This window comes from Sesamum indicum, linkage group LG4 (assembly GCF_026168435.1).
Source record: "Sesamum indicum cultivar Baizhima isolate 11 linkage group LG4, ASM2616843v1, whole genome shotgun sequence".
Taxonomy (NCBI): Eukaryota; Viridiplantae; Streptophyta; class Magnoliopsida; order Lamiales; family Pedaliaceae; genus Sesamum; species Sesamum indicum.
The window spans coordinates 5817212-5889300 of record NC_142660.1 but is presented as its reverse complement, the minus strand read 5'-3'; the positions used below and the strand labels follow the sequence as shown (position 1 = coordinate 5889300).

General features: G+C 34.2%; 3 protein-coding genes and 2 pseudogenes across 3 annotated transcripts; 1 reads left to right on the top strand and 4 right to left on the bottom strand.

Moving 5' to 3' along the window:
• The first annotated feature begins 25897 nt into the window (after window positions 1-25897).
• Window positions 25898-28886, top strand: LOC148788359 (uncharacterized). Its single transcript, XM_088880036.1, has 4 exons — window positions 25898-26233; window positions 26394-27895; window positions 27995-28241; window positions 28560-28886. Exons 1-4 carry the CDS (start codon window positions 25898-25900, stop codon window positions 28884-28886), a joined length of 2412 nt encoding a protein of 803 aa, XP_088736162.1.
• Window positions 28887-36849: 7963 nt separating this feature from the next.
• On the bottom strand, window positions 36850-37641 carry LOC148788358 (uncharacterized). Its single transcript, XM_088880035.1, has one exon. It carries the CDS (start codon window positions 37639-37641, stop codon window positions 36850-36852), a length of 792 nt encoding a protein of 263 aa, XP_088736161.1.
• A 5727-nt stretch (window positions 37642-43368) lies between these two features.
• On the bottom strand, window positions 43369-44277 carry LOC148788357 (uncharacterized). Its single transcript, XM_088880034.1, has one exon. The coding sequence runs from the start codon at window positions 44275-44277 to the stop codon at window positions 43369-43371; it is 909 nt and encodes a 302-aa protein (XP_088736160.1).
• A 6843-nt stretch (window positions 44278-51120) lies between these two features.
• LOC148788356 (uncharacterized) lies at window positions 51121-52192 on the bottom strand (annotated as a pseudogene).
• A 6707-nt stretch (window positions 52193-58899) lies between these two features.
• Window positions 58900-62797, bottom strand: LOC148788355 (asparagine--tRNA ligase, cytoplasmic 3-like; annotated as a pseudogene).
• Between the last annotated feature and the right edge of the window lie 9292 nt (window positions 62798-72089).

The window sequence follows — 72089 nt, the reverse complement described above, 5'->3', positions numbered from 1 at the left end:
GAGCTCTAAAGTCATACCATTCTCTGACATCCTCTGGTGTGGACCATTCCAACTTCCAAGCCCTATTATATTTTTTGGATGATTCGATAATGGTCCAGCCTGGATTTACTCCTTTGCAGGAAATTAATTTTTCCTATATACATTAATAATCCTGCTAAGCAGAAGAAGATATCAATTCTTTAGTATTAACTTTAGAAGTTCCTGTCATCGGCCTAAGGCTAATATCTCCCTCTTTAACCCCAAAGGTGCTGGGTTGGTTTGAATCTTTCCGGAGTTTTCACTTCCTATGACTTAATTGTTGACATTTCACTAGAGTTTGGTGATGGCCTTGTACAATCAGTACTTCAATCCGGCGCTGTAGGTCTAGAGCCATGTACTCTAAAGGCAATGTCTGGGGTCATGCCCCCTTAACTCGTGAGTTATCCCCGAAGGTGATGCCTTTCGAATTGGTTCTCATAATTCACTCCATAACGCGGTGGATGCTAACAAGAAACTCCTTATGGCGACCTGGACTGTATCTAAATTAGCTCTTTGGATTTGTCCGGCAACATGGGCATTCACCGCTAGCTGCTCGAACTTCTTGTCAAGCTCCTCGAGGTTTTCCCGGAGGTGCCTGAGTCTCAGCATAATGGAGTTAGCTTCAGATGGCTCCATCTCTTGTCAAGAAATCTACAAGAACATTTTCATGAGATTTTATAACGATAATATTATAACAATAATATTGGCAATCATCTTGCCATCTGATAATACGGGCTTTTTCTATCTTTGATTCTATAAGAAAACTTTAACATTAGTATTATTAACTTTTAAAGTAAATTATTTAGCAAGTAAAAATAAAGGCCATTTCTTAAAAGCCTCCCAAACTGCAAAGAATTCTTTCCCGTTAATGTGCCAAACTTTGGCATGTTGTTCTGAGAACAGCCTTCCTGTATATCTACAAGGTTCTTCCCCTATAGTTGTCTTTTTCATGAGCACTGCTGCCCATCTATAGTCATTGGTGTCTGTGTAGACTACCAATTCATCCTCGTCCTATGGTATAGCAAGCTTTGGCAGATACTGCAAAACTATTTTAGCTCACGAACCCTTTTCGTATGGATTTCTTCCCATTTCCACTTTGAACTCTCCGTTCTTCAAAAGTGGCCGAAAATCCTTCTTGTATCTTGCAAGATCCTTGATGAAGATGCCTCCAAAATTAACAACTCCGAAGAAGCTCTGCAAATACTTCTTGTCTTTGATTATGTCTGGAAAATTGTGGATTTTGTCCACAATATGGTCATGTAACTCAATTCATATTTCGTTAATAAGAATTCCTAGAAATTCAAATTTATTGATAACAATAGTAGCTTTCTTCTCAGAAAGTACTAAACCTTCTTTATGGCATGCATCAGAAAATATTTCAAGATGTATATCTTCTGCTATATTTTTATATACAATCAGTATCTCGTCAATGTAGACAAATAGGAATTCAAATTAATCTTTAAAAAGATTATCCATTTTTCTTTGAAATATCTGGGTTGCATTTGCTGAACCCATTGGAAGCATATTCAAGATATATTGTTCCTGTGGTATGGGAGAATGCAGTATATTTCTTTGATTCATTCTCCATCTTAATCTAAAACAACCAAAGTTACAGTCAAATTTAGAAAACACTTTTGCTCCTTTGATGCAATCAATTAAGTGTTCTCTGCTAGGAATGTAATAACCATAAAATTTTAATATTTTATTAATACTTTGATAGTTAATTACAAATCTGGGTTTACCTCTCTTCATCTCACCATGGTTTCCAACCAGAAATCTAGGGCTACTGTAGGTAGAGACTCCAAGCTCGATGAGTCCAAGATCGATATGCTCTTTGATAATCATCTGCATATCTTTCTTATCCTCCATGTTCATTTGGATAAGTTTGTACCGAACGTACTCGTATTTTCATTCTTCATTAACTATCAGAGTAGCCTCGATCTTTGTTCCTATCCAACAATGCCAGAGGGTTTTTTATGAAGTTCCTCAGGATAAGCCTCATGACATTTTCAAGATAAAGCCTGCTTTCTTCGCTGATATCTAGCAATTTCATTTCCTGTAGTGCTTTCTTAAGGTTCCTAATTTCCTCCTCGAACTCCTTGTAGAAGCTATCGCTATCAATGTGCCCCTGTTGTCTGAAAACGAAAGAACTTTATCAAATCTTCTTTTATCCTGCATTGTTGGATGTGTTAATCAGACATCAAAATCACCACGTTTGCTGCGAAAATTTATAGGCGTTATCCTATTAAATCCCTTCTCCCTTCGCAACACCTGTATCTCACTACCATAGTTAGTAGTGAAAATTAACAGATTCCTTTGATTATCCTGCAAATATCTTACAAATATTTGAATGAAATTATTACCTAGCAAGATATCAGCACCTGTGTCATGAAAGTAGATAGGAGGTAGTTTTACCCTAAACCAGGGTGATCCAAATGCTTCTCCAATCATGATCTTGGCTTCTCGTATTCCCTTATTGAGTATTAGAATTTTTTTTGAAAAATCGCTTCCTATAATAACGGGTAAGGTTTCCCTTGCTTCTTTAGGGAAAACTCCAGGTTTTGCCGTGCAAATCCCTAATCCTGAATCAATATAAGCTGTAAAATACTATATCTTATATTGATCATACAACATACCAACAGATATGCATATAGAGAAAGGGTTCATCATTCAATCCTTATGGTAATCTCATCAAGACTAAATTCCATGTCGTTACCTTTTTTTCCCTATGGTTTATGATCTTCGAGGAAATTTAACCCCAAAGTCATACTCCCATTTTCTCGTCCTACAATACTTGCAACTAGAATTTCATGGCTTGCTATTTCTAACATGCCTTCATATCTACCCACAACAGGTTGTTGGAAATGATACAAGTTATCACAAGGGAAAATTTTTTTCTATCTTAGTGATGTCAAATATAGCTTGTATTTCCTTCCATCCTTTAGGGCATCTAAATTTTATGTTATCCACCCTAATCTCTTGAGGAGTTAAAGTTTTTAATAACTTTTTCTCCTTTCCGTTGTAGCCATAATCCTATCTTCCAAAAAAGACATCCTGCTACTTAACTTAGTTCAAGAGCTAAGTGTTCTATCCAAAATTGGGTGATTTTTTATGATCATATCAACACCAGCTATTCTGGGTATCCTTATTAGATTTGGTGTCATTACCTTGGCAATTTTTTTGAAAATTCTAAGAATCTCAATATACTCTTTCATAAGAAATAAATCTGAGTGATACGTGTTGGAAAGGGCATATGTAATTCTGTAAGTTATAGAATATGGTCTATTTTCTTTTTTCATTATATCTTTCCTTTTAAAATCTTGATGAAGGGTTAAGGCTCTACTAAAAAATCTTGGTCTGCCAGGTTATATGCAATCATAGGATGAATGTCAAACATCAATTTTCGTGCATACATATTTCTTATCATTGTTTCAAGACAGTCATCTTTTAGGTTGTTGATTCTTCTATCCATTATAGATAAATATACTTTTTAATCAATTCCTTCATTAAAAGTTGTCTTTATTACTGCTTCAATAGTTCCTATGTGGATCCATTTTATAGTAACAACTACTTCTTCTCTAAGGGACTAAAATGGGAAATAGCCAAAGTTAGGGGATGAATTTTGCTTTTAACCCTTTTTCTAATTTGTTAATTTCTTTCGTGAATTCTTCTTTGTAATTTTGAGAAATTATATCATTATTTAAAGTATTTAATTTAAGAGTTTTAAATTTTTTATTTAGTAATTTTTTTAGTTCTCCTATGGGTCTTAAATTAAACCTACAATATTTGGGGCGTTTGAATTGAGGGTCAAGCAATAATTTCTCCTTTTGTTTCTTCAACCATTGTCTTACTTGAGTTGATTTCTCTTTGCCAATTTCGTTGCTAATCTATAATCTTATCAATATTATTATTTAATTCCATAATTGGTTCTCCTATAACATTTAAGTATTTGGCAAAATTTTATTTTTTCAATAACTCATTTATTTGTGTTATTGTAACTATTAGAGTGTCATCTTCAATTCATTTAGAAAATGTTTTAAAATTTATTTCTATTTCATTTGAATTCGTTTTGAAAGGTTGTTCAGGGGAAAAACATTATTGATGATTTTTCCATTTTCTAGAAAGTATTCTCTTTCTAATACATTTAAATATTGTTTTGAATATTTGGTTATAAATCAAGGAACAAAAGTAGCTTTCTTATTCCATATGGCTAATTCCTTATAGAATTGATTTGAAATCTCATTATGTTTCTGAAGTGGGAAATTTTTAAAAAATTATTTTCTAAACGGTTCTCATCTTTTTCAAAAAATTCTCCTTTAATTTCTTTCCTAGCTAGGGATCCAGGATTAAAAATCTATTATGTTTGTATAATTTTCAAATGGAATTTCTATTTCGTAAGCAATTATATCTAGTGTATTTATTTGTAAACAAAAATCTATTTCTGAAGTTAAATTTTCATTTAAGTTGGGATCCTTATAGATACCTTTAACAATATTATTTGGTTGTATTCTTATTTCTTCGATCTTATCATAATATGAATCATTTAATTGCTTTCTTCTCTGATTCGTGATGTAGATGCTCTAGATGGAGTTATTACCTTTATTGGTGATATGTAAGACATTCTAAAATATCTTGATTTAAATATTTTGATTGTTATGACATTTTCTTCCTGATTTTGCAAAATATTTGTAAATTTGTTTCAAAGAATACTGTTTGTTCAATAGATTTATTATCTTGTGTTCTACAATTAGGATTATGTGTTTGAAGAAGTTTATAGTATATCCTATAACATAAACATATTAATTCTGACCCAAGTGCATAATTATATCCATAGGTTTTAACATTCAGTGTTAATGCATCAAGTATATTCACATCAGACATTAATAATTGTAAATTTGGGTAAATATTAGAAAATACTGGTCCATGAGCTAGACTATTGTATTATTCCTATTAGAGATTTCTTCCAGTCTGAATTCCTATCATCTTTAGGGCAGCTAAAAAACTCTTTGGTAAGCCTTCTAATGTTAAAGGCTTAAAGGCTATTTGTACAATACCTATATGTAGAAATTTATATTCTTCTTGGTAATGCTTTATCTCCATGGCATCCAAAAGTTTTATTACTTTTTTCTCATTATCAAGAGCAATATATTCTTCAGTAGTTTTTACTACCTGCTTAATTTTTCAGAAATCAATTCTTCCAAAATGGTAAATTAGTCTAGGATTTACTTTATGAATTGCCCATTTATTTAGTTGATCTAAATTTTTTGGGAGTTCATATTCCTCTTTTTTAGCATTCTTCACTTGATTACTATTATTATCAAATAAACACTGCATATTAAGGAGAGAAATAAAATGCTGCTGAATTATCCACTACACTTCAATAACATAGCTATATATAAATCGGTTTTCAGTTCGGTTCGATCTCCGAATGGTGACGAAAAAAACCGAACCAAAAACCAATTAATTCAGTTCGATTTTCGATTGAACCAAATTTTTGATTCGGTTCGATCTGGTTTAACTGAACTGTGAACACCTCTAATTGTTCATACAAAGGGTTTCACCCAATGGATACATCATTTCAACCAAAAGGACACACCTATTTGGTTGATTCTACATGATTGGATGATGATTGGGTGCCATAAGGTTGTTATGCATCGCATCAAAATAAATTTATTAAACTAATTAATTCCTTAATTTTTTATTTATCATTTTCCAACAAAAAGGAGCCCATTTGGGTGGCTTGGATACTACATTACAGACTCAACAACCAGACCATCTGGTCATATCAAGGTTCAGAGGGATCTTGGGGCTGGAAGAAGCTCACTGGAAGGGGACTGAATATCGTGTAGGTGATGGGTCAAAATTTAGATTATGGTTAGATCCTTGACATCCGGATGCTACACTGCTACACAATTATCCTTGAGGCTTTATGTTGACGGGACTACATGCTAACACCATGCTTAATGTTGTTATTTCACAAGGTATGTGGCACTAGCCGTCGGAATTACTTTTGATGTTAATAAAATTATATCTAGACTTTCTAACATCAACTATGTTCAGCTTGATTCCATTCTTTGAAGAACTCTTTAGGTTAGTTCTCAGCCTCTGAAGCATATCTTCTATTTCAACAAAATGGAGTGGTAGTAGGTTGATCTTCACTCTTTCGAGGGTCATTCCTCACTGCTATTCACCGGTTCATTCTTTGCTAGCCATTCTTTAGCATCACTCTATTAAGGATAAACCATGGAGATATTGACATGTGAAATATATTTTTCCATCAATTTTATATTTTTTTGTATAATAAAATATTGATTGATGGATAAAATCAAATATTTTCATGTATGGAATTGAAGTATTCAAGGCAATTTAAATCTTGTCTTGCCAATAAACGAAGCAAATATTCATGATTTGGTAAGTTTATATCATCTCTTGTGGTTAAAGAAACAAATCATAAAGGGCCAATTGTATCGACATCATTAAGTAAATATGGAAAGGTCTTCCAACCTACAAACTATAAATAGGGCCTTTCATCAACAACTAGACATACAACTCAAGGCACAAGACAAGAACAAGTGAAGATGAGTCAAAAGGTCACTCAAGATTTTGAAGAAAAAAAGCAAGAGAGTGTTCAAGAACTCTCAAAATACTCTTAAATGCAAATTGAGGAAGGCCACTGCTTTGAAAGAAAAATCAAGGCGTTCGTTGCAGACACCATCCAAAGTCAACATTTGATTTGTGAAGAATTCAAAAGACTCGCGAATTAATATTGTCAAGACACAAGTGGCGGAAGTCAAGTTCAAGTCAAGTTCTCTAAGTCTATAGTGTTTAATTCGTGAAGAAGTCAAAAGACCCTCGAATTAATGTTATCAGAGACCTAAGTGAACATTGGAGGAGATCAAAGCATCAAGCTCCACCTCCAAAATTGCCAAAATTAAAGAATAAATTCATGAAGTGAAGAATCAGAGGTTTCAAGTAGGAATTTTGTACACACAAAAGTAAAATTAAATTCAAAAAATTATGTGTACTATTTTTCTTGTTTCAATAAATTCAGAAATGCGAAATTTGCGTTACATTATTTATTGGGATTAAAATAACATTTTATCTGGATAATTGGCTAGGTACTGGTCTTAAAAAGTACACTTTATCTTCATAAACTAAATAATAAGCTGACATCTTACATGTATATTTATTCCCCTCACCCCTTTAATGTTAAGTTTATAAATTATGAATACTATTTCATAGATGATTATAAAAATACATAATTCTACCTCCAAAATATAAAATATATTAATGCCAAAATCAACAACCAAAGAAAAAATATGGCCTTGAAATTCTTGCAAATATAAAATCCAAATAAATTTATACTTAATTTATAAGATGAGATAGATAAATTAGTTTTCTCTATTTTATACTCTTTATATTTTATAACTAACTCCTACTAATAATATTTTACATTCCCAATATATTATGTTTGTTGTTTACCTTAGATATGAAATGACTAGAAAAAATTAGATAAATTAAAAGGACTCAATATTCTATATTATTCTCTCTCTCTCTCTCTCTCTCTCTCTTAAATTTTATGTCCCAATTACAATAATAATATTTAAAAGAAATTTATGTGAGTTATTAAATTGTTTTAAATTTTAATTTGATTATATTTCACGCTATTTGCATCACTTCAAATACAAATAATTATAATTTGAAAACCTAATTTTTTATTCATATTAAAATAAAGTTTCTACAATTTTTATTTAAAATTAAATTTACTACTACAATTTGCGGTGAAACTTTATTAAAATATTTATAATCCCAATAATAAGTCAAGTTAAAAAAAATAATAAAAGAGGTTCATATTTATCTCAACTACAAATAATTATAATATAATTTAAAAATTAATTTATCATTTATACAAAAGAAAACTTTCTCAAATTTTATTTTAAAAAATTAGATTTTATTTATTACAATATGTGTTAAGTATTTATTTAAAATATTTCAAGCCAGATGATAATATGTATAATTATAAGTTGAAAAATAATGCCCATAGACCTCATAAAATAAACTGAACTGTTAGAATTCACAAATATATGCTTCTTACTATAATTGGCAAGATTAGCAAAAATGACAAGAGCATCGTTATATGGTAAGTTTATAATTGACAGGTGTAGCAAAAATTAATGATCTCCTCGCTAGTGGTTTATGATCAATCCACATCATTGTTCTGGCAGCACGGGCATGTGCTCTCCTAGAAGCCCCGTTAGTGGGTCCTTTCGCTATCATGTGAATCACCTCATGAGTGGCACATTTTTCGGGCTCTACTTCTCAGCAAAGACTTTTTCCCTTTTGTGCTCCCTCATGGGAGGAACATAGGTCATTTTTCACTCTTACTAGGGTCATGTTCACGGGAGCATTCCTCTCGATGTTCGTGGCATTGGTCTTTCTCCACATAATCAGTCAGGTAGTTGGCTTGAATTCTATTTCTTGTTATAGCTGACGACATAATTAGTATCATGCGTGTACTCCTTGTGCTACTTGCAGAAGAATTTGAAATTGGGAAGTTGTGGCCTTTCCTTAGCACTTTTGGACCACTGAAGAGCAGGGTGTTTGTTTATGGTCATGAACATTCTTTAGGCCACTGGAGAGTAGGGTGTCTATCTTTAGCATTCTTGTTGGGCTAGTGATGAGCAGTGTGAAGTATTTATTCTTTGGGTCAAGAGGGTAAAATTGGCCTCGTGGCTTTCCTTTTAATTTATGGGAACGGACAACTTGGTTGTCCATTCTCCTATCGCGGTCGTCACCCCTCTTCACTAATCGGAATTGGCCAACAAGTCATGGAAGCTAGCAGCTAGTCTTTGGCTAACAATTCGAAGAGAAGTCCGACTTTTAGCCAACGATGAACCAACTAAGTTGTTTGTAGAACAACAGGTTGGCAACTCCAGACAAAACTGCCGAATCAATGGAAAGATTAAGGGCATTGATGTTTCCCACAGTCTGCTCTGGTGGTGGAACCACAAACCTATTGTAATAGAGAATGAAGTGTTTCCCCTCGAAGGAGCCTTTGTAACTTCCACTGCCCGAGCTAGCCATTTCTCATGTCTTTAGTTGAGATTTCCACATACGACTCCAATGAAGCATTCTAGCGTCCAGTAACATTAGGGCTAACATGTGAAAAAAATATGAGCATTTGTATACTTAAGTTAGTAATTGAATTACAGAAAAAGAATTGGTAAATATTTGAGATAACGCAAGATAATGGTGAAATCATTAAGATGGAGCGTGTGAATATGAATATGCAAGCTAATTAAGCTTGTCGAGTGCAAAAAATGAGCAGAAAATGGATATCCTTGTTATTTGTTGAGAGTAAAAGTGTAGTGGGAATGAATAACTTGAGTTACCTTTTTGGTTGCAACATGACCTCTTTTTATAGAAGGATTCATATTTAAATTAGTTAAAAGTTATAAGAAGATGCATATCGCTAGAATGCCATGGGTGTTAGCTAACGAACAAGAGAATCAAACCTGACTGGACTTATCTTTAAAAGGTAACGAACGTTTGAACGGTCATTGCCCGGTCAACCCGAAAATCTGGAAAGTAGTTACTAGTTGCTTGATTTGGCCAATTCCGTTGATATAGGGGGAGTTTGTCAAGCTCCAAAAGTAGGACCCCTACTTAGGCCTTATTCTCACGTGACCTCATAGGAATTGTAACAACAATACACTCACCAAAATTGCAAATTAATAACTAGAATAACTATGAGTCCTGACCATTCAACCTTCTTCATAATCATCTTGATCACTTTCTTAGGTCATCAAAATTCTTAATTGTTCAGTTTATCACCTGCATATGGAGGAAAAAATTCAAATTATGTAGGCGAAAACTTACTGGGGTGATGAGTGAGTGCACGCGGAAACAAATATACATAATAGAATACTTGATCAAAATACGTAAAACATGTCAAATTGACTGAAAACAATAACAACCGAGTCTGTGAAGACCATATGAGACCACATTTGGATAGCGGTAGCTTCCTCACCATATTAATGTGGGGATCGAAGGCTTGAACAAATCAAAAACTATTTTGATTCAAGTCTATTATGGGCCAAATATTTGAACTTGGTCCAACCAATTGAGAGTTTGATTGAGTATAGACCGAGACCTCATCACATTAATATTTTGCATGCATAAATATCCAATATCTAAAAGCACTTAAATAAATGTGTCGCATGCAATCAAACTTAGCATACCATTGTTGGATGATCATGAGCTCTGCACTCCACTGAGCACACAATGGGTCTATGATCTGTCTAGGATGGTCCTTCACTATCACAAAGTTCGTTACCCATCATTATGCTAATGAGCCTTGTAATTTTTCTTGGACCTCCTCGTATTTCCACCTTAGGCCTCCATCCACCATGTGCCTTCTTCTCCGTGGATTTTATTTTATTACATAAAATAAAACCTCACAAAAGTCTATCTACTCTCATTATATCGTAAAGAAACTCCATTAAAAGTCAAGGGGAGTACACAAATAGGGAGGAAGAGCAAGTCTAATTATTTTAAGGCATAAAGTGAAAGATGAGAGGATATAAAGCAAGAGGCACGCAAGCCCCACCCAAAAGAAAATAAAATCCAAACATGCGGTCATGGGTTTGGTGATCATCCAATTAACATCCAAGCAAAGTTATACAAATAATTATGCTAATCACATATAACATAAACCATGTATTATACAACCTATGATATCGAATATCATAATTATAATTATATGTAGAAAATACAAGTTTAAAGTTATAATTAAATGGACAATAAAACATGTGCATCCAATGCACAAAAATATATCAAATTCATTAAGTAATTTAATATCAGAAAAAATCCAATTCAGTCCAAAATTAGATTAGCAAAATTAATTTATTTCAAAAAAATATGCAAAAAATTCAGAAAATTCAATTTTTTTTTTAAAAAAAAAACTGCGAAAGACTGGCCTAGAGCAACACGCAGGTGCTGCCCCTGCCTGTGCATGTTCCAGCGTGTTAGGCTGTGCGCAGGCTCTCGCCCAAGTGCACTGGTATATGTTGGCTGGCAGCGTGCTGCTACAGTAACACAAATATTTTGTTTTGTTCTGCATATTAAACTGAAACAAGACCCATTTACAAAAAATCCATTGTTTTGAAATACACTAAATATCCAAATAATTGCAAAATTAAGTTAGTTCTGAACATATAATCATGTAAATCAAAGCAATAAAACATGCTTTAAATGCTGGTAAACATGTTCTTCATGCTCATCAAGTAAAGAACATACATAAATCTATAGCCCTATATCGAATCGGGTTCTAATACCACTTGAAGGGAGTGGATCGGCCTAGAAACGAGTGGTAGAAGTACGAACAAAGTGATAAAATGTGCAAATAAAATGAATTTAGTCCAACTAAGGGGTGTACCTTTAGTATTCCCGGGCATTAGATGTAATATGAGGATTAAAAAATAAAATAGCAAATTCATACTTACTAGGTTATAGATAAATGGACAAAAGAGATTAAGAAAATGAAAATTACCACTTTTCGTTTTAGCTTCAACTGGAAAATCGTATTCGGCCCGTTCAATTAGACTGCAAAGGAGAAGTCTTCTAGAGATAATTCACACCACACTGGGAGGAAAATAACTTTGACCTCCTCGGTAGAGGAAATCAAAGACGATTCTTCTTTTGAAGTGATCAAGACAATCACACTATGAATTAATGTATTCTCTCTTATCACAATTATATATATCTCTACACTCGATACTAGATCAAATGGAGTTAGAGAATTTGTGAGATAGAGGCAGAGAAGGGCGGTTGAATCCTTCTGGTTCTAGGGTTGGAGTTGTGTGTTTTCTATTATTATGTGATATGATGTACATGATCACATATATATGGTTTGTATAGGAGAGTGCAAATGTATCTAGTTACATTTCACTCAATCCCATAAGGCAAGCCCCTTCTCTATATGGTGATCCAAATATACCATATAGAAGGAATACGGTATACATCTAAGTTGCACTTTCTAACATTGCAACTTGGTCAATTCTAGTTTCCAACAATGAAGTCAAGCCTATAGCCAATGGGCTTAGTTTAACGAACTGGGTTTCATATTAATTTAATTAAAAGAAATTCAAGATCCAATAAATTTAATTAAATCTAATTTAATAATATCCAAACTAAATTAAGCCCAATGTCATTTAATCCAATCAAATACATAAGCCCATAACATCTATAATTAATAAATCCAATTTACTAATGAAGCTAAGCCTAATAAGTTAATTTAATTAATTTAATATGATCCATCAAATTAATCATTCCACAAGTAAATAATCAAATATTCACATGCTTAGGAATTAATTCCAATTAATTCCCTTTTCTTCCTCGATAATTTATGTGTGACTCTTTAGTTTCAGCCTCAACTAGACTTGGGCTAGTGTCCAACACAACTAATTAATTAAATCCAATATAATTAACCATCATTGATCAACCATTGATCATAAAAGCTCGCTATCATAGTTGGTCATCTAACAACGATCTATGACACTAGAGACTAGGTGAATATATGCGTGAACGTTTAGGTTCTCAAATTCTATGCAGGTTCGGTCTTTTTGTCTACTGTCTCTCGGCTTCAGTTTAGGGCATGAAATTTGGTGTCGATTTTCATCTTGGACTAGGCATCTATCCTTTAATACTTGAGACTGTCTTTCGCTTAATTATTCGACATAGGATGAACCCATCTTCAAGTGCATAGGAGATACCACTATCGTATACTAATAGGGGATGGATCCTCTTCTTAAACCCCAGCTTCCGCACTATATATTCTACCGAAACTGGATAAGGCTTATGATGACCGTGTCTATGATGCAATCTCCTCTCACCAGATCTAATATACAGTCATCGAGTGCATGTGACTACTATGGTTCTTTAAGTTTGAGGACTAGCTCCTATATTATCGAAGCTGGGGAATCCATTCATACCGACCATGCCTCCCAGACTTCCATATGATGATTCCCGTGAGTTAATTCAGTTGATTTAACACCTAGTTGACCAACCCACTAAGATCGTATAGATATCCAACATCTGTCAGTGATGAAACACGATACTCACCAAATGAATACGATGCTTAGTGCAAGTTTCCATAAAACACTTGATGCCAAATCTCGATGTCCTTTACTTAAAACGTTTCAGACGCAACCTCATCAGTTAATTACATAACCGCCATCAAATATGCAATCCAACTGCATGGGTTGTCTAAATGGTCGCTAGGCTTTGATGTGATTAAACATAATTAAATGAGCACAACAAAGATAAAGCCAGTAACGAACACTCAATTTTGTTCACTTAATAATATTACATTACATCAAGTTTGTCAAATAGATCACATATTGGCCAATCTAATTGACTTTTTGGTCACCTATTCTAACAATATATTCCTCCAGGTTTGCAAAATATAATTATAAATGACACTCACAATAAGATTCACGACAAGATTGGGCTTGAGGTATCACAAGGGAGCTGAGGTGGAGAATTCACCTGCTTTCTACTCTCATTCATATTGATATTTGTGTTATTCTCTGTACTTCTATTACAAATATGATTTATGATTGATATGGCTCATTGTTCATTATCAAGAATATTCGGCTAACCAATTAAATTTGCACATCTATAATTGTTTGTTTAATTCAATGATTATTGGTAACACGGCATAATTGGTTATGAACAAGTTTTCGATTATGTTGTGGCCAATGCACAATATAACTTAAATAAGTCCTCATAGGAACAAGTTTTCGATTATGCCTTTCTAGTTCTTAATGTTGTCGGTAAATTAAATTTTGAGAACGTTCTCGAGGTTATTTGCTGATTAGAGATTTAGTCAATGGACGTACCTTGACTATCGATAAGGTAAGGAAATGTGAGTTTGTTAGAACGTATCAATAATCATAACCAATTTATCTATCATGAATGATTGTCATCCTTGCATCTATGATCTAAGCATGATCCTATTTTTAACTGGAATATTTCTCTCATATTTACTCCTCTATGAAAAACTCCTTTCGTCCCTTTAATTTTAGATCTAGATTTTTAATGAAAATCCTCCCATCTTTTATTTTTATTTGAAGAAATTAATTTAAAATCAATCTCTGTTGATTCGATCCTACTCACTACATTCACAAGTTTTAGTAAAAAAATATTTTTGGTGGATTTGACACCCATCACACAAAATCAAGCAATAACACTCTTTTTCACTCATTTACACGTTATCTTCTAACACTTATTTTACCACTTTCCACTCGGGCTGAGCCTCACACTTTTTTCCTCCCATAATTTATTCCATACGTGCACTTTTTACATGCATCAACAGCTAATTCATAATTAAGTATTAAGTAATTGATCGGAGGTTATTTCATTTAATTAAGCAATCGTCATATTATTATTATTATTACAATGTTAGCAGGAACATAAAGGAAAGCAAAGGGAAGAAGAAATAAAAACCTTGCCCCATTGCTTGTTGATTTGAAGAGAGAAGCTTTTAGATGTTTGGTTAATTTAAATGCTCTGTCTTTCACATATTAATATACATATATAGCTACAAGATATATAAGCATGCTTTGCGTAAAAGAGATTGGAGTGCCATTGACAAGAGGGGACACGTCCCACTACTAACTCCCACATTTATATCTTGTTTTCATTTTTTTATTTATAACTTTTATAAAATTTATAAATTAACCTTTTAAACTTATATAATTTAATCCAAACCTTTATATAATTTCAATTTAGTCCCTTAAAGGTTTAATACATTTGAATCATATCCAATAATTTATTTCCTAGTCGATTTTAGACTTCTAACTTTTACAAATTAAGTAATCAAGTTTCATGTAATTTCTTCTTCATCCCAAATTAACTCAAATAAACTTTTCATAAATAAGCCTTCAACAAAAGATAGGTGAAGAAGAATAAATCTCATTAATACCATAAATTAATTTGTTAAACATAATACATAATATTTAATATAATAAAGACTGTGTGTCATAGAGTTAATTGGAGATTATTTAGGATGACGTAGCATGTGACGTGGAGAATCTATATGACGTGTTGTCCCCATTGTTCCTCAAGTAATTTTGTTAAGTCAGACCTATTTTCGGGACCTGCCACATGCATCAATTTGAATGTAGAAAATATGGGTTGATATCTTTGATTTGGATCAACATGGGTTGGGCATGCTGGGTTGATCGGTGGGGCCCACTTCTTATATTGGACCCTCAGAGAAATAATTGATGGAGATACTAAATTCATTAATGCACAACTACTTCATATGTTCATCTTTTACTAACTAATTGAAGATCATGTTGTTGTGTATCATAGAAACCAAATTCATAACTGTGAGTAAAGATAGAGGCATCTTAATTTTTTTGAGGGCATTCCTTGTTGGACAAAATCTGCGCCTGCAATTTTAATACATTGTGATAGATGGTTGGCTATAAGAACAGGCACAAAGCAACATTTATAATGGAAAGTCCAGACATATATGTCCAAGGGACAATATCATAAGACAATTGGTCTCTAGTGGAATCATATCCATTGATTATCTAAAATCAACGGATAATCTAGATGATCCGTTAAACAAAATATCTTTTTAGGGATCAAGAATACTTTCGTTGACGGGAATCAGTCCAAAACCCATAAGTTAAAATCTGTGTAGAGTTAACTCAACCTTATTGATTGGAAATCCCAATATCTTGAATCAATTGGACAACTAAATTGTAAAGATTATGTACAACACTTAGATTCTACACCTTCCCATTCCTATGATGTTTGATCCTACGAACTAAGAGATAGGAGTTTAAGCTATACGTTTCTAATGATTCTTATACTAGTTAAGTAGAGTAGTATACAAGAACACCTAAAAATAAGCATAAAAGCGGGCCTGGTTAAAATGAAAAAGTACTTATGCATCCAAGATGGTGTCTAAGGCAAAAACGAAAGCAATCAGGAGAATCAAATCATTAAAAAAATGTATTCTAGGGATACTATTGTCTTGATTTATACCAACTATTAAACTAGCATCATGTTGATTGATTGTCCAAGAGTTTGATGGTATTCCCTTAATAAAGGTTCAAAGACACAAGCTATCTCTTTTGTTGCAATAGTTTCTGATTTTTAACTCACTTAAGTGTTTGCATGTCCATATGTATAGATTTTTGTTCATGTGGGAATTGTTGGAAATTGGTGAATTCGATTAGATTAAATCGTAACAAATAGTTGTTACAATGTGCACCATATGACAAGCTCGTGACATGTGGATGATAATTGATGTTTCTTAATTACTATTCTACCATGTTAAATCAACCAAATATGTATTGATTACTGAATTGATGTGTCTTGAAATGAAGTGCCGCATTTGAAAAGTCATAACCTTTTATAACATATTACCAATTGGACATCAGTTCATTCAATATCATTATCAAAATTATGATACAGCAATCTTAGCAGCAACATTCTCGTGTTCTTATAAAAAGATCCAGAACAATTTCTTTTGTCACTATTTCTCAAATTTTGTAATGTTGCTACTACTTTGAGATAGTGAAATTCAAGAGTCTAACTATTACAGACTTTTGCTAATACACAACTATTGTATATATTCATTTTTTACTAATATTAATTCGGCTTTAATGTGATTGGACTCTACAATCTAAGGTATGATTTGCTTTGGCCTTCTAAATTCACAATTTTGTCCTGAAAAAATGCCTAAAGAGAAAGAATTTTGGAACCTATAAGCTGTACAAATACTCTAACTAATGTGGGATGTGTGCTAACATCATTAGCCTACCAAACAAGGGCTTTGCGATGAACATGTGGCCTAATTCCCACAATTGTTGCCAAAATAATGAAAACAAAAGTTGTTTCAAGAGAAAAATTATCATTTCCTTCAAATGAAAACAATCCAAACACCATTTAAAAAAGTGGGATTATTCTTACTCAAGTTTCAATTACCTCCTTACAATCAGGGGCATAGTCAAGCTGTAGCAACTTACAAGGCTTGGCTTTGGACCTAAGTTTGTTAGTCAACCAACCTTTTTTTGGTTGATAATTAGGAGTCCATGTACTAAACTTACCTTATTTAATAACTAATGCACATGGTAAAAAAAGTTAAGAAATGACAGCTGCTTCTTGACTTCATAACTAAGGAATGCAAAACTGCCTTTAAAAATAGAAAATGAAAAAAATATCAAAACTTCCCTTAAATTGTGAAATAAAAAATCTCTCATCTCCCTATTTTTAGATACCCTCTCTCCACAAGTTAGAAAATATAGTTCCCACTTAGCCAAGAAGAAAAGTTTGCTCCATCTTGTGATTTTCTTAACACCAAGCTATAATTCTTCCTAAAATTCTTATAATTTATTTTGACATTGATTTTCGATTTATGTATTTCAATTTTCAACCTACATGTTCTTTTGCTATTTTTGTAATTCTTTTTTTTTGTTTTTAGATAAAATAAATTTTAGTTTCTTCATATTATTTTATTCAAGTCTCTCGGGATAAATAAACAAGTTTAGATATAAAAATTGATTATGAAATTTATAGTTATATAAACGTAGGTTATAATTTCCAAGGAATGAATAAATTTATTATGAACATAAAATTTAATGGGACTTTTTACTACATCAAGTAGAAGCAGACCATGTGACTAGGGGTGGCAGATGATTCGAGCTGGCTCGATTTTGAGCTTAAGCTGGAGCTCAACTGTGCCTGTTCATAAGGTCGCTAGCTTTTTTTTTTTTTTTTTTATTTTTTTATATTTGAATTTTTTATATATTGAATTTTGTATTTTATGTTTGATCAATTTTATAATCAAAATTGACCATATATTATAATTATTAATCAATATCATACATTTTATTTTGGATAATAATAAATTATGGTACTTTTATTCATACATTTAATCTTTATACAAAAAATTTATTTAATCAACAACTTAGTATGTTATATTTTTTTTGTAATTAAAATTATTATTTAATATGACTTATATACACTTTATGTTATATTTTAATATGTATTTGTATTACGTTATAATTTTTTTAAATTGACAAGTATTTATCATTTTTTTTAATCTATTTTTGAGTTTTATATTATTATCAGGATACATACTATGCATTATGCAATCTATTTTATTATTTATAAATTTATATCAAAATTTAGTGATTCATATGAATTAATCTAAAAATAATGATAATGATAATAATCGTTACGGTTGAACAATTCAATTATTATTTTATTATATATAATGAGATCAAAAAATTTAATCAACAATTACGACATTTTAAAATCTGGACACCAGATTCACACCAAATTTATATATATAAGACTGTGTCTATTAGATCATATCAGATGGTTTGATTAGAAATCACATGGCCTAATTCTACAATACACCGACTTGAATGGTTATTCTTATGTTCCAAGTACGATATCTTGACATCTGTATCTCCAATAAGTCTAAAACTTTACCAAGTGTATTTTCTAGTAAGCTTGATCATATCTAATGGTCTGATCTGAATTTTGATTGCCCGATTAATCCATTTTATTCAACAATGTAAGAAGATAGTTACATCAATGTAATACTAACATTTATAAATATATAAATTTACTGCAGATTGTAAACATATATTAATCTCAACTATAAAATATTTTTATGTATTTTAATTGCATTATTTCAGATAATTGATACTTTCCCAATAACTTTAAACTGTTCAGAATAATTTTTTTTTGCACAATTTACTAATTATATTACTACTAAACTAATCAATAGTTTATATTTATAACAATAAATTAGAATTTCATACTATATTTTGGTATATTTATAATATAGTATATACTATACAATCTATTTTATTACTTATAAATTTACATAAAAAATTGGTGATTTCCATAATTTAATATAATAATAATAATAATAATAATAATAATAATAATAATAATAATAATAATAATAATAATAATAAATAAATCAAAAAATAAAAAAAAAAATCAGTTTGAGCTCGAGCTCGAGCTCGAAATTACAGAATCAAGCTCGAGCTCGAGCTCGACTCATTGCCACCCCTACATGTGACACAAAGTCATACAATGTACAATGTGACCTTGTGTGTGGAGTTTTGTGTTTATAATCTATCTTAGATTCTGTTGGAGTACTTCAGTATTTGTAACGTCCATACAGGAATCATTCTTAACGTAGCATATTATTATGTAAGCTTGATAGTTTTAAAGGTCATGACCTATTTCATATTGTTATTGTGGGAAAGTAACAATTGTACTTTGTAATAATTGCAAATCACACTTTAACTTGCTTGGTTCTAATATTGTTTCCATTTTGCTCGCTTCTTAGTGGTACAAAAAAATCATGATGTGGGTGAGGTAGTCACGATTGATGTCTCAAGCATTAGTGAACATACAAATCATGTATATTGATCCTATGAGATGGGTGGTTGGGTTGACCATCTCTCTGTTCTTACCTTTTACGCATACTTATATCTATAGGAACTCTTGTTGCCAGGATGCTTCATTTCTTCATGTAATCATTAAAATTTTTTTTCTGTAATTTCTGTTGAAGTTGGTGATGTGAGTTTGCACGAGGTCGTGTCAGTTGCAATATCTTAGAAGGATATTTTGGGTGTTCGAATAGTAACACTAGTCTGTGGAGTTTGTACTGTGATTAGCAGAAAATATTTTGCCGATCGTGCTTCTGCTCATTATCTATTGTCAACAGCTTGCAGCCAATTTAATTATTGGGTGCTGATAATGATGACCACAATCACATCATACATGCAAATTCTCCTTACACAAACCTTGGTTCAGGTACTTTCTTCTTTTTTCACTATAAAATATGGTCTCTTGAAAATTTATAATTTTACAGTTATGTTGTAAATTAATTGCTAATTTTCTTAAACTAATTTAAATTTCATATTTCAACGAAAATATGCTTTGACAAATGCAGTAGTCCTGAATCAATAGTGTGTAGGAATTGGGTTGTGCCTGTGTGGCTTTGTGTAGAGCACAGATATAGCATATCTTATAATTGATGTATTATAATTTTGTCTATCACCTTATGTCTCTTTATTTGTGTTTCTAATAATTATTTCAGTAATGGGAAGGCATCAAATATTACTTTACTCTTCTTCTTGTTAATTTGGGAGTCAACTTGTGAGCATTGTTTTCATCCAAAACACTAAGGTAGAATTAATCTTAACTGCTTAAATTCATAGCATAAGGAGGAATTGTACAAGGTTAGACCAAAATGTTGAAAGTGTTATGGTCCTCATTGGCAACAGAACAAACTGGGAGTAATGCGCTTGGATGATTAAAACTTATCTAGAACTTATTGTGCTATCTCTAAGAGTGCAGATGTTAGAATCTTTCAACGGAGAGCATGGCAGTCTTAGTTGTCTCCTTCAGAAATAGGCAAAAAGGTTTATTTAATGTTTTTTTCTGTGATTTCTCTCCATAAAATATCCTCATCGAGGAAGCCGTGAAGAAAGACGTTATTAATGTTACATTGATGTATAGCCTATTTGAAACCAGTAGACACGGCTAGAGATACTCTTACTGTAACCATTTTAGCAACGAACGAAAAACGATCAAAATAGTCGACCCCTTCCACTTAGTCATACCCTTTTGCGACTAGCCTTCCCTTGTAGCGCTCTATACTCCCATCATGATTAAGTTTGATCTTGTAAACCTATTTAGAACTGATTGGTTTTTTACCAAGTGGTAAATCGGTAAGCTCCCATGTATCATTAGATTCCAAAGTACGAAACTAATTTTGCATTGCCTGCCTCCATTCCTCATGATCTTTAGCCTAATTATAACAACTTGGCTCTCGAACTGTAGATAAAACAGCTAGAAAAGCACAATGAGAGGGAGTAAAGCTGTAAGGAGGAAGATGTGAAGTATGACAAATGAAATCTCGAAGCCAAGAAGGTGGTTGTATGGTTCTTTGAGAGCGTCTAAGTTGAGTGGAAGGAGTCGCTGGAGATGAAGACTCATGTGAGATGATGTTGGAAGGAGGAGGATCAACGTTGGTGGAGGTGTCAGTGGAAACAGTGGTGGTTGAAGACTGGAAATCAATTGAGGAGGGAACTTCGGAGTCAAAGGATGGTAAAGGCAGGTACCGTTCTGTTTCTGTACCTGCAGTAGACTTAAAAGGGAATATAGATTCATGGAAATAAACGTCCCTTGAAACAAGTACTTTATTGTTATGAATATCAAACACTTTATACCCTTTTTGATTAGGCATGTATCCTAGAAACACACACTCAAATGCACGGTGATCAAATTTGGATTTCCCAGGATAAAAATTTGAAGCAAAACAAAGGCACCTAAAGGATTTAAGAGCATCATAGTTGGGGGGGGGGGGGATTTATTAAAGATTTAAAATGGAGATTTCCAGTTAAGAGTGGGAGTAGGAAGCTTGTTTATGATGTGAGTGGCTGTTAAAATAGAATCCCCCCAAAAACGACTAGGAAGGTGAGACTGAAACATCAATGCCCGAGCCACTTGTAAAAGGTGTCTATGCTTACGTTCAACTACCCCATTTTGCTGGGGCGTATAAGTACAAGATCGTTGTTGACAAACACCAGCATTCTAGAAGAAATGAAGGCACCTAGAGCTCAAGAATTCAGACCCATTGTCATTCCTAATGGTCTTAATTTTGTAGCCAAATTGGGTAAGGATTTGTGCAAAGAAAATAGTCAAAGTATGCAGAGTTTGAGATTTGTGATTTATAAGCTCTAGAAAAATCGTCCACAATCGTCAGCATATAATGAGCTCCTAAAAATGTGGCTTGTTTATAAGGTCCCTAGATGTCGACGTGTATGAGATTAAAGCAGGAATGAGTACACGAATTACTGAAACTAAATGGAGACGAGTTTGTTTAACCAAAGGACATATGCTACAAATATGATCTTTATGTGGTGCAGGAATATGTAAGGAATCTATGTGTTTCATTACATCACGAGAGCAATGTCCTAGCCTTTGGTGCCATAGAGAAAAGTCATCAACAGATGAGGAAAGTAAGGCATGGGAATCAGAATAGACAGAAACAACAACAAATGATTTGCTGTCCAAGTGATAAAGGTGCCTATGTTGCTTGCCTAAAGCCAGAACGCGATTAGTTCTTAGGTCTTGCAGCACACAAAAGGAACCATGAACTGAGAACTCGACATGATGAGAGTTGCAAAATTGAGATACAGAAAGTAGGTTGTGGGCAAAATGAGGAACAAATAACACATTAGTAAGCGTGAGCTTAGCACAAAATTGGATGTCACCCTTATGTGTGGCTAGAATAATGCTATTATCAGGTAGGCGTATTTGTTTGGAATTTATAAAAGTAGTAAGGGATTGGAATAGCTTTACATTACCACTCATGTGACTTGTAGCTCTCGTGTCTACAATCCAAGAGTTAGCGTCACAATCTACGTGATCTGTCCAAGAAAAGTTATCACGAACTCGCCTTGCGACTGTAATCAAACCCTCGAACAGACCTATAATCCTGAGAACACTAAAGTGGTTAGGCTAGTCGAGTTGGTCCCTGACGAATACACTCCGACGCCCAAGTTATAACTTTGGTATCGGAAAATTAGTAGATAGAATAATCTTTTAGTGTATTTGAGCATTACCTTTTAATGAACATATCCCAACATATTTATAGGTTGTCCCAATGTATATTTGGTAGGTGCTGATAAACTGTAATTGTGCTCAGAGCATACTCCAAGATCGCAGCTAATTGATGTTCCTTAATTGATGTTGTGTTATTTTTACCACAGGAGTACTTAATGGGATTCTTGCCTTTTTTAGAGATTTCCCGCACTGGCTGTCCAATTTACCTTTACTGAAGGGCAAATTTGTCTTTAGATAAATCACCCTCATCATTAGCCCCCCAGTTCTGTACGCGTAGGTCTCCTTGTGTGCAGAAGTCGAAAAATCACATCAGGCATTAATTACCTTGATCTGAGAGAGACACGTGTCGTTATGGAGTTGCTCCTTCAGGCCGTGTTGCCATGTGTCGCCTCTGGAATGGCTTTTGAGTCCCGTACAGACCCGCTCATTTCTATATATATAAGGAGTCCTCATTCAAAATTTCTTACCGGCTTCACTTTCCTCAAGATAGCTGCCCTCCGTTAGTCTGCTGTTCGAGTTTTGATCTCCTGCATATAAGGTACAATGTCCTCTTCTAGTTCTAGTTCTGATTCAAATTCTTCTTCAGCTGCCGTCTCTCATAGAGTCGAGTGACCTATTTCTAACAAGGGTTCGTCTAGGGTCAGGTCGCAACATAGGTTGTATCGCGATCAACATGTAGAAGAATCTAACTCTGATGATGCCCCTACTTACGTCATGCTTGAAAATAATCCTTAGGAAGGTATAGCTAGTACTGTTAAACAACAAGTTCACCTCATAAAATAGCAATACTACATTCCCAATAGTTTTGAGGTTATGATTCCAAGGTCCTCTGATCGTATGCATCGTCCACCCCGGGGTTTTTGTGCTTTTTCATTGAACCATTTTGACGCAGGTTTAAGATTACCTCTTGCCCCCTATGTGGCTCAGATTCTTAGGCGTCTCGAAATATGCCCTATGCAACTATCCCCAAATTCTATCCGCCATATAATTCTCTTTATAATCATAATGAGGGTCCATCGATACGAACCCAACTTTGATAATTTTTGGACCATGTATTCGTTTACCACTTCAGCTAGATCTGTGGACAGTGGATTCTTTTATCTATCTGCCTGTTGGGATTGTAGGCATTTGGACCCTCTCACATCGAATGTAGGTCCTTGGAAGAAAAGTTTTATTTTCATTCGTCCCCCTCCAGGTCGAGAATGGCCTTTTAAGTGTGAATGGGTCTTAGAAAAACCAAAACCTGTAATCGAAGGGAGTGGATTGAAAGGTGATCAAATTAACAGTCTCACCTCCTACCGGTATGACCCGAAGAAAATTTTGGTAGAGGAAGTCCTCAGGCTCGCGCATCTCTATCTTGCTCCCATCCCCGTTGAAGGCTCTTTAGGTGAAAGTGTGACGCCCCAAATATTATAATACATAATTGTAGGATTAATTGGTAAATTTTCGTGAAATTTAGTTAATTAGCCACTAAATTATGGGTCATAATTGGAACATAATAACACTTGAATGAATTAAATTGGAGTTCGTTATAATATTTTGGGACAATTTCTATTGATTAAGAAAATTAGGAAGGACGTAAATGGTATTTCGAGAAAAGTCTAATTAATTAAATAATATTATATATATATAAATAACATATATAAGTAAGTAATATAACATATATAAGTAAGAATTATTGGAAATCCGTACGAATAAGATTTAATATTATATTTAAAAGAAATTACGATATTCTCGATATATTAATTGTATGTGGTATAACTCATTATAGGATACAGGGTGAGGTGAAAGGACCGACAATTAGCGATTGAGTAAAAAAAGACGTTGTGAGGTTGAGGTAAGTAAATAATTAGCATTCTCTATATATGCTTTCTGCATTTGTGGTTTTACTATTATATGAATTTGTGGTTAATGCTGCCATTGATTTGTCTGAAAGTATATAAGTGATGAATGATTTGATTTGATTGTCGATATTGTGTACGTGGAATGAGGAAATACGTTGAAATGTTATGTTTGTTGTTTGATGTGTTGTGGGTGTCTGAAAATGAGAATGTAATGATATATTGTTTTACGTTACTAGTTGCTTACAAGAATGGTGATATGTGGAAATGAGGAAGTGGTGGAAATTGAATATAATTGTGGCGTGAATACCCCTTGATGTGTTGAAAAGCCTATAAGGCGAAATGAAATGAAAAGAGCCTTGATGCGATATGAAAAAGATGTGATGTGAAAAGAGCTATGATGCGAAATAAAAGAGCTATGATGCGAATTGAAAGAGCTATGATGCGAAATGAGATTGATGAGCCGGCTGTCAAGGGGATTCACTTAAATTTATATGACGGTGAGATTGAGTTGATGGGAAAAACACGATATCACCTTCTGGTAAGCAAACTAGGGAAAAAGAAAGTTTAATTGATTATTTTATTGTGAGATAGCTATGTGGTGTACTACAATTGATTATGTTGGAGTTAAAATTGACTGTAATCCATGCATGTTGCCTACTTGTCATGTTTGGGCTGTATTTGATGTACATATATAGATAGGGCTGGTTATTTACTTACTGAGTGGCAGGCTCATCCCTTTGTTGACATTTTTTTTCAGGAGTAGACTTTGAGGTGTCTGACTGTTGAAGAATAGGTCTACGCACTATATTCGGGCAGGTCGGGCCAGTATGTTGTTTTCTCCTCTTGTCAGTTAGAGTACAGATCATATTTTGTTGTATAGAGGGAACGTAAGCATGGAGATGACTTGTGGTGTTTGATATGTATATATATAATGTTGTGGGTTGATAATACCTATTATGACGTGTTGGGATTACGTATGCAAATTGATTAGATGGTTATATGCAAATGTATATATATGAACACAGGGATTGCTATAACTATGAGGATTAGAGTAGATATAACTCTTGTAGCGAAGGGGGTGCTACATTAGGTGGTATCAGAGCAGGGATTAGATTTCCTTGGGATAGTAGTTGAAATGTAATATTATACGTAAGGTGTATATGTTAGGAATCTACTCATATGTGTGTATTTCATATAGGATGGAAGCGTCAAGAGAAAACACTGCTGGTCCAACTGAGTCAATAGAGTCTATGCAGGGTCATGATTCAGGATCAGAACATCAGGGGTTAGAATCCCAAAATAGAAATGCCCCACAACGAGAAATAAACCCTTTTATGCAATAGTTTATGGAAATGATGCAGAGGATGGCTCCATCGCCACAATCACAACTACATGATGCAGTTATTGACAAAAATTATGAAATAGTAAGGAGACAGGGGGCGAAGGTATTTGCCGGTACAACTGATCCTGCTGAAGCAGAGGAATGGCTGAGAAACACGGAAAGGGTGTTGGACAGAATCGAGTGTACTTTTGAGCAAAAGTTGAGGTATGCAGTGTCCTTACTGGAGAAAGATGCCTTAGATTGGTGGGAAACAGTCCCAGGGAGCAGGAACCAACCAACCACTTTGACGTGGAATGACTTCTTGAAGAATTTGCTGACAAATATACTCCACCAGTCTACAGAAACCGTAAGAAAGTTGAGTTCCTTGAATTAAAGCAAAATGAGTTATCTGTTATTGAATATGAACTGCAATTTGTGAGATTATCAAAATATGCCCCAGAAGAAGTGAGCACCGATGAATTGAGAAGAGACAGATTTGAAAGGGATTGAGACTTGAGATTCGGAAGAAAATAGCAATCAAACCTCCAAGTTATGGTGCACTACTGAAAGCGGCACTGAGGGCAGAGGAGACATCCATTGAAAGGAGCTCAACTGAAGCTAAACGAAAGAAATTAACAGGTAACCTGAATTCTACAGTGGGACATAGTGGTGCATTTTCCTTTAGGGGCTCTGGTCCGCAGAGAGGTTGGTTCAGAGGCAGAGGAGTGGGTCAAACTAGCAGGTTTTCTTCAATGTTCTCGAGTAGAGGGGGGCCTACTTCGATTGGATCTGGAGCAAGACAGGGTCCAGCTAGATCGTTTAGTGGAAGATCTATTCCTTCTTGTGCTAACTGCGGTAGGAGACACACTAGTGAATGTTGGGGAGTTCAACCAATTGTATGTTATCGTTGCCATCAACCAGGACACATTATCAGGGACTGTCCTACATGGAGGGATAGTTCCAGAAAACCTCAGACTTCAGAGTTTAGTAATATGGGGGAAAACACACAACGGGCAGGTACGAGCAGAGGACAAAGAAGAGGTGGTCGAGGTAGCGGGAATCTTTCTATGACGTCAACAGGACAAAGTAGTCAATCTCAACCACAAGCCAGGGTGTATGCAATCACAAAAGAACAAGCTCCTACGACACCCGAGGTTATCACTGGTTCCTTCTCTATTTGCGATTTTAGTGCACATGTATTGATTGATCCAGGATCTGCTTGTTCATTTATATCACGTGATTTTGCATCTCATGTACATGCTAAAATAGAACCATTTAGACATGATTTACATGTGTCTATGCCTGCTGGTGGGTTTGTGTTAGTGAATACGGTGGTGAGATCTTGTCTAGTAGTGGTGGAGGGTGTTACTTTATATGCAGATTTGGTTGTAATAGACCTTAGGGAATTTGATGTCATCCTGGGGATGGACTGGTTAGCTAGTAATCATGCTCTAGTGGATTGTCAAACAAAAGATGTGATGCTTGAAGTCAATGGGCAGATGAAGACAGTTATAGTGGGGGAAAGAAAAGTGATACCTAACTGCTTAATTTATGTTGTGACCGCTTTTAATCTAATTAAAGAAGGGTGTGAGGCGTATTTAGCTAGTGTGCACGATACCATGAAAGTTAGTCCGGGTGTACTAGACGTTCCAGTGCTGAGGGAATTTCCTGATGTTTTTCCTGATGAATTACCTGGACTACCACCTTATCGAGAAGTAGACTTTCAAATAGATACTATTCCTGGGGCGGCACCTATTTCAATTGCACCATATAGAATGGCTCCGTCAGAATTGAAAGAATTGAAGAAGCAGTTAGAAGAGCTATTGGATAAAGGGTTCATCCAACCTAGTATTTCACCGTGGGGAGCACCAGTATTATTTGTAAAGAAGAAGGATGGGAGTATGAGATTATGTGTCGATTATAGACAGCTGAACCGAATCACAATCAAGAACAAGTATCCTCTGCCACGGATTGACGATCTGCTTGATCAGCTAAAGGGTGCCACTGTGTTCTCTAAAATTGATTTGAGGTCAGGATATTGACAACTACGGATTGAGGAAGAGTCGATCCCAAAGACAGCTTTCAGGACCAGGTATGGCCACTATGAATTTGTCGTTATGCCATTTAGATTGACGAATGCCCCTGTAGCTTTCATGGCTCTGATGAACAAGACGTTACAACCATTCCTTGATCAATTTGTGATTGTGTTTATTGATGATATTTTGATATATTCGAGTAGTCCTGAGGAACATGAACAACATTTACGGACAATTTTACAGATCCTGAGAGAGAAACAGTTGTATGGTAAATTCAGCAAATGTGAGTTTTGGATGGAGGAAATTGCTTTTTTGGGGCACGTTGTTTCCAAAGAAGGGGTACAACCTGATTCAACAAAAGTTAAGGCTATTTTAGAATGGGAACCACCTAAAAATGTGTCGGAGATCCGGAGTTTTCTGGGATTGGCTTGTTATTATAGAAGATTTGTAAATGACTTCTCTATAATCGCAAAACCTTTGACGAACTTGTTGAAGAAGAATGCACCATTTAATTGGAATGACAAATGTGCTCAGAGTTTTGAGGAGTTGAAGAAGAGACTCACTTCAGCACTTATCCTTGCTTTGCCGTCTGGGAATGGAGGATATGTGGTATTTACTGATGCTTCACGACAAGGACTTGGATTTGTTTTGATGCAGCATGGGAGAGTTATAGCTTATGCTTCGAGGCAATTGAGGCCACACGAGATGAATTATCCGACCCATGATCTGGAGTTAGCAGCCATAGTACATGCATTGAAGATCTGGAGGCATTACTTATACGGGGAGACGTTTCAAATATTTACGGATCACAAAAGTCTAAAGTATATCCCAACACAGAAAGAATTGAATTTGAGGCAAATAAGGTGGATGGAGCTTTTGAAAGATTATAATTGCACCATTGACTATCATCCCGGGAAGGCAAACATTGTCGCAGATGCTTTGAGTAGAGAGACAGTGGACCAACTTGCGGGTATGATCTGCTAAACATGGAGTATTTGACTGCCCTTAGAGCTATGGATGTACACTTTAGCATTGGTGGTGATATTCTACTGGCTACGATACAGGTGAAGCCCTCCCTCAAGGATAAAATTAAAGATGCACAGGCTAAAGATCCATATCTACAGAGGATGAAAGCTAAGAGGCAAAAAGGAAAGAGCGATCAATTTATAATCCAAGAAGATGGTACCTTGTTCAATGGAAAACGTATATACGTGCCGAACGTAGAGGAGTTGAGAATGAAAATTATGCACGAGGCGCACTATGCACCGTATGCTATGCATCCTGGCAGTACCAAGATGTATCAGGATTTGAGACCCTATTACTGGTGGCCAACAATGAAGAAAAATGTGGCAGGTAAAAGCAGAACACCAAGCACCAGCTGGTAAACTTCATCCTTTGACTATACCTGAATGGAAGTGGGAAAAGATTACTATGGATTTTGTCATTGGGTTACCACGTACGTTCAGAAGACATAATGCTATTTGGGTGATTGTTGACAGATTGACTAAATCTGCACATTTCTTGCCAATCCGTCAAAATGATTACTTGGATAAGCTCGCCGAATTATATGTTTCAGAGATTGTAAGATTAGATGACATTCCTACCTCTATAGTTTCTGATAGAGATCCTTGATTTACTTCTCATTTCTGGGGAAGCTTGCAAACGGCTCTAGGTACAAAATTGCATTTCAGTACAGCGTTTCACCCTCAGACCGGTGGACAGTCAGAAGGAACGATTCAGACATTAGAAGATATGATGAGATCCTGCGTAATTGAATTCAGAGGAAACTGGGATGATCATCTACCACTGATGGAATTTGCTTATAATAATAGTTTTCATTCCAGTATTGGTATGGCTCCATATGAAGCTTTGTATGGAAGAAAATGCCGAAGTCCGATCTGTTGGGATATTGAGTGATTGAGACAGCTTGAAGGGCCGGAGTTAGTCCAAGAAACAGTGGACAAGATAAAACAGTTAAAAAGTGTTTGAAGGCAGCACAGGATCGGCAGAAAAGTTATGTTGATAAGCATCGTAGAGAGATGGAATACGAAGTGGGGGAAAAAGTCTTTCTAAAAGTATCACCATGGAGAGGAATCTTGAGATTCGGAAAGCAGGGAAAGCTGAGTCCGCGATATATTGGGCCCATATGAAATTCTGGAGCGAGTTGGACCACTAGCCTATCGGTTAGCATTACCGACTGAATTATCGCAGATACATGACGTGTTTCACGTTTCTATGCTACGGCGATACCGATCCGATCCTAGTCATATTTTGCATGAGCCAGAGATAGAGATATCAGAGGGATTGACATATGTGGAAGAGCCAATGGAAATTCTGGATCGGAGTATAAAGAAGTTAAGAAATAAAGAAATACCAATGGTGAAGGTCAAGTGGAGTCATCACTCTCCAAGGGAAGCCACTTAAGAAGTTGAGGAGAACATGAGGGAAAAATACCCATCTTTATTCCCTGAGCCGGTAAGTTAGTTAAATTTTGAGGACGAAGTTTTTATTAGGAGGGGAGAATTGTGACGCCCCAAATATTATAATACATAATTGTTGGATTAATTGGTAAATTTTCGTGAAATTTAGTTAATTAGCCACTAAATTATGGGTCATAATTGGAACATAATAACACTTGAATGAATTAAATTGGAGTTCGTTATAATATTTTTGGACAATTTCTATTAATTAAGAAAATTAGGAAGGACGTAAATGGTATTTTGAGAAAAGTCTAATTAATTAAATAATATAATAATAATATTATATATATATATATAAATAACATATATAAGTAAGTAATATAACATATATAAGTAAGAATTATTGGAAATCCGTACGAATAAGATTTAATATTATATTTAAAAGAAATTATGATATTCTCGATATATTAATTGTATGTGGTATAACTCATTATAGGATATGGGGTGAGGTGAAAGGACCGACAATTAGCGATTGAGTAAAAAGAAACGTTGTGAGGTTGAGGTAAGTAAATAATTAGCATCCTCTATATATGCTTTCTGTATTTGTGGTTTTACTGTTATATGAATTTGTGGTTAATGCTGCCATTGATTTGTCCAAAAGTATATAAATGATGAATGATTTGATTTGATTGTCGATATTGTGTACGTGGAATGAGGAAATACGTTGAAATATTATGTTTGTTGTTTGATGTGTTCTGGGTGTCTGAAAATGAGAATGTAATGATATATTGTTTTACGTTACTAGTTGCTTACAAGAATGGTGATATGTGGAAATGAGGGAGTGGTGGAAATTGAATATAATTGTGGCGTGAATACCCCTTGATGTGTTGAAAAGCCTATAAGGCGAAATGAAATGAAAAGAGCTTTGATGCGATATGAAAAAGATGTGATGTGAAAAGAGCTATGATGCGAAATAAAAGAGCTATGATGCGAATTGAAAGAGCTATGATGCGAAATGAGATTGATGAGCCGACTGTCAAGGGGATTCACTTAAATTTATATGACGGTGAGATTGAGTTGATGGAAAAAACACGATATCACCTTCTGGTAAGCAAACTAGGGAAAAAGAAAGTTTAATTGATTATTTTATTGTGAGATAGCTATGTGGTGTACTACAATTGATTATGTTGGAGTTAAATTGACTGTAATCCATGCATGTTGCCTACTTGTCATGTTTGGGCTGTGTTTGATGTACATATATAAATAGGGCTGGTTATTTACTTACTGAGTGGCAGGCTCATCCCTTTGTTGATATTTTTTTTCAGGAGTAGACTTTGAGGTGTCTGACTGTTGAAGAATAGGTCTACGCACTATATTCAGGCAGGTCGGGCCAATATGCTTTTTTTCTCCTCTTGTCAGTTAGAGTACAGATCATATTTTGTTGTATAGAGGGAACGTAAGCATGGAGATGACTTGTGGTGTTTGATATGTATATATATAATGTTGTGGGTTGATAATACCTATTATGACGTGTTAGGATTACGTATGCAAATTGATTAGATGATTATATGCAAATGTATATATATTATGAACACAGGGATTGCTATAACTATGACGATTAGGGTAGATATAGCTCTTGTAGCGAAGGGGGTGCTATATTAGGATTCACTTTTTCCTTTTATTTTTTGATGTTGACTGATTGATTTATTAACTTGCTTTGATTCCCTCGCAGACATCATGGTTACTCAGGCTCGCCTTACTCAGCGTATTCGTGCTGCCCAAGCCAGAGCAGCTGCTGAGTCGGTTGCTCCTCCATCCGCTACTTCGACCAGACCTGTCGCTGAGAGTTCCATGGCTCCAAAGGGATCTCGACCTAGGAGTCCCTTTCTGATCGACGTTGGGAGTGAAGATACAGGATCACGGGGTTTACTTCGAGATGTCTCCCATGAATTATTGGGGTCGCCAAACAGATCTTGCACCGATGAATCTTGTCCAGGAGGTTTGGTGGGCCAAAGGAGAAGGAGGGGTAAGAGTCCTATGAGGCCTAACATGAGGAGTCGATCTCAATCTCTTAGAGTTGATCCCCAATCAGATTCTGCTGCAGTTCAGGAGCGAAGGAACATGGAAATGTTGAACGATGTCTCTAACTGCTGGCGTAAGGCTTGCGAGGATTTGCGAACTCCTAATCATCTTACGGCCGAGCTGACTGGGGAACAACTTATCCTTGATTGGAAGGTGTCTTCTAGCTGTACTGTCTTAGGGTCTCAATCGGGTCAAGAGATTTGGGAACTGTATAATGCGAGCTGCTTGCCTCGCAACCAGGCAACCTTACTGCAAACCTCCTTTACTCGCCTCGAGGAACATGTTGCTCATTGGTTGATTCAGGTTTCTGTTTATCTTCTTCATTTTTATTCTCATCTTCTTTTTCTAATGTGAGTATTTTTCTAGGCTGCAAACTTTGTTCATGGTCTCTCCTTGAAATGTGCTGGGTTCCGTAGGAACCAACTTATAACTAAGCGTAGGAATCACGATCTGTGAGCTAAAGTTTTGGAGATCACAGCTCGGGGGGAAGACTTGGAGAATCAACGTGCGACTCTAGACTTGGAGAAAATGTCTTATGAGATTTCTAAGGCAATGGAGTCAGGGAAGGAAATTGGATTCGCAGCTGGTCATGCAGCCGGGAAGATCGCGGGTGCCATAGAAGGTCGAGCGGAATATCTTAATTCGGATGACTTATGCGTTCGCATTCGTGAAGCTCGCATCCAAGGTGCTCGTGATTTTATCAAGGCTCCTGCATTTGAAACAACTTTGGAAATAAAGGCAACAGATTACCTAATGCAAGAATTCGATAGATGCAAAGCTCAGGTATCCACTTTGAACAGATTTATGCCAGAATTTGATGCAACCAGGCTGGATCCGGGTTTAGATGGTAAGATGCAACCCCTTCCTGATGAGGAGGCCCCTCCCAAGTAGAAGATGAATTCGCCGCTCTTTTAGATGAGATCGAAAAAAACTGATGCCTTTGTAAATATTTCCTTTTGATTCAGATGTTTGAACTTTTTGTAATCGAATCATTTGATCCTCTTAAGAATAGACAATTATTCGACTGGTCTTTTGTAGACAAAGTAATTCGATCTCCTAGACTGCACATGCGTCAAACAATTAAATACTGAAACCTTTCTCAGGCATAAATTGGCCTTTTTCAGGCAGCAAAATATAACCCTTTGTTGGTCATAAACATTTTATTAAGCCTACCATGCTATGGAGATATGGTCGCATTCTGGAGACCGCTTACATTATTTGGCCTTTTTCAGGCTAAAGGAAATACGATCGCATTTTCAGATTGTTTACATTATTCAGCCTTTTCTAGGCTAAGGGAGTATGATCGCATTTTTGAGATCGTTTACATTGTTCGGCCTTTTCAGCTAAGGGAGTATGATCGCATTTTTGAGATTGTTTACATTATTCGGCCTTTTTCAGGCATTCGTCTATGATAGAACTTTCTGAGATTTTGTATATCCCAAGGTCGTGGGAGATTTCGACCTTTGGTATCTTGAAGTATGTAAGTCCCTTTTCTCTTTATCTCGATCACCTTGAACGGTCCTTCCCACTTTGGGTCCAATTTCCCAACATATTTCAAGACCTCGACCTTTTTCAAGACTAGATTGCTTTTCTGGAACTCTCTTGGTCGCAGCCTTTTATTGTAATTTCTCATCATTAAGCCTTTGTGGTGGAGTATCTTCGCATAGCCTGCATCCCTCTTTTCTTCCACCATGGTGAGGTCGAACGCCCTCGCCTTATTGTTAGCTTCTGGATCGTAATTTGCAATCCTTTGCGTTTCTTCGCCAATTTTTGCAGGAATAACAACCTCAAAACCGTAAACTAAACAAAAAGGACTTTCACCTATAGACGACCGTGGGGTCGTTCTGTAAACCCATAACACTCCTGGTAGCTCCTCGTCCCATGACCCCTTCGACCTTATTCTAGCTTTCAAGTGCTGAAGGATAGTTCTGTTGGTCACCTCTGTCTGCCCATTTGATTGAGGGTAGCCAACCGATGTGAAGTTTTGTCTAATTTTCAGCTCTCTCAACCAATTTGTGATTTCTTTACCTTGGAACTGTGTGCCGTTATCGGATATTAGTACCCTGGGTACTCCGAATCTGCAACTGATATTTCTCCAAATAAAATTGATCATATCCTTTCCGGATATTCTAGCTACTGCTTCTGCCTCCACCCACTTGGAGAAATACTCGACTGCGACTACGATAAACTTCCTCTGGGCTTTTGCTGGAAGAAAAAGGTCATTATATATTATTGCCCCATTGGTCGAAAGGGCACGCGATATGTACTGGCTTCATTGGTGTAGCCGGGGTATGTATCAAGGAGGCGAATTTTTGACAATTCTCACATTTTCGCACCAACTCCTTTGCATCCTTTGCGATGGTTGGCCAGAAATAACCTTGTCTTGCGACCTTTTGCACCAACGACCTTGCTCCTGAATGGTTACCACAGCTACCTTCATGGATCTCTCTCATCACATATTTCGCTTGTTCATGGTTCAAGCATTTTAGCAACGGTCCTTCCACCGATCTCTTGTATAAGTCCGACCCGATCATGGTGAACCTTGTGGCCCTAAATTTTAAACTCCTCACCTGCATAGGATCGTCGGGTAAGATTCCCTCCTTGAGGTAGAGCATTATTTCCTCCTTCCACGTGCATGGTTGGTCGACAATTTCTACCTCCATAGTTTCTGAGATCGCTGGACGATCCTTCACCATAGCAGTGATTGTGCGACTCTTAATCCCTGACAGCAAAGCTCCGAATTTTGAGAGGGTGTCTACTCTATCATTTTACATCTGGGAATCTGCTAGACCGAGCACTTATCGAATTGCTCGATCAAAGACTTTGCTTTTCTATGGTACATCATCATGGATCGCTCTTTTGTCTCGTACGTCCCTTCAATTTGCATAACTACCAGTTGAGAATCGGTATATACCTCCAAGGTTCTTGCTCCAGCCGCGTGGGCCAACTCCAATCCCAAAATCAGTGCTTCGTATTCTGCTTTGTTATTGGTCGCAGGAAAGGATAACCTTGCTGTGACCTCTATCTCTATCCCTTTAGGCCTTTATATCAAGACTCCTGCCCCTCCATTACTGGCGTTCGACGACCCATCAACATGCAGCATCCAAGTTTTGGTTTCAAGAATGGACTCACCTGACAGCTCCATTACGAAATCAGCCAGAACTTGGGCCTTCTATGAAGTTCTTGCCTGGTAATCAATGTCATGTTCGCCAAGCTCTATTACCCACTTCACCAACATCCCTGAAGTTTTGGGTCGCGACAGGATGCTTCTTAGTGGTTGGTTTGTTAATACCAAGATCTTGTGAGACTGGAAATACGGTCGTAATCTACGAGCTGTGACTACTAAGGCTAGAACAAACTTTTCGACAACACTGTATCTTAACTCTGCTCCTTGTAGCATTTTGCTGACCGTAATAAATCGGATTCTGGATTTTATTCTCTTCCCTTACCAGCACTGAACTTACTGCGTTCTCGGATACAACTAGGTATAAGTATAAAATGTCTCCTACTCTAGGATTTGCCATGAGTGGGAGCGATCTCAGATAGTCTTTAAGTTCATTGAATGCATGTTCGCATTCCTCCGTCCACTTGAAATCTTTTGATTTTCTTAGAACTTTAAAGAAATGTAAATTCCTATATGCAAATCTAGAAATAAATCTATTAAGTGATGTGATCTTACTAGTTAACTTTTGGACGTCCTTTATTGAGGTCGGGGACTTCAGCTGGAGGATCGCTTCTATCTTTTCCGGATTAGCTTCTATTCCTCGACTACTCACCATGTATCCCAAGAATTTTCCTCCGCCTATTCTAAATGTTCATTTAGTCGGGTTGAGTTTCATCCCGTATGCTCTCGTAATGGCGAAAGTTGCCTCCAGGTATTGCAAATGGCTTTCCAGTCTCTAACTTTTGACTAACATGTCATCGACGTAGACCTGCATCGTCGTTCCTATCTAATATTTAAACATTCTGTTCACGAGCCTTTGGTACGTGGCACCTGCATTTTTCAAGCCAAAAGGCATTACGTTATAGCAAATATACCTTGCTCGGTCACAAAAGAGGTTTTGCTGCGATCTTCTTTCGCCATGAAAAGATGATGGTACCCTTGGTAGGCATCTATCATTGAGAATAGCTCATTATCCCGCTGTCGCATCCACTAATTGATCTATCCTCAGAAGTGGGTAAGGATCCTTGGAGCACGCCCTGTTCAAGTTCGTAAAATCGGTGCACATCCTCCATTTTCTGGATGCCTTTGGCACAACTACCACATTCGAAAGCCAGTCAATATATTGGACTTCCAAAATATATCCTGCCTTCAGCAATTTATCGACCTCCTCTTGAATGATGCGATTTTTTCTATCCCGAATGTTCTTTTTCTTTGTTGGAATGAATCAACATTCAAACATATCGGCGTTATCCCGAAAGAATGTGATCATCAACGTCTCCAGTCATTTCTCCATCCTTGACCCGATCTTGGTGGTTTTCGTTGGGTCGCCTTGCACCAACTCGATCTCTCTGTGCTCGTTTATCGGCTCTATTCTATCTTCTCGCTCGTTCATGTGTAACCCGATGAATTTCCTCTTTCTTTCGGTCGTGTCTTTTTTTAAGGAGACGTTGTAGCATCCTCTGGCTTCTGCTTGATCACAAGCGATCTCTCCTACTCCACCGGGAGTTGGAAACTTCATTTTCAAATGATATGTCGACACTATTGCCTTGAAAGTATTTAAACCAGGTCTACCCAAAATAACGTTGTAAGCAAAGAGAGTATCAACCATGAGAAACTTTACCATGAGGGTCTTCCTTTTTGGTTCGTCACCTATAGAGACCGGTAGCTCGATTGTTCCTAAAGAATCCACCTCACTTCCTTCGAAACCTACCAATGGCGCTTTTACAGGATTCAAATCTGCACTGTCCAAGCCTATCTTAACCAATACCTCCTTGAGGATGATATCCGCAGAGCTACCGTTGTCCACTAACACCTTGTGGACCGTGAAGTTTGCTATGTCCATCTTTATCACCATTGGGTCGTTATCATCTCCAATCTTTGCCTTTAGATCCTGAGCTCCGGACGTGATATCTAGGTCTGGTTCTATGCTCATGATCTGCCTATTTTCCAACGAATTGTTCTTTCTCTCCATTCTCTTTCTCGATCTCCTCGAATATCCATTAATTGAGCCACCAGCTATGGTGTGTATGATGCCTTTCACAGGTGCGTTCTCTCGGGTTTTCTGTCCTCCCATAGCCACATCTCCTGGTCGCCTCTCCTAGCTTCGCGACCTACTGCTACGATCTCCCTGGTGGTAGTTCTTTGATACCTGATTCTTGAAGTAGCCTTGGCGTACCAACCGCTCAATCTCATCCTTGAGTTGATAGCATTCTTCAGTATCATGTCCCCTTTCGCGATGGAAGCGACAATATTTACTCGAATATCTTTTGGCCGGGGTAAATCTTGTATGTTTCGGCCATTTGAGTACATCTTTCTTCTCGACCATTAGCAGTGCCTTGGCTCTTGTCATGTTGAGAGGTGTGTACTTGTGATATTTCTGCTGGTAATGAGGCTCTTTGTTTTGTTCGTGCTTTGGTCGCATGTCTTCATTCTTGCTGTAATGACCTCGATCTCTTCCTAGGTCATTGTCGGCCCTCCACTCACCATCTTTTATGGTGTTCATTTCCTCTTCGTCAATATACTTTTGAGCCAGATTCATAAGCTGCTCCACGTCAGATGGGGGGTCTCTTGCTAAAGCTGATGCGAATGCACCTTTCTTCAAGCCATGTATTAGGATGCTGACCATCATGTCAATTCTTAAATTCTGCACTTCAAGCGTCTTGTTGTTGAATCTTTCCATGAAACTTTTCAATGTCTCGTTATCTTGCTGCCTTATAGTGAATAAATGCATTGCCGATCGTTTTTTTTCCTCTTACTGGCGTGATGGAAGGTAAATTTCTGCACCAGTTGCTCATGAGACTTGATGCTTCCGGGTGGTAAATTAGTGAACCATTCTTGGGCTTTTCCTGTCAAAGTTAAAGTTCGGACTAATGATCTCCGTCAATATCTGGTTGCAGAAGGGTGAATTTCTGTGCTGAGATACTATCTCTCCTTGTTTTATGAGCTCATCTATTTGTTTTCCCAGTTTAGCGATCTATTTTGACACACTGTCGACCTCTGCGCGCGAGATGGCGGGTCCTCTTACTTGGCTCTTATCTCGGCTGCTCGAACCCACTTCTGATGGCGGACGTTTACTCATGTCTAGGTCTTTCCTATTGGTTCCAGATATTTTTTCCGGGTCCTTTTCTCCAAACAGTTTTCTTCTGGTTACTTCTCTTTCAATGGGCGTCGTTGTTCTACGCTCATAGGTCATGATCGCATTTCTTCCAGCCTCTTCCATCATTTACTGTAGTATGATCGGCTCAGTAGTCCCGATCGTTGTTTCCAAATCAAGGATATTCCTACCTGGATCTCCTTATTCTCAGGGTATTCCAAGAATTCGTTCCCACACACGGCGCCAACTGATCCGTCCAAGAAAAGTTATCACGAACTCGCCTTGCTACTGTAATCAGTCCCTCAAACAGACCTATAATCCTGAGAACACTAAAGCGGTTAGCTTGTCGGGTTTATCCCCGACGAAGACACTTCGACGCCCAAATGATCCAAAGTCATACCTGCCATCTCGTTTACTTGGGCAAAATGTACATTGATAGGATCCTGAGGTACTTTGTGCTGAACCATTAACGCCTCTAGCAACTCAGACATCAAAGCGTTATTAGCTTCAGAATTCCCAGTTTATCCAATCCACTGTCTTCTCCATTAGTTACTGCATAAGCTCTCCCTACACTACTCTATTTTCTTCGCAATTCATGTAGCTCCTTATACCAATCAGGAAATCTGTGAACCCTGAAGCAATTTTCCATGTTGTGTCCAGCTTTATTGCAGTGTTTGCAGAGGAGATTGCGTTTATCCATAGGTCCCTTATGTCGCATGAATTGTCGAGGTCCTATGTTAGGTACAGAATACCTTTGCTCGTATGCTTTCATGGCCGATCCTTCCCCTATATTAGAATATTCTGAATTCATCATCCTTTGTCTCTTAACCTATAGCACCATAGAATACGCTTTGTTGACGAGGGGAAGATGCTTTAGAACTAAAATCTGACTACGAATGTTATCGTAGGAGTCATTCAAACCCGTCAAAAATTGCATTAGTTGACTGGCATCGTTTTGTTCCACTTTGATTTTGTTGCATCCACAAATACAAAAGCGACATGAACACATAGCTGGTGGCGTGAGGCATAGCAATTCATCACAAAGTTGATTCAATTTGGTGTAGTAACCAGTTACACTCAAATTACCTTGCGAGATAGAACTAATTCCACATTGCAGCTTATAGAGCAGAGTACCATCACGCTCATCGTGCCTAGCTTCAAGCTCCAAGAGATCTATGGAAGAACTTGCATACAGGTATGAGTTTACCAAGTTCTTGGAGATGGTGTTCAGATTCCATGTCCGCACAATACAGTCTGTAATCCTCCACTGTCTGGGTTGAGGAGTCCCAATCGCAGGTTGTAAGCCTGTGCCGTTGATAAATGCTAACTTATCTTTGCCTTCTAAAGCCATCCTTACTGACCTACTCCAGGACAGCCAATTGTTTCCATTGATTAGGGCAGAAACCATCACCATGTGATCATTTCTAGCTCCAATTGCTACAGAAGAAACGCCAGATGTATCAGTTGATGAGCTCGCCATTCTCATCAAATGTGAGGCTCTGTAGAGTAAAATTGATCGTTCAAAAACTTCATATGTAGAGACCATCAAGATGATGACTCTGATACCATGATAAAATCAAGTATAAACCCCATAGGTGCAGAGTTACAAAGCAAGAAATGTGGAGGACTAAAAATCTGATTCATTCATTCAACAAGAACTGATACAGTCTCAGCTTAAATACAGATATAAAGACGGTGAAGAAAAAACTGTGCAACTAATTAAAAAGCAGAATAACAAATCAGACTCCAGCTTAGCTGCCACCAAAGCTATCAGTTCCAACTAATGAAAGTGTAAAGCATAACTAATAAAAAAGTAACCAAGAGAAAAACACGACTTCCTTATTGCAAAACTAGAGTAGCAGAAACAGAGCTAGAAGAATACGAAGTTGCAGTCTGTGAAGAAGATGGAGCTTGAGCTGAATTCAACACATATTAATTATTTTAATAAAGAATATTAACCTATGAATTCCCAATAAATTAGGTTAGAATATTTTTTGGCCCATAATTTAATAATAACAATTATTAATCCTAACAAAAGAAATTGAAAAAAAAGACAAAAATGGTCATATTTTAAATTATTCAATATAATATAAATAATAAAATAATTTTTAAATTATAAATATAAATCTTTATATTAAATATAAATTGTTTTTAAAATTTAGATTATTAATAAATTTTTACCACAAATTATTATAATTCAATTTAAATACAAATTTAGAGGGTTTTATTACTAAATTGAATTATTGTAGTTGAGCTCTGAGCTCTTGTTTTTTAATGTAGTTTGAAATTACTTTAATAAACTCAGACCAAAATTGCAATAAATAAATATAATTAAAATTAAAATTTAAAATAAACTTGTGTAAATACTATCTAGAATATTATCATTGCTGGGGCCATAAACTTATGTTCATGATTTCATCATAGCTTAGGGACAGAGAGAAAGTAAATATAGAATTAGTAAATATATTACCGTGCAAATGTAAGAAATAATTAATAGAGAAAGATATTAATAAAAAAATACAGAAAATAATATCCATTTAAATTAAAATAGTACAATAAATACAATCCTAAAATATGTAAGGCAACAAAAATCCCATCTCATTACAAAATCAGTGAAATTGACTTCACTGGAACAAACTCTCATTACAAAATATTTTACCCATCAATATATAGATGGGCCTTGTGATTTCTTCTTGGGCCTCCTTCTCATTGGATCTTTTTCTCCATAGGCTTGCTTAAAAAAATAAAAAATAAAAATCTCATCAAATTTCCTATACTCCTCTCTTTACATTTAAAAAAGAATCCTAATCAAAAGTCGGGGGAGTACATATGGAGGGAGATAGCAAGCCTTATTATTCTAAGGCAAATAAAAAGAGGGTGAGAGAAGATAATATTTCAACCATAATCATAAACATACAAGAGGTCATGTGCTTCGTGATCATCCATCCATACATTTCATAGTATACATCTCATGTAATACAACAATCCATGATATTCAATATCACAAATATAAATTATACGAAACAGGTTTCTAATTTGCAATTAAAGGATGACTGAAAATGTGTGCTTCCAATACACATAATAAATCTAATTAATGAAATTTTAATTTTTAGAAAAGTCTAATTTTATCCAAAAACTAAAAAACAACATAATTAATAATGAAGAAAAATTCACGAAAATTAAATTTTCAAGAAAGGTGAAAAACGGGCCGGCCGTCGGCCATCGATCCTGCAGCGCGCACTGTCGTTGCTGCCTGCGCTGGCCCCTCTACCAGCATATATCTTGTATTGATAATTAAGATATTTTTAAATACATTCTATTGTCTACAAGGCATATTTCTCTTTATTCCAAATGGCAAAAATTGCACTTTTCAAAATTACAATTTCCATATAAATTAATTAAATAATTTAGTATTTTCATTATAAAGATGTGTTAATTTTCAAAATTTATATTCTTTACTTTACACTTATAACATAGCAACTAATTTTTATTAATATTAATTAAATAATTAAATTATTAAATTATTAATTTTTATATACAAATTCAATACAAAATTAGTAAATAACTAAATAATTTAAATTCAAAAACTAGTGTAAGTAATAAAAATACATACAGGTTCTTGTTATACTGCTTTGACTCCCCTTAGTAATAAAAATTTAGTTATAAATAAAAATAAAAAATTAATCTTTTAATAATAAATTTAAATTATTTATACTTGATAATTTTATTAATTTATTATTAAAGTTAATATTCTCATTTTTGAGTAAATTAAATACATATTCAATAAGAAGATTAATAAAATAATTTTAGATTTAGTAAAAATGATATAGAAATATGAGGCCGTATTGCTCATTCCCATAAATTTACTTTGACACTCCTATTTTTTGATAATAAAAATAATTTATGCAAGTGTGATAATCTAATTTTAGTTTAGTATTTCAATTAAGACATGTAATTTTATATGCCGATTTAGTAAAAAATACTTGGATCATATTATTCATTCTTGTAAATATTACTTTCATACTCCTTTCTACCTTTTCGTAATAAAAATTTAGCTATAAATATAAATAAAAAATTAATCTTTTAATATTAAAAATAGATTATTTTCAATTAATTTATAAGTGGTAACTATTAATATCAATTAAATATGTAATTTAATACAAAAATTCTATAAAAAAAATTAATAAGCTAAAACACGATCAAATCGGTGAAAGCCGGCCAATCCAATCAAAAAGCCAAGTTATGTTAAAAAAAAAAAAAAAGATAGAGGAGAGAGAGAGAGAGAGAGAGAGAAATGATGATGAACAACCGATCAAGCTGGTGGCCAATAGCGGAATTGCGGCATCAAGTGGGTTGAGAGTGAAGAAGAAGGAAAGAAAATTGTTGGTGGTGGTGGTGGATTAAAGGAAAAAGGTGGTGGAGGGTGGGAGGCGGGGAAAAAGAGGGAAAGAAGAGGTCGAATTTTCAGCTATCTCAACCAATTTGTGATTTCTTTACCTTGGAACTGTGTGCCGTTACCGGATATTAGTACCCTGGGTACTCCGAATCTGCAAATGATATTTCTCCAAATAAAATTGATCATCTCCTTTCCGGATATTCTAGCTACTGCTTCTGTCTCCACCCGCTTGGAGAAATACTCGACTGCAACTACGATAAACTTCCTCTGGGCTTTTTCTGGAGGAAAAAAGGTCATAATATATCAATGCCTCATTGGTCGAAAGGGCACGTGATATGTACTGGCTTCATTGGTGTAGCCGGGGTATGTATCAGAGAGGCGAATTTTTGACAATTCTCACATTTTCGCACCAACTCCTTTGCATCCTTCGTGATGGTTGGCCAGAAATAACCTTGTCTTGCGACCTTTTGCACCAACGACCTTGCTCCTGAATGGTTATCACAGTTACCTTCATGGATCTCTCTCATCACATATTTTTCTTGTTCATGGTTCAAGCATTTTAGCAACGGTTCTTCCACAGATCTCTTGTATAAGTCCGACCCGATCATGGTGAAACTTGTGGCCCTAAATTTTAAACTCCTCGCCTGCATAGGATCGTCTGGTAAGATTCCCTCCTTGAGGTAGAGCATTATTTCCTCCTTCCACGTGCATGGTTGGTCGACAATTTCTACCACCATAGTTTCTGAGATCGCTGGACGATCCTTCACCATAGCAGTGATTGTGTGACTCTTAATCCCTGACAGCAAAGCTCCGAATTTTGAGAGGGAGTCTACTCTATCATTTTCACATCTGGGAATCGGCTGGACCGAGCACTTATCGAATTGCTCGATCAAAGACTTCGCTTTTCTATGGTACATCGTCATGGATCGCTCCTTTGTCTCGTACGTCCCTTCAATTTGCATAGCTACCAGTTGAGAATCGGTATATACCTCCAAGGTTCTTGCTCCAGCCGCGTGGGCCAACTCCAATCCCAAAATCAGTGCTTCGTATTCTGCTTTGTTATTGGTCGCAGGAAAGAATAACCTTGTTGTGACCTCTATCTCTATCCCTTTAGGCCTTTGTATCAAGACTCCTGCCCCTCCATTACTGGCGTTCGACGACCCATCAACATGCAGCATCCAAGTTTTGGTTTCAAGAATGGACTCACCTGACAACTCCATTACGAAATCAGCCAGAACTTGGGCCTTCTATGAAGTTCTTGCGTGGTAATCAATGTCATGTTCGCCAAGCTCTATTACCCACATCACCAACATCCCTGAAGCTTTGGGTTGCGACTGGATGCTTCTTAGTGGTTGGTTTGTTAATACCAAGATCTTGTGAGACTGGAAATACGGTCGTAATCTACGAGCTGTGACTACTAAGGCTAGAACAAACTTTTCGACAACACTGTATCTTAACTCTGCTCCTTGTAGCATTTTGCTGACCGTCATAAATCGGATTCTGGATTTTATTCTCTTCCCTTACCAGCACTGAACTTACTGCATTCTCGAATACAGCTGGGTATAAGTATAAAATGTCTCCTACTCTAGGATTTGCCATGAGTGGGGGCGATCTCAGATAGTCTTTAAGTTCATTGAATGCATGTCCGCATTCCTCCGTCCACTTGAAATCTTTTGATTTTCTTAGAACTTTAAAGAAATGTAAATTCCTATATGCAAATCTAGAAATAAATCTATTAAGTGATGCGATCTTACCAGTTAACTTTTGGACGTCCTTTATTGAGGTTAGGGACTTCAGTTGGAGGATCGCTTCTATCTTTTCCGGATTAGCTTCTATTCCTCGACTACTCACCACCCAAGAATTTTCCTCCGCCTATTCTAAATTCATTTAGTCGGGTTGAGCTTCATCCCGTATGCTCTCATAATGGCGAAAGTTGCCTCCAGGTGTTGCAAATGGCTTTCCAGTCTCTAACTTTTGACTAACATGTCATCGACGTAGACCTCCATCGTCGTTCCTATCCAATATTTAAACATTCTGTTCACGAGCCTTTGGTACGTGGCACCTGCATTTTTCAAGCCAAAAGGCATTATGTTATAATAAAATATACCTTGCTCGGTCACAAAAGAGGTTTTGCTGCGATCTTCTTTCGCCATGAAAATATGATGGTACCCTTGGTAGGCATCTATCATTGAGAACAACTCATATCCCGCTGTCGCATCCACTAATTGATCTATCCTCAGAAGTGGGTAAGGATCCTTGGAGCACGCCCTGTTCAAGTCCGTAAAATCGGTGCACATCCTCCATTTTCTGGATGCCTTTGGCACAACTATGACATTCGAAAGCCAGTCAATATATTGGACTTCCGAAATATATCCTGCCTTCAGCAATTTATCGACCTCCTCTTGAATGATGCGATTTTTTCTACCCCGAATGTTCTTTTTCTTTGCTGGACTGGTCGCATAGTTGGATCAACATTTGAATCGGTGCACAATAACTTCTAGATCGATCCCTTTGAAATCTGAAGGGCTCCATGCAAACATATCGGCGTTATCCCGAAAGAATGTGATCATCAACGTCTCCAGTCTTTTCTCCATCCTTGACCCGATCTTGGTGGTTTTTGTTGGGTCGCCTTGTACCAACTCGATCTCTCTGTGCTCGTTTATCAGCTCTATTCTATCTTCTCGCTCGTTCATGTGTGACCCAATGAATTTAGTATTTTTATTATTTTTTAATTTTTTGAGCAAGCCTATGGAGAAGAAGGTCCAATGAGAAGGAGGCCCACGAAGAAATTACAAGGCCCATCTATATGTTGATGGGTAAAATATTTTGTAATGAGAGTTTGTTCCAGTGAGGTCAATTTCACTGATACAACACCTACTCTTCCCATCGGCGGTTTTCCATGGGAGTTTTGGGCCTCCCTCCCTCGCGGCATACACTATACTAATATCTAGCTTCACAAATTTTCTGACGGGGGAGATCTCTTTACTTTCTTGCTTTGCGTTTTAGTTGTAGGGTGTGGGAGTTAGTGATACTGTTAAACCAATTTTCTATGCCCTTTTTGAGAAAATAACTAACTTATTAGTCAATTTTTCAAAATTTATATTAATTATTTTATTCACAAGAACGATTATTGACACCACGATCCATCTATACTAATATATATATATATATATTATGCATATGTATTTTATGCATATGTATAATATATGTTACGATTAAAGAATTAATCAATGGGGAAAGCTTTTTTTTATGAATGGTACATTGGCCTATTTATAAATTTAAATTTTAGGATGAACCAATTGAATATAAGGCAAGACGCCAAAGAATAATTAGGAAACGAATTGACGAAATCAAGGAAATTATTTCTAACATTCTCATACTTCTTATATAATCATGTTAAACATTTTGCATGGAAAATTTGCTATGCTATCAGCGAGTTGTTGGTTATTATCTTTATTTTCAGGAATGCTCCTTCAAAGAGGAAGAGGGAGGAACTCCTCTAATCAAAGAGGAGGTTCGAGCAGGAGGCAACGTGCCATGGTAATAGAGCATTAATAAGAGAAAATATATCCAGAATTGAGAAATATAATAACATTTTTAAGGAAGAGAATGAACTCTTCAAACAATTTCTTAAATTTAAAAAGTAAGAAAAAAGTAACAACTGGTGAATCTTTTAATTTAGTGAGCACAACGAGGTGATTATACTCCTTGAGATGATGATTTGAGATGGAAAAATGATCCATGGTATTTGATGAAGAGATATTTGTTGCATCTTTTACAGTAGGGGTATAAATCAAGGGCACATTATGAATGTATTCTTAAGAGAGTGTTGAATCAATTACACATGCTCCAATAATAGAAAGGAGTTCAATTATTCAAAAGCAATAATTAAAAATTTTATCTGCTATTAAATAGGGAATTAATCCATTAGGTGAAAAAGAATATTTACACCCAGAATTGAAATACTATAAAATTGTTATAAACTTAGAGAAATTCTAAGTTTATTGGCCTATCACTCTTAATAGAATATAAAGAAATAATATATGTATTTTTCCAACAAACTTTCTTATTCACTCCAAAATCTCTTTACAAATGAAATACATGGTGGTATTTATAGACCACCAAAATTGTGGTTACAAAAAACATCATAACTATTTTAATTACAAATTATAATGGGAGATACAAAAGGGTGTATAACATAATAGGTATTAAAAGAGAATATGAAGAGGTGTATGCATTCATATATACATATTATATATAATACTCCCCCTTGAATGCATACCTCTTTATCATATACATTCTGCCTCGTTAAAAACCTTGCCTGGAAAAACCTAATGGGATAAAAATCAAGGCTAAGGAAAAGAGTACAGTTGTATAATCTCCCCCTCAATTGAAGCAGATATCTTTCAGGTGTCGCATGCCAATATTATGTACGAGTTGTTTGAACACCTTTGTTGGTAATGCCTTCGTAAACAAATCTGCTAAGTTCTGACTTGATGAAATTTGTTGAACATCAACTTTGCCTTCCACTTGAAGCTCATGAGCGGAGAAAAATTTTGGTAATATGTGCTTGGTTCTGTCGCCTTTAATATAACCATCCTTAATTTGGGCGATGCATGCCGCATTGTCTTCATATATTACTGTGGGACTTTTCTCAATTGATTCCAGTCCACATGATTCATGCACATAATGTATTAGTGATCTAAGCCATACACATTCACACCCAGCCTCGTATAATGCAATTAATTCTGCACGATTTGATGAGGTGGCTACCAAAGTCTGTTTGGTTGAACGCCATAAAATAGCAGTTCCACCATACATGAATACATATATAGATTGAGATATAGCTTTATGTGGATCAGATAAATACCCCGCATCTGAATAACCAACTAATTTGGTTGTTCTGGCATCATCATGCCTTGCAAAATATAGTCCCATGTCACTTGTTCCACGTAAATAACGTAGAACGTGTTTAACACCATTCCAGTGTCTCTTTGTTGGTGTTGAACTAGATCTTACTAGTAGATTAACTGAAAATGCTATATCTGGTCGGGTATTATTAGCAAGATACATCAATGCACCAATTGCACTGAGATATGGTACTTTTGGACCCAAAATCTCATCGTTATGTGCTGGAGGACGGAAAGGATCTTTATTAACATCTAGCGATCGAACTACCATAGGTGTACTCAATGGGAGAGCTTTGTCCATATGAAAACGCTTAAGGACTTTTTCTATATAGTTCGATTGATGAATGAAAATTCCACCCTTAGTATGTTCGAACTGCAGGCCGAGACAATACTTTGTAATGCCTAAATCTTTCATCTCAAACTCACTTTTTAAGTAATCAGCTGCTTATCGAATCTCTTCAGGAGATCCAATAATATTTAAATCATCAACATACACAGCTATGATTACAAATCCCAACTCTGTCCTCTTTATGAATAAACATGGACTTATTTGATTATGGCAAAATCCTTTCTTTATTAAGTACTCACTAAGACGATTGTACCACATACGTCCTGATTGTTTAAGTCCGTACAAGGACCTTTTCAATTTGATGGAGTACATATGACGAGACTTTGACTGTAATGCTTCAGGCAATTTTAATCCTTCAGGGATTCTCATATAGATATCTGTATCCAATGACCCATACAGATATGCAGTTACCATATCCATGAGCTGCATTTGCAGTTGTTCAATTACTGATAAACTGATTAAAAATCTAAGTGTGGTAGCATCCACTACAGGTGAATATGTTTCAGTAAAATCAATTTCGGGCTTTTGAGTAAAGCCTTGGGCCACGAGTCTAGCTTTGTACCTTACAACTTCATTTCGTTCATTTCTCTTGCGTATAAACACCCACTTATAGCCAACAGGTTTGACATCTTTTGGTGTTGGAATTATTGGTCCAAATACTTCTCGCTTATTTAGCGAGTCTAGCTCATCTTGTATGGCCTTTTTCCAACTTTTCCAATCATTTCGATGTCTACATTCCTCCATAGTTTGAGGATCATTTTCATCTTCATCCATGATTTGGACGGCTACAGAATAGGCAAAAATATCATTCATTTCAATTTCTTTTCGATACCAACCTAAACTGTTATGAGCATAATTAATAGACATCTCGTAACTGTCCTCGAGATCTTGCTCATTACTTTTAGAGTCATCAGATAAAACCGCTTCAGGGATTTTATCCTTAGACACTAGTGGTCACATTAGCATTGTGATTAATTGAGACGATATATTCCTTTCTCTTTTGAGGATTTGCATCTTTAGAGCCAAGTGGTCTACCACGCTTCCGGCGTACGTGTGACTCAGATGCGTTTAATTTATTTAGAATCGCTTCAGGGACTTCTAAACGAGCTGGAACATTTTCAGCCGGAATATATGATTTTGTGACCTTTTTGGTTTCCATCAATGCTTCTGGTAGCCTATTTACAACACTTTGCAAATGTATGATCCGTTGAACTTCAAGTTCACTATTATTTGTCTGTGGATCCATAAAAGATATAGATGTTGCATTCCATGCAATATCTTTCTTTTTAATCTCCTTATCTACTCCCCCTAATGCTGGGAATACTGTCTCATTAAATTGACAATCCAAGTACCTAGCAGTGAATTGATCACCGGTCATTGATTCAAGGTACTTAATAATTGAGGGAGACTCAAAACCAACGTAAATTCCCAGTCTCCGTTGTGGCCCCATTTTAGTTCGTTGAGGAGGGGGTATCGGGACATACACCGCACAACCAAACACCTTTAAATGAGATATATTTGGTTCTCTTCTGGAGACCAATTGTAATGGAGAAAATTTATAGTAAACGGTAGGTCTAAGACAAATTAGAGCCGCTGCATGTAAAATTGCATGCCCCCATGCCGATGAAGGCAATTTTGACCTCATCAATAAAGGTCTAGCTATTAATTGTAACCGCTTAATTAACGACACTGCCAGGCCGTTTTGAGTATGTACATGAGCAACTGGATGCTCTACAACTATCCCAATTGATTGACAATAATCATTGAAGGATTTAGAAGTAAATTCTCCCGCATTATCTAACCTTATCCTTTTAATAGGATAATCAGGAAAATGAGCCCTCAATTTAATAATTTGGGCTAACAGTCTTGGCAAAAGGAACATTTCGTGTTGACAACAAGCTTACATGTGACCAACATGTTGATGCATCAATCAACACCATAAAGTATTTAAATGGCCCACATGACGGTGTTATTAGCCCGCATATGTCTCCTTGAATTTGTTCAAGAAACATAGGAGATTCTACATTCACTTTTGTCATAGATGGCTTTGTAATTAATTTTCCAAGAGAACAAGCCGAACATATAAAATCACTTTTAACAAGGAACTTTAGGTCCTTTAATGGGTGTCCATGTGAATTTTCAATGATCCTATACATCGTTGTTTTACCTGGGTGGCCAAGCCTATCATGCCACAAAGTAAAAATACTTTGATCAACTAACTTCGGGTTAGTGATACTATGTGTTTCAACGGAGCTTATAAATGTGCCATATAAGCGAGAAGTATATGTTCTCATTCTTTCTAAAATTTTCTTCTGGCCAGATTTATATGTTGTAAGGTACAGATATTCGATACCATTTTCATTCATGATTTCAATATGAAAACCATTTTGTCGAATGTCCTTGAAACTCAATAAGTTCCTTTGTGATTTACTAGAATATAAGGCATCATTGATATGTAATCTCGTTCCTTCAGGTAACAAGATTGTAGCTCTTCCGGAGCCATCAGTAAGATTACTAACTCCTGAAATAATACTCACATTTGTTCTTGTCATTAATAAGTTTGAGAAAAATTTCTTGTTTCTCAGAATTGTATGCGTAGTTGCACTATCAACAAGACAATGTTCCTTGTCATTGAGATTTGTAATGGCTTGATTCATTCTATATAAATGAAATAGACATATAATAAGTTAAAGAAAACTTCATTCATAAAATATAAAAGCATTACTAGATAAAAAGAAATACCCTACAAATGAAAGTAAACATAACTAGATACTGGAAACATACTAATAACATTTGGGATAAATTTAATCAACAAGCATGTCGAAATCCTCAGTAATGTCACCAAACTGTAAGGGCAGCTCTGGGAGATTTTTGTCATCATTTTCAAAAGACTGGAAAAAATCTGATGCATCCATGTGGGTATTGTCTGAGATTCCAGCCTCAACAAGATTAGTCTCAACATCTTTACCCTTTGCTTTCACAGAAGCCTGGTATAATTTGACCAGATGTTGTGCCGTACGACAGGTACGGGACCAATGTCCAGACATCCCACATCTATAGCAAAGATCTGCATTTGTTGTTTTCTCTTGTTGATTCTTTGCCTTGTTCACATTGTTCTTCTGAATATTGGGATTAATCCATGTATTACCACGACCATTACCACGACCACGACCGCGACCGCCATGACCACGACCATAAGAATGGCCCCGTGGTGAGCCATGGTAACGACCACGCCCCTTTCGTGAAGAAGTAGCATTTGCTTCAGGCAATGCCGCTGAAATTTCAAGAAGTGGCTTGGAACCAGTGGGTCGGGTGTGATGGTTATTCAACAAAAGCTGATTATTTTCTTCTGCAACAAGCATGCATGAAATCAACTCTGAATAGGTTTTGAACCCACGTTCCCTGTACTGCTGCTGGAGTACAAGGTTGGATGCATGAAAAGTAGAAAATGTTTTTTTCCAACATTTGTTCATCTGTAACATCTTCTCCATATAACCTCAACTTTGATACAATTCGAAACATTTCAGAATTATATTCAGCAATTGTTTTGAAATCTTGCAGTCGCAATTGTATCCACTCATATCTTGCACCTGGTAAGATTACAGTCTTTTGATGGTCAAATCGATCCTTTAAACTCTTCCAGAGTTGAAAAGGACTTTTGACTGTTAAATATTGAGACTTTAGGCTCTCATGAAGATGATGACGAAGCAAAATCATTGCTTTAGCACAGTCTTGCTCAGAAGCAATTGTATTTTCTTTTATTGTTTCTCCCAATTTGCTACTTGCCAAATGTAGTTCGGCATCAAGAACCCATGATAGGTAGTTTTTTCCAGAAACATCAAGAGCAACGAAATTCAATTTTGTGAGATTGGCCATTAAGCTACAACAAGTTCATATGCACTTTTAGCATAATATTCAACATATACATAAAAGTAAAATAATATGTATTACACATGATATAAAGTAAAAATGACATGAAATATTACTAACATTAAGTTACATATAAGTTATCATGTAATTAGTATGAATTATTATGACATGCATACATGAAATTAAATATATTTAAGTTTCGGTTAAATCTTATAATGTTACAAATAGCAATTAAATGGTATTCATGCCAAATCATTTCTTAATAAATAAATTTTGTTGCATATACTAGCAAAACATGTAAAATACATACATGGGCATATGAAACAAAACTATATTATCGAAAAATTATCACAAATCAAATAAATAAACGAAGAAGCATCGGGCTTCTTGATCAAGCCATTATCTCAAAACACTTCAGGTGGTGAGAAAATTAAATATATACTTATCATCGCTTCAGGAATTATATTGCACATAATTGGTACAAAAATTATTGGTACAAAATATTTCACCTCCTACTGGAGATGATTTTAACTCATTACTTACTTCAGAAGCAATGAAATTTTATAGAACATATCCACTTCTGGGGATAAAATCAAGAATTGTATGCCTGCTTCTGGAGGCAATATCACATCCATTTCAGGGGATAAAATCAAGAATTATATGCCTACTTCTGGAGGCAATATCATCCACTTCAGGGGATGAAATCGAGAATTTATATATATATATATATATATATGTCTACTTCAAGAGACATTGAAATATATAATATAATTACTCATATTTTATTATGAAATATTCAAGAATAAAAGTAACTATGATATTGTAGAGGTAAACAAACAAAGAATAAAAATTATACTAATAAAATTAATATTTTACCTCGATCAATCGTAACGTAACGTCGTGCTGATAACGTGTTATAACCTTAGAGAAATTCTAAGTTTATTGGCCTATCACTCTTAATAGAATATAAAGAAATAATATATGTATTTCTCCAACAAACTTTCTTATTCACTCCAAAATCTCTTTACAAATGAAATACATGGTGGTATTTATAGACCACCAAAATTGTGGTTATAAAAAATATTATAACTATTTTAATTACAAATTATAATGGGGGATACGAAAGGGTGTATAACATTATAGGTATTAAAAAAGAATATAAAGAGGTATATGCATTCATATATACATATTATATATAATAAAAATTTAATTATTGGGATTATGACGAGGCATTCAATAAAGCCTTTCTCTAATGATAATGTCGAGGTATTCAATAAAATTAATGAGGTCATACTGTTCATTCACATAAATATATTTTGACACTTCCTGTATCTTTTGGTAATAGAAATTTACTTATAAATAAAAATAAAAAATTAAAAGATTATTTTATATTTTATACAAGTGTGATAATCTAATTTTTATAATATATTAATTAAATAACTTAGTATTACAATTAGATGTATAATTTTATGTACAGATTCAATACAAAAAAGTCAAAAAAAATATGGGATCTTATTATCATTCTTACCTTTACCTTTGAGTAACAAATAAAAATAAAAAATTAAATCTTTTAATTCTAAAAATAAATCATTTTTAATTTAATTTATTACCTCGTAATTACTAATATCAATTAAATATGTAATTTAATATAAAAATTCTATAAAAAATTAATAAAATAATATAAATATAAATTAGTATAATAATAAAAAAAATATACCAAACCTTAAAATTTATTCATAAGCATTGCTTTCACGCCCTACAAAAGGTGTTAATATTTTAATTTAAATTTATGACCTTGTAACTAATTTTATTAGTATATTCATTGAATAATTCAATATTCAATTATTAAGAGATGTGACTTTATATTCTGATTTAATTAAATTTAAATTAGTATAATATATACAGAATCATATTATTCTTTAATATTGCTTTAATGTGCTCCGATAATAAAAATAAAAAAATTAATCTTGATAATATTTTAATCTAAATTTATAATTAAATAATTTAGTATTTATAAAGAGGTGTAATTTTATAAATAAAAAAAACTTAATTGAAATTAGTATAGATAATAAAAAAATTTGGGATCATAATTATTTGGTTTGACACACTCCCTATAATTTGATAATAAAAATTTAGCTATAAATAAAAAAATAATCTTTTAATTTTAAAAATTTAACTTAGTTTATACTTGATATTCAATGTAAAAATAAATAAGGTAATACTATTCATTCTATTTAAACACCCCTTTTAACTTTGGTATTCAAAATTTACTTATAAATAAAAATAAAAAATGAAAAGATTAATTTTATAAATTTTAAAATAATTTATGCAAGTATGATAATGTAATATTTACAATATATTAATTAAAATAATTTAGTATTTTCATTATAAAGATGTGTTAATTTTCAAAATTTATATTTTTTTACTTTACACTTATAAAATAGCAACTAATTTTTTATTAATATTAATTAAATTATTAATTTTTATATACAAATTCAATACAAAATTAGTAAATAAAATAATTTAAATTTAAAAACTAGTGTAAGTAATAAAAATACATACAGGTTCTTGTTATACTGCTTTGACTCCCCTTAGTAATAAAAATTTAGTTATAAATAAAAATAAAAAATTAATCTTTTAATAATAAATTTAAATTATTTATAATTGATAATTTTATTAATTTATTATTAAATGTAATATTCTCATTTTTTAGTAAATTAAATACATATTCAATAAGAAGATTAATAAAATAATTTTACATTTAGTAAAAATGATATAGAAATATATGAGGCCGTATTGCTCATTCCCATAAATTTACTTTGACACTCCTATTTTTTTATAATAAAAATAATTTATGCAAGTGTGATAATCTAATTTTAATTTAGTATTTCAATTAAGACATGTAATTTTATATACCGATTCAATAAAAATACTTGGATCATATTATTAATTCTTGTAATATTATTATATATATAATGACTTAAATTAGAAGTTGAAGCATAGTTTAGAAAATATTACAATAAATATCTAAAAATTTAAGCAGAAATAAATATTCTGCATGTATGAGTAACCTGTTCATTCCTGCCTCTTCTTTCTTCGATTCTCTTCTTAATTTTAGACTGTTACTATTTTGCTTTAATTATGTAATTGTTTGTAGACTAGTAGTCTATGATTATGTTATTTACTTCTTTAATTAAATATAAATATAATTTAAAATTATCTGGTTTTCGTATGTTTTAATGATATAAGTGTGCTATGAAATTTCAGTTTCAGACTTTCAATCATTCAACTATAACGTTGTATGTATTGTTTAGTTTATGAAGTTTTGTTATGTTGAATTTGTTGTTTTATACGCCTTATTTAACTCCTTATACATTAATCTAATCAAAATAATACTAATTATATAAATATTTCAACAAGAAAATTTGACTATGATGATGTCTTGGTTAATGTTATTATGGCAGACAATGTACAAAGACTCAATTTCTACCAACAGTCATTCTCGCTAAACTGGGAAAAGCAAATAAAAACGTAGTACTTTAATAGCATAACAAAAGAATAAATGAAAAGGGTAAACAATTGGTGAACTAACAATACTACCTTATCTTGTCCTCCACCATAGAAATGTCTTGCCACTGCTGCCATGATGACATGGATCACAGGGACGCAACACTTCCAGAAAGTGGAGCATGGGCTGGCCAGCAACAACTGCATGATAATCTCACTTTCTTTCACTCGGTGCTCGAATCAAATGAAGAATCATATTCGAGGTTTTGACCTAGCACACATGCTTTGGCACATAGACTGAATATGATCTGCAGATATTAGCTATCAGAAGGACTATGTTTTTTTCTTACCAAACCTGCAACTGATCACACCAAAGTACAAATCAAAAGTCACTGTCATATTTTCAACATAAATAGATTAAAAAAGAAAAGAACAATGCAAGTTCTCTATGCACTACATCCAAATAGTCCCTGCTCATGTTTAGAACCTCTCTTTGTTTCAGAATATACCAGCCATGCATAAGGAGCCATAGAAGGAACCTCAATACACATCAATGAAAAATCATCATGAACATTAGAGCATGCAGTTTTGAACTCAAGATCAAGAGTGCAAATTCGATTTCTATCCTCATACTATCATACATTTATACTTTATTTTCATCTCATTAATAAACTCACTACATATTATAAGCATGTTAACGTATATGGAATTAATATATTTACTAATTATATTAAAAATATTAATTAGCATATTCTAAACTAAAACCATAGACTATAATTAAACAAATTTTTAAGTAGAAAGTAACTGTAAAGAAAATATGTGAACAATAAAAGAACAGAAAGTAGTATATAAAGGGCCAGAAGACGACACACAACATTAATTATAAGACATGCTAGCTCTAAACAAAAATCCCCTCACCACAATAACACAAGAGTTAAACCACACTCCTACAACTTCCACTGTGAAGTGAAAAAAACTATCACCTACCTTACACACCCACTTCCATCCTCTAGGAAATTGGGGTAACTTAACATCACTAAAGTATGTAATAAATCTTTCCCAATCACTCGAATAAGCATGCATATGAGCTTTAAAATATATCTTATTCCCCCACACCGAAACCATGACTGCCCTTAAGCATGTCTCAATCCAAATATACAAATTATCCAAGTAGCAATTTCAAATATCCTTTCATGTTACTCAAGTATATCCCCTATACTAATAAGACTTAATAGTATAAGAAGAGCCAACAATATTGAGACAAGCACTTGCAGTACAACATACAATATTCAACACACAAGTATCCCATTGACTTCATCAAAATAAAATGAAACAAGTCTCAACACTCTCACAAAGGTATCAGTGTAATCACTCCACTCATAAAGTGTTTAAGAATTTGGTTCCACTCAAATCAATACATAGAATGCCATAATATGAATCAAATCTCCTCCACCAACAAAATGAAAATTAATACATGAATCAAAAAGTCTTTTCAAGGGTTGTAATGGGGCTTAGGACAAGGTGTGGCAAAAGATAGGCCGAATTGGGGCTTATGAATTCAAAAGAGCGATGCCGACCTAGTTGCTTATCTTTCCAACCTCATTGCCATTCAACTCGATTCAAGTAATTTGAACAATCAAACACCTCCAATTTTTTCGTTTTCTATTTCTTTTTCTTCTTCTTTTTCGCAATCTTTTCTTCTTTCCTTTCGTTTTTTCTTCCTTAAGAAATTATATGTAAGAACCACAACATTTCGTGATTAATTGGCAAATAAACTTTGATTCTCTAGCAACCAATAATGTGGGGCTGTTAAGATGGTTAAAGCAAACCGTTTGAAGTCTAGACGCAGCATGGTACTATTTCTACCACTATGTTAATATAGAAATGGTTTTAAAATGAACGGAAAGATAATCTACTTTCTTTAAGTGATTTATTAGATAATCGAAACATACTTTTGCAGGAGCAATGACGTCATTCCTTGCGGCAACCACTGGAATATTACAGAACGATCTAAAGAGGGTCATAGCTTATTCAACTTGCAGTCAATTAGGCTATATGATCTTTGCTTGCAGCATCTCTAACTATTCGGTTAGCGTCTTTCACTTAATGAATCACGCGTTTTTCAAAGCATTACTATTCCTGAGTTTTTTTTCCTCAATATTTTCTTCTTTCCTTTCTTTTTTTCTTCTTCTTTCTCTTCTCCTTTTTCTTCATCTCTTTGTTCTTTCTGTTTCATCATTTGTTTTTCATTTCCTCGTTCCATTTCTCTTTTTCTTTTCCTTGGGGATAGTAGTGCATCCGTTGTTATTCACTCATTTTCATGTCAATTTACAAGCAACCAAGCCAACACCATCCCCTTAAATGGGATCAAAAATCAGTTCAGGAGATAATCAAGAAGGGGATGATTCAGCTTATGACATGGTTTAACCAACAAAAGAAAAGCCAAGGCTCAAATGAGTTATTCTATGGGTGAATTCAAGGTAGGCTCTTTTGAGGTAAGGGGTATTCCTAAGTGCCATTATCACTTTCATGCACCGATCTTACAAGAATGTGGACTCAAAATGTATTACACAAGCAAGTTCTAGAATGGACACACTAAGTTTGATGCCCTCGATCAAAAGAAATGTAGCACTGTTTAAATGAAAGTGCTTTGGTCCAAAAGCTCACACAAAGGCTTTTGTGTTGATTCCTGAACATTGTTCATTTGATGCAGTCAATGGGACACAATTCACACTACTTTTTTTTTTATATGCTACTAGTGCTAGTCTCTCCTGCTTATTTCGACTTATACCAAAAATTCCTATTAATATAAGGGATAACACAAGACAACAATCAGAAAATTCAAGTGCTACCATAGGATAATTCGCATATTTTTCTCAATAGGAAATGTGACTATGCAGTGGACCTGAATCACTAAGTATAAAGCCTAGCATATCATGGAAAGGTGTTGAAGTGTATCATGGCTTCTTCAATTTCAACCAAATTATATAGGTGAAATGACGACACAAGTTTATATGTTCATAAGAAGGACAAGAGAAACAGAGGCTAGCTCTATGGAATTTCCTGTAGTTTCACAAGGAGAATCTAGCTATATAAAATTACTATTGTTTCCAATATGATAGAATCCTAAACTTCAGGTGGGGAGTTTGTAGAGTGCCTATAAGAGATCAAGATATTGTGTTAACAAAGTTTTTCTTACATTTGCTTTAGAACCTCGTAATCTCTTCTCTTTGGCTACCACCAATAAGTTCCCCCATCTAGTAAGAACAAGTGGTTAAATTATTGAAAATTCATAACAAGCTTTATCAAAGAATTACCTATAAGATTTCAATCTATTTGGAAAAATAATGTGTTATAGAGAGAAGGGGAGAAAAGGAGAGAGAAGAATAAGAGCCTACCTTAGGTACAAGCACGTCCATTACAGCAACAGTTTTATTTTCTGCATTGACCTTCATATTTCTGGCTTTGCTTGCTTTTGGATATTTGTTATCATAATTTGGGAGGAAATCGATCATGTATAAGCTATGAGTTGATGAATTGAAGATGATGGATAGAAGATATGGCAATTTACCTTTCATGTTCAGAAGCTAAATTAATCCCCCATTCTGCTTTATTCTAAAATTTTCTCACTTTCGTTGCTTCCTCAAGAATGGCAACTACCTCACTGTAAGCGACTCTGTGAAACTTGGATTTTGCAACCATTTCAAGTCGTTGGAGGGCAGTTCTATCAATAAATTTGGTCATGATCTCCATATCGCCATAGCAATGATCAAGCAACCACTGACAAAGAAACCTGACATATGCTTCCGCACAGTTCATATCATCCTACAAAAGTGTCAACTCTATTATCTTCTATGCTAGAGCATACTTGGAAGAACTTAAAAAGAAAGATAACGACGATTGCAAGTTTCTGGGAATAGGGTAGCAACAAAATGGTTGTTTAGTGTCGATTTTCAAAGAAATATGGATTAGTAATCTCGCCTTTTAACTGTAGCTACAGATGAGAAAAAAGAATCTGTTGACAAAGTTACAAAATTAGTAGATTTAAATCAACTAATCCTATCCAAAAGGATAGGAAAACATTAGCAACACTTCCGACTGAATTTGGGCCACAACAAAGTGAGGATATGTTGCATCTAGATAGATTTTACACAATTAGTCATTATAATGCAGACAAAAGTTTTCAGTGTGCATGAATTTGTCCCTATAAGATCATTTATGTGTATTTCTCAAGGAGTGGAATATGTAGCATGATAGACAAAAAGTTGAATTGCTTTCTTTTTCATGTGTATTCAAAATTTTGTACGAATACACAGAAAAGCTTACAATTAGCACACCTTTATATCAGCAAATGCTATCTCATGTTCCACCATCCAAAATTCAGTAAGCTATCTTGGAGTATGCGATTGTTCAGCTCGAAACGTTGGCCCGAAGGTATACACGCTACTGAGAGCACATGCATATGTTTCTATAGTTGTCCTGATACATTCAAAATGCTTGCCTGCTGAAAACGTCTTCAGCATAGTCAACTTTTCCATCCCTCTTCGGAATACCACCACCAAACTTCCATCTCTCAGCCAACTTGTGCCATTCATGCAGCTTTAAGAGGTTCTCTTTAGCGTTGGTACGCTCAGCAACAACAGCAACAATTTCCTCCTTACTTGCTTTAGCAAACTTTAGCTTGGCTACTACTTCTCCTTTCTCCTTGACAACAAGCTCAGGAGCTTTTATGTCAGATTCTCAAGAAGGAGGGTTCTCTTTTAGCTCCTCAAAATTTTCAACATCACTTATTATTGTTGTGACTTGAAACATCTCCACCCTCACAATCACTAGTTGCATAATAGGAGTATGCACATAAAGGAAACCATGCTTCTGGAAGAATGTGTGGGTAGCATATGCCAAGGCATTTCGTGGATTCTAGCAACTGCAGAAATCTACATGACCAAAAGAAAAATTTATTCAAAAAAGGAGAATTAGAGACAAGTGCTTTAAAGGAAAGAAATTTGCTGACAAATTTACTTGCATATTAGGGATCATATAAGATATAATAATCTATTGAACTTTTTTACCAGCTTTGTTCCAGCAGTCCAGCGTAATGTATATTAAAGGAACAACATTTTGTTTTCCAAACTATAACTAAGGGGTTTAGGTGTAAAATGTGAATTTTTTGAGGGGTTGCAAGTGAAGTTTTGGAACTCTTTGTTTTTTTTTTTGGGGGGGGGGGTGGGGAGGGGATTGAGGAAGTGTAATTCACATTTTCATAGGAGGTTTAAGTGTAATTAACCCTAATTAATAATGTAGATGTAAAATTGCTGATGTTAATAGTTCATATGTTGTTAACTTGGAAGAGAGTCAAGACTATGAGTCTCAAGGTGTGAGTCATTCAGGGTAGTGTTCACAAGGACTTGTGCTTTTCCAGAGTTTTTGTAATAAGCAGCAAGAATAGGAAAAGAGTCTGAAGTTGGATTTTTTAGTGAAAAATAGAATTCTGTATAAATAAACCTTGACATATATATATATACTAGAGTGTGCCCGTGCATGGATTAAATTAATTAATAAGTAAAAGATATCACATAAAATTTTAATTATGTCGAAGTCAACTGAAAGAGATGTTTTTAGATAAATAGTACAAATACATTTTGTTCTGAAATAAAAGTGCATCAATATTAAAAAAAAATAAAAATTCATAATATATATACAAAGAGATATATCAGTTGAAATAAATGAATAAGTATTACTTTTATAAACTAAAAGACAATCATATTCATATTGAAGAAAACTACTAAGAATGAATTTAAGTATGAGTTTAATAATATATTAACATACTACTCAAATTTTGTTAATAAAGTTTAGGTGAACTATAAAGAAGATAAATTGCAAATTAATTGATGAAAATATAATTAACTTGTCGAAGTTCAAGTTATAATATACAAAAAACAATAAATCAACTAAATGACTAATTCAAAATTGAAACTTTATGCTAATTGACAATAATTTAAAAGCCTTGTTTATTTTTTTTCAAAGTTTCAGATCCTTTATCATAAACAATACTTAAGAAAAAGCTCATCACTTTCAATCTTACCCAAACAGACTAAGTTCATACATACAAGAATATCACATGTACCGTTTACATAAGACCAAACTATAGATTACACTGGAAGTGGATCAGACATTCCATTCCCACAATGTGACCATGACTGACGAACGAAGCTAACTCATTTGTCTTAACAGTAAGATGCCAAAAACCTAGAGATTGCAATTGTCTACTTGGGTACATGAGATTTGCATTCTATATATCAACTGCCATCTCATGTTTAGAGAAGGGAATATTAAAATCATATGCAGGTAGTATGGCTACTATTGTAGGCAAAATTTCAGCATACTATTACTGCTATTATTGTACTCAGAACATCAAAGCATAAAATCATCCTCTCGAATGCTCCGATACTTTATTATTTAGAGAAATCCACCAAATTACCCTGCATTCAACTCCAACTAACATGCAACATTCTACATCTCCTACTTCAAAGAAAAGTACACATAAATAGGGTGAGAGTGGAGAAAAAGCACAAATATTACACCATATCACTAACAAACATAACAATTTTCTCCAAAAATATTAAACTTATCTAAAAATCGACAGATTGACTTTCACATGCTTGCTTGAAAACTAATATTAGTTTCCTTCTTTTTGATCAAAATTATCATTCCTCATGCTAAAAGATTCACACGAATCAAACAAAAACTTCACAACCAATGACATTCAACCACAGATCCACAAAAGTTCACATCCACTAAAAATATTGCAAGTTGAATAACACTATAAAAATAAAATAATTACATAAATATAAACAAATTAAGGAGCTAAAAAGATACTTACAAAGATACAAACAAAGAAATCGTCGAATTAATTTCTTTTCCTTTTTTCTTGACCTTGGCTTATTTGGGTTTTCAAACCCTAGAGAAAAAAATAAAAAATCGAGACATGTGAGTTTGGATGGGGGTTTGATGGGGGGCTCGCATAAAATGGTCATAAGAGAACAATGATTTTGAGGGTTTTTTCTAGCAGGTTTTCTTGAATTTTTGTGTTGTACCCACCTCCATTGCTGCTTCTACCGAGGGTCAGAAGAGAACAATGATTTTGAGGGTTTTTTCTAGCGGGTTTTCTTGAATTTTTGTGTTGTACCCACCTCCATTGCTGCTTCTACCGAGGGCGCATAGGGGCACCATGAGGGCTCATCACTTTCGCCGCCTAAAGTCGGCCATCCTCCACAATGAACCCCACCGTCTCTCCTTCAACGAGGCTGCGAAAATCCTTAATTTTATAGCTAATTGGTGAAGGAAGATATGTCCGCTTCCTCAATCGGAGCAATAAAAACCCAAATGTAAGCACTTATTGGTCCCCTTTTTCACATCACCCTCCAGCATTGGTACAAAACCCTAACCCCTCACTCCCTCTCTGATGCCTTTCGTTCTCTTTCCTTGCTTTTTCTTCTCTATTTTTTGGGTTGAGAGAGAGAGGAGACCAGAAATGAACATGGTGTATTTGGGGAAAATGGTGTGTTCGGATTCAGAGAGGAAACGGGAAATGAACTTTGGTGGGTTTGGGGAGAACGGTGGGTTTGGCAAGACACACACGAACAGAGAGGAATGTGTATTTTTAGTATTGAGAGAGGGTTTCTGCAATTTGCTTTTAATATTGCTTCACTTATGTATATAAACTATGTTATAAATATACCAAAATATAGTTGAAATTTTAATTTATTGTTATAAATATAAACAATTAATTAGTTTCTCAAATTATGATAAGGTGGAAGAAATAAGAATACAACTAAATAATATTGTTAAAGGAATATATAAGGATCCTAAACTAAATGGTAAATGAAGACACATGATATAATTGACTATGAAATAGAAATTTCATTTGAAAATTATTCAAACATAATCGATTTTAGTCCTGGATCCCTAGCTAGAAAACAAATTAAGGAAGAATTTTCTGAAAAAAGATGGGAACCCTTTAGAAAATATTTTTTTAAAAATTTTCCACCTGAAAAACAAAATGAAATTTCAAATCAATTCTATAAGGAGTTATTCATATGGAATAAGAAAGTTACCTTTGTTCCTTGGTTTATAACCAAATACTCAAAACAATATTTAAATGTACTAGAGAGAAAATATTTCTTAGAAAATGAAAAAATCCTAAATAACGTCTTTACCCCTCAACAGCCTTTCAAAATGAATTCAAATGAAATAGAGATTAATTTTAAAGCATTTTCTGAATTAATTGAAGATGATACTTTAATAGTTACAATCTCAGAAATAAATGAGTTATTAAAAAAGCAAAATTATGCCAATTTATACTTAAATGTTATAGGGGAACAAATTATGGAATTAAATAATAAGATTGATAAGATTATGGAATGGCAATAAGTATTGGCCAAAAGAAATCAACTCAAATAAGACATTAGTTGAAGAAACAATAGGAGAAATTATTGCGAGACCCTCACTCAACCACTCCCCAGATATTATAGGTTTTAATTTAAAACCTATAGGAGACCTAGAAAAATTTCCGGATCAAAAATTTAAAATTCTAAAATTAAACACTCTAAATAATGACAAAGATTCTCAGGATTATAAAGATGAATTCATGGAGGAAATTAGCAAATTAGAAAAATTCGCTAGGAAGCCAATGCAAACCAAATTTTATTATCCTAGACCAACACCCCAAGATGTTCTTTATGAAGAATAAGAGATAATTGACCAAAATAGTTATAATGTAAAACAAATTTATGAATGGACATTGATGGATTTACAGAAAGACAAATATAATACTATACATAAAATGATGATGTATAGTACTATCTGTAAAGGAAATAATAAATACGATAAAGCTATTGCTAAAATGATCATAGCAGGATTCATTGGCCAATTAAAAGGGTGGTGGGATAATTATCTTAGCCAAACTGATAAAGATGAAATATTAAATACAATGAAACTTGAAGATAATATCTCAGAGGAGAAAGCAATTTATACATTAGCTATAAACATCGTTGAGCATTTTACAGATAGATGGTCAGATAACAGTGAAAATATTCAAACACTTCTATAGAATCTAAAATGTAAGACATTAACTTCATTTAGATGGTATAAAGATGTATTTCTTAGTAGAGTTATGGAACTCCCAGAGTCAAATGATTCTCATTGGAAGTCTAAATTTATAGATGATCTCCCTCATTTTTTTGCAAAAAGGGTTAGAAATGTCCTAAGAAAAGGAGACCTGCACATTAATTATAATCAATATACTTATGGGAGGTTAATTGGAACCTGTATCCAGGAAGGATTAAATTTATGCAATGAAATTAGATTAAATAAATAAATTAGAAGATAAAATTTAACAGAGAAAAGTCAATTAGGACAATTTTGTGCTCAATTTCGGATGGAAATGAAACCATCCAATAAATCAAAAATCTCTAGGAATAGAACTTTGGGGTTGAAGGAAAAGAGGTACAAAAAGAGAAAATTTAGAAAAGAAATAAATAAAGAAAAAGACTTAGCTAGAAAAAATGAATGGAAGGCTAAAAATAATACCACAAAGAAAATAAAAAGATATTATATTTGTGGAGAAACAGATCATCTTGCAAATAGATGCAAAAACAAAAAAGAAGAAACAAGAAGATATAAAAAATATTAAAAATACAATCAGTCTCTTACTAATAGACTTGAGAAGATTGAAATTAGCAAAGATAATGAAATAACAGAAGAAAAAAGGAAGATTTTCTATCCACTTTGGAAATAGTCAGTAGTCAAAAATGGAATGTTAAAATTGATTTTTTAATAAATAACAATTTCAGGAAAACATTTACTGCTCTTATTGACTGTATTAAAGAAGGTCTTATACCAACTAAGTATTTTGAAGAAACGATCCACTCTTTATCATCTGCCAATGGCCAAAAACTCAATATAAGCTTTAAAATTCCAAAAGCTTACATATGTAATAATAAAAAATGTATTCCAACAAGTTTCCTGCTAATAAAAGATTTAACAAATGAAATTATTCTTGGAACACCTTTCCTTAAAAAGATTTTTCCGAGAAAGAATATTAATGAAAAGGGTATAATAGGAACTTTTGATAATGAAACAATAAAATTTGAATCATCACCCAATCAATAGACAAAGTTATAAATGAAATAAAAGACTTGATAATATCCAAGATCAACAAAATATGTTTCATTAAGGAAGAAATAAATTCACTACAAATAAATGAACTACTTAAAAATTCTAAATTACAAGGAAAGATTAAAGTGATTCAAAATAAATTTGAACTAGAAATATGTGACGAACAACCCAATGCATTTTGGCATAGGAAAAAATATATTGTTAGCCTTCCCTATGAAAATGGATTTTCGGAAGCAAATATCCCCACTAAGGCAAGGCCTTGCCAAATGAATACTGAATATTTAGAATTATGTAAGAATGAAATTAATTCCCTAATTAAGAAAAAACTAATTAGGTCCTAAAAATCACCATGGTCATGTACTGCATTTTATTTTAGCAAATATGTAGAAAAGGAAAGAGGAAAACCCAAGCTTGTGATAAATTATAAGCCTCTTAATAAAGTCTTAAAATGGATAAGATATCCGATTCCTAATAAGAAGGATCTGTTAGATAGATTACACATGGCAATAATTTTCTCAAAATTTGACTTAAAATCAGGATATTGGCAAATTCAAATAAATGATTCAGATAGGTACAAAACAGCATTTACAGTCCCATTTGGATATTATGAATGGAATGTTATGCCATTTGGATTAAAAAATGCACCTTCAAAATTTCAAAATATTATGAATGATATTTTTAATCAATTCTCTAATTTTATCATCGTCTATATTGATGATATCTTAGTCTTCTCAAATAGTATCAAGGACTATTTTAAGCATTTAGAAATATTTAAAAACTTAGTTATCCAAAATGATTTAGTATTATCAAAATAAAAAATGAGTATTTTTCAGACAAAAGTTAGACTTCTTGGACATCATATTGAAAAGGGAGAAATTATACCCATTAATAGAAGTATTGAATTTGCAGATAAATTCCCTGATAAAACTCAATTACAAAGATTTTTAGGCAATCTGAATTATATAGCCCCATACTATAAGAACCTTGCCCAAGATACAATAATATTGTATGATAGGCTTAAGAAGAATCCATCAGAATGGACTGATGAACATACAAAAGCAGTTAGATTAATTAAACAGAAGGTAAAATTATTACCATGTCTAACTCTTGCTAATCCAAATTGAAAAAAGATTATTGAAACAGATGCCTCTAATATTAAATTTGGATGAATACTAAAACAAATTGATGAAAATAAGCAAGAGTACTAGTTAGATTCCATTCGGGGAAATAGAAAGCAGCCCAAAAAAATTATGCTACGGTTGCTAAAGAAATTCTTACTTTGTTAAATGTGTATTAAAATTTCAAGATGATTTACTTAATCAAGAATTCACCATTAGAACAGATTGTTCTGCTGCTAAATTTATGTTTTATAAAGATTTTAAACATGATATTTCTAAATAAATGTTTGCTAGATGGCAAGCACATCTTGCCCCATTTAATTTTTCTATTGAACATATTAAAGGAGAGACAAATAGTCTCCCTGATTTTCTATCGAGAGAATATATTGATGGAGATGAATCCAGATGAACTTGGAAATGAAATGTTTAGAGGGATGAATATTTTCTCGAAAATTCCAAATGGTTGGATGGAAGAATTAGTCATAGGAGAAAGATTCTTTATGAATGGGGTCCATTGGCCTATTTACCAATGAAAATTTTGGGATGAACCAATTGAATATAAGACAAGATTAAAAAGAACTCAAAAAATAATCAAAAAGCGAATTGATAAAATCAAGAAAATACTTTCTGACATTCTCATACAATTTCCAGATGCAAATGTCACTGCAGAAAATCATATTAAACAATTTTAGATAGCAAATTTGCTATACCATTAGCAGATTGCTGGCCTTTATGCTGGCTAATGAATTATCTTTATTTTTCAGGAATGCTCCCCCAAAGGGGAAGAGGAAGAAATTCCTCCTCTAATCAAAGAGGAGGTAGATTTCGAGCATGTGATATTGTCAGACATAGAAATAGGACCTTAGTAAGGGAAAATATTTCCGCAATTGAAAAATTTAATAACATCCCTGAAGAAGAAAATGAACTCTTCAAACAGTTTCTTGAATTTAAAAAGGAACATAAAAAATTAACAACTGATGAATCATTAGCATCTTATGCAAAAATGGTGCAAGAAGATGAAGATGAATTAATTAATTACAAATTTAGTGAACACCACGAGGTAATTATTCTTCTTGAAAATGATGATTTGAGGTGGGAAAATGATCCATAGTATCTAATAAAAATGTACCTTAATGTTGCATCTTTTTCAACAGGGTCATATAAACCTACGGCACATTATGAATGTATCCTTAAGGCAACTCAGAGTGTTGAAATTAATCACACATTTTCCAGCAATGGGAAGGAATTTAATTATTCAAAAGCAGTAATTAAAAAGTTTATCACTGCTGTAGAGTGGGGAATTAAACCATTTAGGGGAAAAAGAATACTTTCACCCAAAATCAAAAAGTACAATAAAGTTTAATTACTGGGACTATGTTGAAGCATTTAATAAAACTTTTCTTTATGAAAATTATAAAATAAAACATACATGATTTTTTAAAATTTGCCAATTGGTTTTCCAACAAGAAATACCGAATTGGGTATTCCAATGGTGGATAAGTTTTGGTCCATCAATTTCTATTCTTTCTTAAATCTTCCAGGAATACTATACGGAATGGCTAAATTATTCGCCAAAAACAATCCAAGCAGAAAAATCGAGAAAATAGATTGAAGGAATGACTTCTCTTTATTTCTTTATGGAATTCTCTATCCCATGGATCTGGATGTGGCTACCAGAAGTAGGAATTACCCTACAAAAAATCCCATGCATAAAAAGGATGTATTGTTTAAAGTTTTGGAACAAGTTGATGCAAATTGATCCCGAGATCAAGAAATACTATGGTCAAGAAATCATCAACGAGATGGAAGAAAAATTGCAAGAATGTAAAGTTCTTGCAGAAAAAGAAGAGAATCAGGCACCCAATCCTTTTGAACATATCTCCCAAAGAGCTCTGAATAAGAAATGGGTAATCACGAAAGGTTAAATTATTGAGGAATACCTCAAACAAATGCAAAATGATTTAGAAAAGAATCTTTCGAGAATTGCTTCTCCTATGGAGACTTCAAGCAAAACTGGAGAAAATAAATTTTCTTGTCTCGCTGGAGAATCTCAAAATCCATTGGAGAAATTTTCTCGAGAGGAATTTCTTGATAATTTATTTAAAGGAATTCAGGTGACATTAAAAGGAAAATCAAAAATGAAAATTTCAAAATCATTTGAAGATAAAAAAGACCTCAAGCAATCAGAATCGGAATCAGAAAAAAGCAACTTCTCCAAACTAATGAAAAAATAAGGTGACAGCAGAGCAAGTCAACAGAATTGACCAAATGACACGTGTTAACAATGAAGTGACACTTGGCAGATGAAGGCCATGCGGACTTGAAAAAATGATTTCAAGTCTGGACCATCTGGTTATTAATATAACCCTTTCTCCCCTTTTTTCAGAGAGCCCTCGGAAGTCTTCATGTGTTGAAGTAGAGGCACTTGTACTTGTAATTCCTTTCTCATTCCTTAGTTATATAAAAAGTTTCATTTTGCATAAGAAGAGATACAAGCTACCTATAAGTTCTCTTATTTAACTTTCTGCATTTGTTACTTTCATTCTTGCTTCTGTTTTGCTTAGCCTAATGTAAAGCTAAATTACTGCTGCTGAATCATTCAACTATAACGGAGATAGCATGGCTATATATATAAAAAAAGAGTATTTTTCATTACTGATAAAGATAAGGAGAAATTGAAAGAACACAAAGATAAGACATTCTAGGTCGTCGATTTTAATTATGAGTATGAACAAGGTCGGCCTTGTCAATACTGCCCGGTTTTGCCGTTCTTTGGCGTTGTTTTTTGACTTTAGTATGGTATCTTCTTACCAAAATTCATACATGTATCAGTGCCTTGTTGTTGAAGTTGTATTGAATAATTCGGCAGTACTTTATTTCTTTGCTTAATATGCAGTATGTATTTGATAATAATAGTAGCCAAGTTAAGAATGTTAAGAAAGTATGAACTCCCAAGAAATTTAGATCAACTAAGTAAATGAACAATTCCTAAAGTAAATCCTATATTAATTTACAATTTCGAAAAGATTTGATTTCTGAAAAACTAAATAGGTAATAAAAACTACTGAAGAATCTATTGCTCTTGATAGTATAAGGGTATCTTTGTCAAATTCCACCTAAAAATGGGTTAAAATATGCTAAAACTAATCCAATTTCAAACATAGGGTAAGTGTCTCCCACTTTATGTTATTTCTATTAGATAGGCTCTTTGCTAAATGTTAATGAATAGAGATTTTTTTTTTGCCTATTTTCTCAACATAGGACCTTTTTATTTTTTAGCATTTTCAAGATAAGAAAGGGGGCAAAATACAATTTATATTTTTTTGTTAAAATTTCAATTGAAAAATTATTAATGATGATGATTGAACAATTCTAATTATTATTTTTTGATTATATATATAATGAGATTAAAAAATTTAATCAATAATTACGATATCTTAAAATTCGGGCACCCGATTCTTACGAAATTTAAATATACACAAGACTGTGTCAATTAGATCATATCAAACGGTATAATTTAAAATCACACGGCCTGATTCAACGATATACCGTCTTGAATGATTACTCTTATTTTTCGAGTACGATATCTCCACATCCGTATATCCAATAAGTTTAAAACTTTACCAAATGTATTTTTCTGTAATGTTTATCATATCTAATGGTTTGATCTGAATTTTGATGGTTTGAGTAACCCATGTTGTTCAACAATATAAGATGGTAGTTACATCAAGGTTATACTAACATTTATAAATATATAAATTTTGCAGATTGTGAACATATAATAATTTCAACTATATCTATGTAAAAATTTGATAATTCGATCTCATGATATATAATAATAATAATAATAATAATAATAGTAGTAATAATAATAATATAATAATAATATAATAATAATAATAATAATAGTAACACAAAAAGTCAAATCCATCTCTTTCTCTCTCTTTTTATCGTTTCTTTTCTTCTTCCTTTTTCTTTCTCTCTTTCTCTTTCTATTTCCATTCTTTCCTCAAACCATTCTCTAAGAACCGTAGCCCCCAAATTCACGGCAACAAGAAAGGCAAGTCGGCAACAAAGACAGCAATGAGTGCGGCTTCTAGGTAATCTTCTTTCTCTGTTGAAAACTCACAAAAACGCCCAGGAAAAAAGAGGAAGTTCTTGTGGAAAAAAAGACTTCTAAATTCATCTCATTCTTTTTCTTTTTCTGAAAATTTTATGTTAGAGAAGAAACCTATACTAAAACTGAACTAGAGCAAACTAAGTTTGTTGAAGTAGTGTATTTGTAGTATAAATAAGAACTAAAGATTTATCAGTATGACTAGAGATGTCACAACTCTGCCTTTTCTGGTGTTTTTTTTTTTTTTTGGTGGTACATTTCAAGGATTCTTGTTTAATACTAACCGGGTTCTTTATTGGTCTTGTTGTTGGATTCTTGTTTAATACTAATCGGATTCTTTACTTGTTTAATTCGAGTTTGAGTTCGAGCTCGACTCACTAGGCCCGAGCTCGACTCGTTGTCAGCCCTAGTGAAAGTCTTTTTACAAAAGTACATGAAATAATGAAATAATATATTTGGATTATGATATTTAATGATAATTTTTTATATAAAGAGATGTGATAATTTCTTTTTAAAATTTTCTCCTAGGCGACGTCACTCACTTAATGACCTACCGTTGTTGCTCAGATCCAGGCCAATAGGTGATGGCGACTACTGTCGCAGGCTGGCGACGACATGTGATGGCCGTCGGTGGCGGCCAACAACGAGATGGAAGTAAGGCAGCAAAAAAAATCGAAAGGAGAAAAGACATATTAAATAATTTATATTAAATAACATAATTTTAAAAAATGAATATAATTTTTTGATATTTTGATGTTTAAGTAATATAATCTATGAATAAATATATTATTCATTAGAAGATAAAACAAAATTATGATATAAGATTTAATTGAGAGTTATAGAAAAAATATTTTGTGAATAATCTGAATAAATCTACCATTATCTTATATCATAATGATCTATTAAGAAATTAAGTACAAAACCAGTGAAATGTATGCAATATTGTTGAGTTGATTACTGAACTTTTAATAAGTACATATTTTCT

Excerpts from the sequence above, each read along its gene's own strand:
- LOC148788358 (XM_088880035.1), bottom strand. The coding sequence starts at position 37,641 with ATGGGAGGACAGAAAACCCGAGAGAACGCACCTGTGAAAGGCATCATA.
- LOC148788357 (XM_088880034.1), bottom strand. The coding sequence starts at position 44,277 with ATGGAGTTGTCAGGTGAGTCCATTCTTGAAACCAAAACTTGGATGCTG.
- LOC148788359 (XM_088880036.1), top strand. The coding sequence starts at position 25,898 with ATGATGCAGAGGATGGCTCCATCGCCACAATCACAACTACATGATGCA. Across the intron at positions 27,896-27,994 it reads TTCTCTAAAATTGATTTGAG|ATTGACGAATGCCCCTGTAG; the intron begins GTCAGGATATTG and ends TATGCCATTTAG. Across the intron at positions 28,242-28,559 it reads ACGTTGTTTCCAAAGAAGGG|CATGGGAGAGTTATAGCTTA; the intron begins GTACAACCTGAT and ends GTTTTGATGCAG.